This window comes from Bombus vosnesenskii, unplaced genomic scaffold, assembly GCF_011952255.1.
Source record: "Bombus vosnesenskii isolate JDL3184/JDL3185 unplaced genomic scaffold, Bvos_JDL3184-5_v1.1 scf7180000013263, whole genome shotgun sequence".
NCBI classification, from domain to species: domain Eukaryota; kingdom Metazoa; phylum Arthropoda; class Insecta; order Hymenoptera; family Apidae; genus Bombus; species Bombus vosnesenskii.
In genome coordinates this window covers 6,793,270-6,854,455 of record NW_022882923.1, presented here as the reverse complement: position 1 = coordinate 6,854,455, position 61,186 = coordinate 6,793,270, and the positions used below count along the sequence as shown (strand labels likewise).

The following is a 61,186-nucleotide window of genomic DNA, read 5'->3' as shown; positions in this document are numbered from 1 at the left end:
ATTAATCACAATATTTCTTAAAATATTTCAAAATTCATATCTACATAAAATAAATTGTCCTTCAACGGTGGAGTTCTAACAACTTTAAGATTAGTATCGTAATAAAAATTGTTGGCGTCGAAAGGACGCTTTATCAAATTACAAGCAATCATGAGAAGATATCTATAATGCCTTCTTATTTTTAACGAAAATTTTTATAAGAAAACCATTCAGGAAGATAAGGAAATTAATACAGATATCAATTTTCTAATAAAAATTGATTATCCACTCTGTCAAGCTATAGAACTTTAACAATTTGAGGGGTTCCCCTAATTAGCGGGCAAAATTAGCGACTAGACAATTATGCAATTTCAGTGAGAAGTAGAAATGACGAACTTTGAGTTCAAACATTTATATAAACGTTATCATTTATACTTTTACGTCAATTTTAAGGCCTAGTTGTTTCATACTTCATCATACGATAGTTACTTTCCTGCACTTTATGTTACTTGCTGTGCCTATTTTTCTTATGTTTTATTTCATTTCAAATGAAGATATTTTAAAGTGTACAAAATGTAGAAGTACAAAACGTGCAAAATGCAGAATGTATATTTCGCTAGTCGCGTTTCAACTGCTTACATATTTCTTTGCTGGATTACAAAACAAAATACAAAATCTAATCTATAATTTAACAGTAGATTCTTGCTTAGGTTCCCATTTGATACATAACCAATTCAATATTACTTGGAAATCGTGTGCACTCTAATTTTTTTAGTTCTATTTATTTTGCCAATTGGATTCTATTCCAGTCGAGTTTCTACAGTTCGAAGTAAAAGTTAAAATGTTTCCATTAAAACGTTTCAACGATTTAATGTTCCATATTTTTAGTTCATTTACTTGAATTAAGTAACTTGACTGAACACTCATAGATGTAATGTGGTACTCATAGATTTTATAGATGAAAATTTACTGCACTCTACAATTTAAGTTGTTTTAAATATTTATTTTTTTCTTTTTTCCGCTCCGAAACAGAATAAAAATATTTCACTCTTTCCGAACCAAATGGAATAAATAGATTTTGGATGATAGAACATTTCTGTTTATTGACTTTTATGATTAAATGGATGAAATAATATTGGATTAAAATATCTGTGTTTCATATCGAATAATTTTCCAACTTTTTATCTTTTATCAGATTTTTGGGACAATCGAGAGTATGTTGTCTATCATCAAAGAATATGGTGGTGTGAAAGAGAAAGGATGCTGATTATTGAAGTTAATTAGTGAAAACGGCGAATCAATTTGCTCTATTGCTTCTCTGCCAGAACTTCAAGGGATCTCAAACAGTTTTATAAGTCAATGAATTCGTATCTCATAAAAACTGCTTATATTTACATACGTATAAATGTTTCTTACGTGATAGCTTAAACTTCCGTAAACTTATTTTCTGATATTTGTTTTTTATTAATTACTTATTTTATAGAGCTTAATATAATACCACAGAAAAAAATTAGAAATATTCAAAATGACAATATGAGAATAATACAAAGACGAGTATTCGAATAAAATCTTACGTAAAGTCTTAATTTCCTTTGTATTTTTCACTCTTATAGGAATAAATCGAAACCGATTCTCCACATAATTGCAAAGATAACATCATCAGAAAGGCGTGATGTTTAAATTCCGGAAGTATTAACTCTTACGTAAGCATGCCGCTAACGAGAAAATTCTATAAATAATTATGTATCGAGATGTAGTTTGCATGATATATGTTGTTGTAGCGCAACAGTGAGATCATAAAATCGAGTCTTTAGAAATAACTTAAGCGATCAACAATTGACGACGACCGTTTACAAACAGGAAAAACCCAGTGATGATCGAATTTTTTTTAATCAAAATGCCATTTCCTCCATTTCTTAAACTCAATGCAATTCATTATTTTATTGCCTACGAATCGCTAATCGGACATTTCAACGTCGCGCGTTACGCAGTAACCGATACGTAAGGGTTGGATCTTCTCTTTCCGCAAAATATGTGTTCATCACTTACTTATTTTCTGCACCTCCTCTATCTCGAGAAAATGCCAAGTCAGGAAATTCGAGTGTCCATCCCCAGCAACGTGCCTAACTTTAATCATTTCAACTACCAACTAAACACGAATTTTTAAACAAATCTAAGTGCGCTCCTATTTTGTTTTTTTTTTTTTTTACGAAGCGTCGTTATATTTCGAAGTTCGTTTGCTGCATTAAGTTAGAGTTCGAGAGTTAGTCGATGGCGAGCGTGAACGATCGTACTGACACGAATGTGTATTGAATCAGCATGAATAATTTAATATGTAAAGCGTAGAGATTTGAATATTTATGCAGACAATTATAGGTATACGAATGGACTCCTGCTAATCGTCTTTATGTTCGTGTTCTTGTTCAAAATATGCGGACTTCTCAATTTTATCCGTTAATGCTCTCTTATCCAAAAAAGACATGATTCTCCGTTTTGAATTCTTTTATATATATTTTTTTTATACCTACAAAATACATTACAAAAATTATATTGCATGTAATATATATAATAATAATATATATTATATATATATGTATATTTAAAATTATATTACCGCTCGAAAGTACCCAGAAAAATGTAATTAATATCGTTGCTTTTTATAAGATGTATTTTAATTATAGAACTACGGATAAATCAACTACAATAATTTAATTCCTTGTAACCATCACAGTTACACAGGATAACATGTTATGATCCGATTAAATTGTTTTTTGAAACTCAGTATGCTGTAATAAAACTATAGTTTGTAATCGTCAAAGCTCGTAGAAATATTTTATTGCTTGATAAATCTGTTATCTTCAGCTTTTGATTTTCGATTTATAAATCAAAATTGCAGAATCTTTTAAACTGATAAAAACATTTCTACGACTTAAAAAGTTCTTTGATATCAATACAATCACTGATTTAAATAGTAAATACGTGTATATGTAACATGTACACATAATAAATAGTAAAATATGTTATTGTTATGCTATTTCGTGGATAATATAGGGTTATAATTCGTAAAGCTTGAATAATAAAAACGAGGTTTCAGTGTGATTATTTTATCTAAATGTATAAATTATGCGTCTGTTTAAAATGAATTTTATCTTTGTAATTTCATTATCTTTATTTTGTTTCAACATTCCAAGTTACGATTATAATTTCACCTGAACATATCTTAAGTGGAAGGAGAATTAATACCGTCTATATGAAATCATTATTGATTGTCGCAAACATACCTGATTGCTCCATTTTTTAACTTTAACTAACATACGAATAAGTGATAAAACAACTTATTCATTCGAAAAATGTTTTATCTATCGTATTTGTAAAAGAGACCCTATCACTGATAGAAAATATTTTCGAAAGGATTCATTGGTTGATTATAAAAAAAATGTAATTTAACTCGTAAGACAGTCGAAAAGTTCACTTTCAAATTTCACGCTGTAGAAATAAATATATTTAATTGTGAGGCAAGAATAATTATTATTAATTAAAATTTATTGTAATTTAAATTATATTAATTACTGTTAATAGCACGCATACAATAAACATTTCTTTGTTTGAAATTTTGTTTCATTTAAAGTTTTAGTTTCGAGACGGTTGAGTTTAAACATACGTATTTATTTAAGAACTTGTCGAATTGTTCGCATTCCACGAATTTTCATATTCGTCTTTAGGCCTTGAACGAAAAATTCTATTCTACATCTTCTTACGTATTTTTACACGTAGAATAACATCTCGTCCCATTTTACCATTCTTTGTATAACGTTATTAATCACTAATCATCATTATCTATCACTTAGTGTTAGCAATTAATTTATTTATTCTTAATGATTAAAAGTAGCCAAAATTTCTTTCATTTCTGAATGTAAATCAGTCTATTAATGTAATTACGTAAACACGATTATCGAGAGGCAAAAATCTGAAGACAAATTTCTACTAATACCAATTTATGATATTATTGCCAATCCTAGTATTTCCTCATCATTAGTTTTACGTATAGTTACTTACGAATAACCATATAAATATTTAAATACTAACGAAGTCTATCTTTCATGAGGTGCTAAATTCCTGTAACTATTTGCCTGTAACTCGTAAATTAAAGTACATTGGGAAATTATTAAGTACATTGACGTTGACGAAATATTTCAACCTTATTAAAATCGGCAAGGTGTTCCTCATTCTAAATAATTACTAGGCTGCAAATATCTGATGTTCATGTAAATCTGAATTTTTGTGAACATAGTCAAAGAAATAGAATCTAAGTGGAAGGGTTTATTTAATCCAATAAATATTGTCACAAGTGCATATATTTTTACACTTATAAATTAAATTAAATATATCAATATCCGCAGTTTAGTAATTCCCAATTTTCCTTCTTCTAAGCAATTTCAAGACTATGGATATTTATGGAAATTCATGTTTCTATAAATATAATGTACAAAGTGGAAATTACGTGGAAAATTGTATTGTTTATTAAATATTGCAAAGCTTACTGTACTTCGTATATTTTATATATCTTCGCATGTTACGTGCATTCTGTGCATTTCTCTATCTTCAAATTTCCCATAAGTTCATAAAAATCCGCAGTCTAATAATGGGTAATCTTCTTCTCGCGAACTATCACTAATTACCCCATTTCCCCCATAAACCAAATTCTTTGACATTCTCGCACGTCGAAACTGTATCAGTGCGGCGTGATTCATCCGCTTGAGCCACTTACGCAACGTTCGAAATCACGAAGTGGGTCGGCGAAGAGGTGACAGGAGGAAAAAGAGCGTCGCCAGGGAAAAGAGTTCAGGAGATCAGTGACATTAGAGAGGGTAGCTCGGTGGAGGGAATGATCGTTTCAATTGGGCGAAAAGACGAAGCTGATTTGAACGGAAGGAGATAGAAGGAAGGTGAAAGGGACGAGGCGAAATACAGACGATACGAGATCGGCTTGGTAGAGCAAGAGTCGATTCGCGTGGTTCCAGTGGCCCTCGGTACGCGCGATCGTCACGATGCTAAGGACGACTCGCTCGAACGACAACCGTCTTTTCACGAGCACGTTCGATAGAACATATTAGGAGGACGGCCTCTATCTCCCCTCCCTCGAGTTACGACGTCAATTCTAGCGGGACACTAGCGAGTTGAATCGCGCGTCTCTGTCTCTATACACACCGGCTCGTATATATACCTGCGTAACGCCGAAAAAACCTGGCCAGTCGTGTACGACGCCTGTCACCGTTCCACGCGCGAGTTTTCCTGCGCCGCGTTTCCTCCTTGCTAATACGTTCACACTTTTTCAACGTTCGTGGACGATATCTTTCATTCTTCCTGCGAGAACCTCTCCAGCCAGATCATTGGAAAGAAGACGCTGATTAAAGAAAAATCGAGGATTTCCTGTGATTTAGCAGGAATTTTGACAAATTCAAAGGAAAAAGATTTTTAGGGAGTCTACAGTTTACTAACAGTGTTAGTAAAAGTGGAATAGTTGGAAAGATTTTTTAAACGTAAGAATCAGAAAGTAAATTAAACTACGCTCGAAAAATTGGGGAATATAGAAAAAATTGAAGGTTATGGAATTGAGAGTTTCTGCGAGACGCATAAAAGGAAACGATAGAACAGATCGTTCACTGACAGTGGCGAAGTAAGTACAACGTCAGGACAACGTCTCGACGTTAACATCAACGCGGTCGCTTGAAAAGCCGAAATTCATCAGGTTTAACGCGTTTCAATATTTTCATCGAGCTGTACCCATCAACAACGCTGTCTTCTTCGTTGAATTGACAAATTTCTGCAGTTTTCTGTATACGTTTAACGCACGTTTCCTCGCAACGGTGACAGAGCGACTGCCGTATGAATTTTATTGCCCTTAAATCATCTTAAACCTAGTATAAACAAGTAATTAACGGTGATAATAAAATATCAATCATCGAAAGACGATCGAGAAGCTGGGTTGTGGAAACAGAAGCACACTTACAGTCGAGTTTCGTGTGTGAGGATCATCTAGCGCTGTATCAATGAATCAATAAATCATACTGCACGATAGTAGTCAAGACTCATCTAAGAATCGCCGATAAATCGTTATCTCCTACGAGATTACTATTGCGTGTTGAAAGATAAATAAGATACGGGAAGGAGGCCGAAATAATTCAAGTCTTCAGGAGGATCGAATCAGTGAAAAAACGATTCGAGGAAGAAGGATCTTTTCCAAGAGGCTCGTTCGAGAATGTGAATTGCAAGTTGATCAAAGATCGAACTTTTTTATTGATGTTCTTGACAGAACAATCGGAAGGCATCAGCAATTTCTCAAGAGAATTCGGAATTAACGACCGAGAATACAGGTAAGTACATTTATGTAAAATGTGTTAGCAACGTATTTCAAGCTAAAAAGAATCGTTTAAAGCAATATGTAAGTAGCTGTTGATAATTCGCGTTATGCGACGAAATAATCTCTGAACGAGCGATTCGTTTCGCGATTATCGAGAACGTTTATTGATAATCAGTGCGTTCCGATGGGCTGGATATCTCTAAATCGAAAATCAGACTTTCGAGCGTCACAATTTCGATAAGATTTGCCCCACACGAACGATTCGTTGTGCTTCCTATTCAAATCGTTTTTGAATCTTCACCTGAGGAGATTTTATGTAGAGATTACGACGAACGTATGTTAATTAATTTTCTATCGGTAGATCTCGAGATTTTTTTAATTTGTTTGTTTAAAGAACCCAAGGTATATGAGATTGATCGAGAAAAAGATTGAATCCGTAGAGCTGAAGTACAATTATGTTTCTTTAAGTGTAATTGTTAAATGAGTTAAAAAGAGTAGGTTGTAAAGATAATATGTCTGTTCATTTACCATTTGAAAAGACAAGCGATTTTAGAGGGACATATTTAAGACTCTGGATTTATTTTTATGGATTCTGAAATGAATGCACGTTACGTAAACATTGCAACGTGTAGTCGTGAAATACATTTTCGCAATTGTTTGATATGGATTTTGAAGTGGCTTTGTTTATTTCCATAAGTTGGTATTCTTGTACACGTTTGAAATTTAACAAGAAAGATTAATTAAAATTGTTAAAAAAAATCATTTCTACCTTTTCAATTATTTTCTAAAGTTTATATATAATATATCTATCACAAAGATTAGAATTTAAAATGAAATTATACATGCATTAATCTTTATCTGATGCAACTATCTTTAACGTACTAGAATTTAGAAAACCTCCAAATTATTTTAATTCTATTGAATATAAATATTAATTTGTTTTTTAGTAGAACGTATAGCTGCAATCGCCTGTTGAAATCTAAGTAAAATCGCTAATTATAAACTTGTATTTTATTAGGTATCTTTAAATGATAATTTTGAAAAATTGTTACAAATTTTTATTATTCCTTAAAAAATAGAAATATATATTATTATTATCATTATTATAAAATGCTAACATACTTTTTTTTGTTAAAAATGCTAATATACTTTGCTTTAATATTACCAAGTTATTAGTTATTATATATGAGGTAAATTGCCTTAAAAACCAAAGTATCTCTTTTTCTAGAGACTATCGTTTTAGAGCATTTTTTATAGGAAATGTCTGTTTTTCGCCACAATGTGCGATAGAATATGTATCGCTGGAAGGCTCATTTTTGTGTTCATGTTAATTGCCGTAACAGAAATCTTGACGTTAACATGTTTTTCGCAATAATGTATGTAATTCAAAGTTCATCATTACGATTTTCTTAAACCACATATCTTTTTGTTCACAATATACATGTGTGTATTTCCTGGAAACTACGCACCACATAAAATCGGGCAATTTCAGCGCTCGATACAAACGGCATTTAAAATTATGTAAAATTGTCGATAGTAGGAACGTATTATTTGTGAATTTTTGCAAATAATACATTACATCAAATGATATCTTGAATAATTGATGGCTTAATATGAAAAATATTTTGAATAAATAATTTAAGATAAATTCTATAACAACAAATAGAAAATTAATTAATTAATATAAACTATTTTTAATGACTCACAGTCTTCTTGCAGACTTATACATATGATTATTCTAACGTAACTAACTACAACTAACATAAATGAAATCTATATTTTCCAAGAAATGGTTAAGAATATTAAAAAAATCTACTTTCTTCAAAAATAAGAAAAAGGTTGAAAGAACATAGTTTTCAATATACGTATAAAATGGTAAAAAAATGGTCATATTGCTTGATTATAGATTCATAAATTTTCAATTTGAGATACGAGTCGCGTGCCCGCCGTGTGTACCGGAAGTCAACTATCATTGCGTTCGTGCAATAGTGTATCAGGTGGACACTGAAATGTGAATTTATCGTGGAATGTGGTTAACAGGTGGGAAAATAGGAAACGATGTGTTCCAGGATAATTGAGATCTGCGCAATTACATATGTATATGCACGCGATAAGGACTTATGACGAGCAATTTTTAAATTTTATTACTACGCTGTGAGTTAACTCTTTCGCATAAGTGAACGAAATATCTTAACAGACTATGTCGTTCACGTGATACTTCGGACGAGATATCTCGGGGCCATACAATGTCGTCTATATCATCGTACTGTCGGAAAATAATGGGATTTCATAAAAATGTTCAGAAATTTATAGATAATAAAAAAGAATAAGAAAAGATAACAATATTTTCTAAATAGAAAATTGTTACCTATTAATATTTTAACGAAAGGAGACAATTTCTTTCATATCGATTTCCTTGCTTATAGATTCTCGCAAGCGCACACTACCACTTTCTATCATAAATCTGTAAGTGAAACTGTCCGCCTATAAATTTGCAATAAATAACGGAATATTCGTATGTAACAGCGTTACTAAAATATAATGAAAGTACTTTCGTACGAAATAGAACAGCTCTAAGCACAATAATAGCGCATTATGCAACATTTTACGACAAGAGGAAATCAATTCTAATGTGACCTTTCGTAAATCACGCTCGTGCAAATTTGCACAAAGCGGCCACGACAATTCGTGCAGACATTATCCTGAGATATCGACATTTTCAGTCCAGGATTCCAGATCTCATCGGATTAACCATACTCGTCGAGCTCGGTATACCTAGAGCCTAATAGTAAGCATAATTTACGTTTAAGAAGCATTGTGGTTATTCGTGACTCCTTTCTGTCTCTTGCTCACATCTGAATATTTATTAGCTACATCGTGAACTGTTTTTGCATCCTTATGTTAGAAAATCCCACGTAGATTGTGTACCATGGAAGCATTCAAGGATATGTCTGAGTTGGAACGTTGTAATCGTACGTAGGATCGGTCGATTGCTTAACGAGTCTTGTCGATACCTCGATCTTGCGGGTTTAACGGATCACATCATTCTGATCACGGAAAAATAAATAGAAATAAATAGAAAAATGGATATTGTGAAATTCTCGTTATATTGTGGCATTCGTATCATCGTGGCATTAAAAAAGTGACCAGACAGATAAGAACGAAATAATTGCAAGGACTTGCGAAGTTTATGCTTCTTGTGCCCCGATTTTTCAACAACTGTCCTTCGTCGTAAAATTCTCTTTTCTTTTTCTGCTTTATTCAACCGACGATAATAATCGTTTACTAACCTTGCGCAAAGTAGGAAAAATGTTATCACAAATAATCTAAAATACGTAAATGCTGACATTAAGCTCTATTTTGTATCGAATGATCGAATTAAACCTTACGTCGTAGCATCGAATGTTATGCAACGCAATTCTGATCCATCTTATCCATTCTTATGGCATCTTAGCCATTTGCACCTGCTATTAACGCATATTAGTATGAGAAAAACGTGTATCTTTTTCTATAATACAATAACAATAAAAACCATTTTGTGAATAAATTATCTAATACAATGCGATAATAAATGTTGAATCATGTGTTATATTCACAATTCGCTTATGTTAATTGTTGTCGTTAATAAATGTAAATGTACGTTCTGCGATATTCAGATGCAAGTGTAACTATTGTGGAGCTGAGATATTGCGTCTAAAACATTTTGCAAATTTTTTTACATAATATCATGAAATTCTTTTGTATAATGTTGATTCGAAATGGATAGCATACAATTTTCTTTCATTTAACTTTTAATCTATTTTCTCTCCTTTTCTCCGATTTATTTTGTAGCTGATCGTTGTTGATAACTTAACACTGTATGCAATTTCGTGTTTGTTGATACCGGTTCCTGAAACCAAGCCGAATTCTTTTGAATTTTTACAATTTTATAATCTTATCATGTCTATAATTATAATTAACATTTGTATATATTATACGTAATCGCATTTTTTAATGCCACTTCAAATATGCATTTTGAATTTGGTATCCACTTGAAGTCGCGTTACTTGAATCAATATAATTTCAAGTCGAATAGCTTGACTTATATGAACACAATTTTGAATTTAAATCACTTGAATTCAAGTCCCTTGAATCTAAGTAATTCGACTAATTGAAAATGAACGAACTATAGTTTTCAAGTTACATGAATTTTAGTAACTTTGAAATATATTATATTATTACTATTAAAATATTAAATAAATAAATAAATTTATTGAAATGCATTATAATATACCATAATAATGAATTCTTAATAAATATAATGGTGAATCCAAATATAAAAGTGAATAGTGAATCAGTAATGCAAAGTGAAATTCATACCAATAAAATTACTTGAAACCATATGGGTTCAAGCAACAAAGCGCTATGTGATATGAACGAGGCTTAAAGCTTTTTAAGATAATCGATCAGAGAATTAACAGACACAAATTTTTTTAAGTCATGGAAATAATCTAAATGATAAGTAAGAAATGGCGATCCATATCCGTATGGAAAATTTTTATCGATAAAAGTAAGACCTTCGCCGCACATTGGTGCCGTGCTTAAGTCTAACAAGTACCTATGTACCATCTTAAAAATCATTTTGTTTTCAAACATCATCGTTATCAATGGCAATCAAATTAAACTTGAGACATTGTCATTGAGATCGTCATCATTTTTGATGTTGACATTTGTGACGTCATATGATAGGCAATCGTATAGATTTTAATCATTGCTGGTTTGATTATCTATTTTAACGATATAAATATTGCTACCACGAAATTCAACTCACAGAAATTCTATCTTAATCACTCCTGTAGTATATGATCGATAAAATATCGAAGATTAGTAGCAAATGTATTAATTGTGATTCTAGAAAATACTTTTGGAAATCTGATGTGCTTTTTAATTAGGACAAATGCAGTAATGAGCGTAGATACATAAATATTGAAGTTAATTAATATGCAAAGTTTTAATCTATTTTATCGAAAGTATTATTTGCATAGTACTATGACGTATAATATATACAGTTAAGATTTTTAGATATTGGCACTGATATACTATGTATTATATAATGTTAAATATTTAATTTATCCTTTTGTACGGGTCATATGTGAACGCACTCCTAATCTTTTCGTGAAAGTTTTAAATAAAAATCTGCATACAGTTGAGGAAGTGTTCTTTCTCTTGTTTTATTCATGTTCGTTTTAGTTTTATAAGCATCTACAATATTCGTATACAAAAGGAGCACATATTTATACTATAGAATATAGTTTTTGGTGAATAGAATTCAAAAGTAGCAGTCTTAAGGTGCGGAGACCATTATTTTAAAAATTATGCGTGTATGTAGTAAAATGATATTGCGATATTAATCAAATAATTGTGTATATGTTGTTTTAGATTCACCATGGGGAAATGTACAAAGTCAGAACCTACAGAAAGTCCTATGCAGGAATTTAATAGCAGGTATGGATTAACTTGTGTTTTATTCGCAATTTCATTCACGTTAATTAAATGTGCAATATCAAATTAAATTTATTTGTAGGTTTTATTAATTGTATCATTCCTATCGATAGACGTAGAACCTCTTTGATAATGTCATTAGTATTAATTTTCATTAAATTCATTAATTTCATAAGTGAATTGGAATTTTTATTGATAATTCTAATCTCAATAAAATTTTCGTTATCAATCATTATTAACGTAAGGCACTGTGTATTGTGTATGTTGCTACACGTTTATTTCTATATTTATGTCAATTATTTGTTGAAACTTGATGAAACCCTATTCTCCAATGATAAATAATCATTGATTAACTAGAATTAATTATAGAATCTTCATATTTAGATATTTCTTGCGTATGGTACTTGAAAAAAGAATTTACATTTACTTTCTTCTAATATATATAACCAAATATAAATAAATATAACCAAATTGAAAAATATAGGATCTTTCAAACAGATTATAAATGAGTAATGTACTCCAATTAGGATAAAAGGTTTTATTTGATAAATTTCTACGTCGTAAAATATTATACAATTATCCACTTCAACCTCCCATGTTCTGAATTACTTTGAAAAATATATGATAGTATCAAGAGGCACGAAACAAGATAGTATCTTCGACACATAATGTAATGACGTATTTTTTCTGTGATCAGTACGAAAATAGCTACTGTCATGATCGGAGAATACAATGAGAAGGACGAACTATACAATCCCTTTGAACACCGTGATAAGAAAAATACCAATTCGTAAGTTATCTTTTCTTCATATCAGAACATAAAATCTAGTCATACTATTGACCAGTAAATTTCAACATCGTTTACACTTCATTGTTACGATATAAGTAAATTCAATATATTTTATTTTAATTTAATTAGAGTATCTGATACTATACGAAATAGTACAAAATAACTGAAAAAGATAGTTTTATTAATTACCGTCTTGTTTGACTTCTTTTATAATGTCATTGGTTATTATTACTCTGGACCGGCAGTATACCGTTTAAGAAAAGAACTACCATTAGAAAAAGAAATCGCGAGAAATGTACAACATAATGAATATACAAATTGTTCTTGTTACAGAGACTTCGGTGCTCTAGCTCACCTATTAAAATCGTCTCTTGGCACCGGAATCCTTGCTATGCCAAATGCGGTTAAGAATGGCGGAGCGTTATTCGGTGGAATCGGTACTATAATAATCGGTATAATATGCGCGCATTGTGTCCACATACTGGTTCGTTCGTCCCACGTGCTATGCAAGAAAACGAAAACACCACAGATGACATTCGCCGAGACAGCGGAGGCTGCGTTTTTCAATGGACCAAAAACATTAAGGCCATTCGCGAACGCAAGTCGAATATTAGTAAATATTGCATTGTGTGCGACTTACTTGGGCGGTACGTGCGTCTATGTGGTATTCATATCGACCTCGATCAAACAGGTAAATCTTACACGCTGGTTTCCAACAATTATTATAATAGCAGTCTGTTATATTGTGCAGTCGTAGAAAAAAAAACAATGGCAGTAGAAAACTATAAAACGAGTTTCCTTGTACTCACTTTGTCATTCGTGATAGTTAAAGAAACAATAAGTACACAATACCCTGCTAACAAAGCAAATAATATACTTTGACTAAAGAGTCGTTCGATAAAAGATAGCCAGTTGTAGAAGTTCAGACAAATTTAAAACGCAAATAGACAGTAAAACACAATATTCCGCTAAAAATATTAATATGCCTCGATTATATTTCCGATATACAAATAGTTGAAGTGCTGGTGGAGCATTGATATCAATGAATTATATTTAAAAAATGCGACAGTTGAATCGAGTGTTGAAACAGCATGTCGGTGCTCGAAAGATACCGATGATTTGAATATCAGTCCGATAATGTCATTTCAGCGTTGAAGCATTCGTTATCCACAATTTTAACTAACGAGTGGAAAATTCGCTACCTAACAATTTTATCTATCTACGTAAATTTGCCGCTGCGATCTATAGGATCTTCCTTTTTACCACTCATCTTTAACAAATTAATAAACGTGAAATTGTTCGTTCTTTTAATGAAAAATGTTCATATTGGAGTATTTATTTATTAGCTTCGGCTATTATCATTTTGTCGTTTATTTCCCCAATTTGAAGAAATTTAAAATAATTTATTATGTTGGTATCGGTTATTGGCAACGTATACTATAAATAATTGGTTGTATCATAAAATAGTGTTATATTAATACATTTCCGCATTGATATATTAATATTATAGTAATTTTTTTTTGCAATGTAATTTTACATTAAAATATAGGAATTTGTTTATAGGAAAGGCGATATCAACAGTTGAATACTAACATGAAAAATTTTTTCGTGAATGCTGAGTTTCTGTTCTTAATATCTGCCAATTATATATGTACAGATTCAGGAAAGTATTTGAACAGTTAAAGAAACCTTATGAATTCCCTGTAAAAAGTATAAAATGCGACGTATCACGTTTCTTCCTTGTAATTTTCATATAGTTGATAGATATTTATTAAAAGTTTTCCATTCTATTTCCAAGTGGTCTGTGAATCACCGTATCGGTTACATTTATAAGCCATTAACGTGGAAGTTTACTTAAATATATGCACAATAATTCCTTGTTCAGACAACTAGTCATATTTCATTATTCATTGCCTAATAATTATTCATTGTGCTGTTTGTGAATATCTACGTATAAAAGCAATTCAAATTTTTGGTTTAAAAATATAATAGCAAAGATATTGCTATAATATATTGCTGTAATGGTTACTAAAAATTCCATTTTAGAATTCGAATTAACAAACATTATTTTTAACAACATAACATAGTAAGTACGATATTATGATTAAGTTATATATCAAATTAATAATCTACCATTCTCTCTCTATGTTTACTGTTCTATAATCTACAAGCGAATAGAATCTGTAAATAATATTCATCTCCTTAACCACATCAAAATGTAGATTGTAAAACCACTCTAATCTGCGATCGTCCCGTTTCCTTTGTCCTCGTTCATCGTTGCACGTGCATCTTTCTCTTTTTTTCCTTGATCACAATTGAAAATCTGTGCCAACGCGTAGCCTCAAGACTCGTTCTGACTCGTTTAACCTGCAGGGTCCACCTTGTTTGCTTGTCCGTGAACAAAAATTACAGTCTGAATGGATTGTAACTAACTAATCGGATGATTCAACGCTAAATAAGACAGGACGTCCCATCAATTCTATTTTATCTGCAATATTTCATTTCTTTTCAGTTCAAATATCGTGATCCTTTTGTAAAATGTGAAATAAAAAACGAAAAGATTAATTACGAAAGCTCTATACGATCGTATAAAATAGTGACAATAGTTTATGCGAGTTACATTTTTTCCCTCAAACGATATGGAAATTTGTTATGGTAAAATTTGGATGAACAGCGGATTTTGAATGAAATATTTCTAGGATACAATTATCATAAAACTGAGTTTCTATTGAATTTTCGTATTTTCTAAATTTTATTACTTTTATAAGCTTTACACACATTTTAATTCGAATTTTCTATTTTAAATCATTTCAATTTTTATGAATGAATTTATTAAGATCTTAGTGCCTGACAAAATAGATGCTTCCTAGAAAAAATAAGTATTCTGAGCTCCAAGAGTCTCGAGACCTCACGAAGTTTCAAATTCGATTTTGACGAATTTGAGAATTCAATTTAAAATGACTCGTTTCTAATTTTTGCTCTTTGTAATAAAAGTTTTCTTACGAAATTATTGGTGGTTCTGTTTTAGGTTGTGGACTACCACACCGGCATGGACATATCTCTTCGCATGTACATACTCACGTTGATTCCTGCGGTGTTGCTGCTGGGACAAATTCGAAATTTGAAGTATCTGGTACCATTCTCCATTATGGCCAACCTTTCCATGTTGGTCGGTTTTGCGATAACTCTGTATTACATCTTCAGTGGAACTGAATCACCACAGAACATAAAGTTGATAGCGCCGGTCGAACACTTGCCTATATTTTTCGCTACTGTGTTATTCGCCATCGAGGGCATCGGCGTTGTAAGTTTGAAACAATAACTAAACTCTAGTTGTTTGTTAAAATAGTCATAGCTGTAAATCATAGCATAAATATGAGATAGTATCGTTTGGAAAAATAAGTCTTTTCTTCTTATTACTATGTACGAAGGTTTTATGAATTAATTTCTAATTATACAAAATTTTAAAGATCCCATAGTTTAAACATTATTATATAATGAATAAAATATTTCTGCAACATTCTGGATATAATAATATTATTCTTATATGATATTTGCTCTTTTTGTTTTTAATACAGTTCAAAAATCTTAATACAGATTCGAAGTCCAGGACATTTAATTAAAATATGTAGCAAAGTTTTTTATCGTGATAAGTTAATTGAAATTGAAAGCTTTCAAATTTATTCATTTCATTTATAGTGGTATGAATTTTATAAATATAGAATTTTATAGATTTCGTAATGGTATAATAGAAAGATTAATTTCTTAGGTGATGCCTGTTGAAAACAGCATGCGGAATCCGCAACATTTTCTTGGTTGCCCGAGTGTCCTGAATATAACGATGACTATAGTGGTAGCTTTATACGCTACACTGGGTGTATTCGGTTATTTGAAATACGGGGAAGCAGTTGACGCAACTATCACGCTGAACATACCAATAACAGAAATGTAAGTACGATTACGAATCAAATATTTATTAAGTTGCTTGTAATTGAATTCAAAAAGTAGATAATCTATTGTGTATACTGTATACGTATATGAAACATTACTATTTGTTATTTATCTTCAATTCAATAAAGATTTACGAATTAGAGTAAAATATTTAATTCTTAATAAAATAATCACGATTTTCTAAATTCAATTTAAAATTCACTTAATCAAATTTCTAAATAAATTTCAATAAATAATTTATAACTGCTTCATGAAATATACGTAATTATTCACGAGGAAAGAATTTATGATTGTATTCTTGGAGTTTAATATTACACATATGGATAGCTTTCGAGGTATCTACAATTCGCAGAATTTTTTATAGAGGATACTTTATCATAATTTTATACACAATATTTAAATGTTCTTAAATGCTCTGAAATGGAAATAAAATTTGTATAAGCCAATATATTGTTTTACAGCCCAGGACAGATGGTGAAACTACTTATCGCTCTAGCGGTTTTGTTTACCTACGGATTGCAATTTACCGTGCCAATCGATATAATATGGAGATTAATGAAAGATAAATTCAGTCATAAATATGAAAGAATATCTGAAACAGCGATAAGAATGTTCATAGCTTTGTTTACAAGTAAGTTGCTTTCATTTCCAAACAATTATAATCTGAGAAGACTTGAACTAATTTCCTACAAACGGATTTCGAGGAAAATGACGGAAACGATAATAAATTCTAAGGTCAATTGTTAAGAAAGAATATTTGTAACATTAGTTTCCTCTACTTTTCAATTTATTACGATACATATGTACACAATTTTTTACTAGTTATATAGTTACAAGACGCAATATGTTCTTCCTTCTCTTACTTATTTTTACTCGTAGAACATGTCGACACTGTTTGACAGGAAGAGCCTAAGATGCAATTAAATCACAAATTGCTGTCATTTTCCATGTGGTTTTTTTTCGCAACAAATTGTTCTTATTAAGCAGAGTCACGATAAAAGGATTAACGTTTTGATATTGCCGAGATAACAAGCTGTGATTACCCTTCTGGTTATTACCGGTTTACGCCACTGAGTGTGTACCAGACATGTGTGTTATTTTCCTAAGGAAGTAAGAGAGGAACGTGAATTGCAATAGAAAGACGTAGACCGGGTTAGGGGAATACTTGTTGGCTTCGTAACCGCATGACTCACTGTTAACCGTTCAATGACTCGTTCGCATTTAATTCATTGAGGATCTACCACTTTGATATTCACGTCCTTGCTGTTTACGTTGTTGATGTTTCGACTTTTCGACGCGATAACTCTGTCTCTTTATAATGCAAGCTGTGATTTCCCTCGGTTGTGATGTTACTTAATAAGCTTGTCAAACAACTGAATTTAAATACACTAGTTCACTGATTTCTACGTAGTATTCGCTACACGCAACTTTCTCGCAGCTTTTTTAAATTCCGATATATTTTTTCATAATACTTTATAATATAATACCTAAAATCTTCTCTATGTTCGATATTTAAATTGAATGCATAGAATTTTCATATATATGAATTTGAATTTTTTAACGAATCATTAAATTTTTTTATTTTTATTAGCTAATTTTTCTGCGACGACTATTATGTAAGAATTGCAAAATATAGAATGTTGCCTTCCTTCATAGATTATTCTTTTGGTTTAAAGAACGACAAGTGTATTTATAATAAACTTTGAAATATCAAGACGAACAAATTATACTTTTCTCTTATATATTTCAATAAGTACGTATTTTAAATCAGTGTATAGACTTTTGTTTATAGAATTTTATTTAACAATTTCTTTTCCTTTCAGTTGCTGTGGCATGTCTGGTTCCAAAACTCGAACCTTTTATTTCCCTAGTCGGTTCAGTATTTTTCTCCATCCTTGGCATCGCAATCCCAGCAACCGTGGAAACAGTTTCGTGCTGGGATGGCCACTTGGGTAAGTATAACTGGAGACTTTGGAAGAACAGTGTACTTTTAATATTTTCTCTCTTAGCGTTAGTATCCGGTTCATGGATCTCCATTATAGATATAATCAAATTGTATCAATAAAGTAATGACCTAAATCTATTTATAATTGCATATGCAAAAAGGACTTAATGTAAAATTAACACGTTCGCTATGTATGTCTCGTATCCGAGTCAACATTTATACCGCCGTTCATAAGTATCAGAATACTGCTCGTTCCGTACGAAAATTAATATTTGATGTAGATTATCGAAAAAACAATTACTTCGTCTTTTTCAAATTCAAAGGACCGAATTTTGTATTCACGCAAGATAATGATCCAAGACACATAATGGGGCTGACAAAAACTAACTAAAAGCTCATTGAAAAAATTTGAAATGAAATTATTATAAGTAGGAAATTCTGGCCAAAATCTGATTTTAAGAACTATTTTAAGAACTAATTTTAAGAATATATAGTATTCATAGAATCAGATAACAATAAATGTAACAGGAAAAATGATGACACAAAAGAAATTTTTGAGATAATTGTCGAGGATATTATTTTAATGTTTCACATACGAGTTCCTTACGATGTAAGATTTTTAATGAGATAGTAATTCTTAACGGTTCTAATAATTTCTTTATAACTATTTAAGTTCGTTAATGTTCTAATACTTATGAACTGTGATATAGTCTTACGATATACAATATATGTGATACCTACTTATCAGACGTAGAATACAAGTTAAAGATCGCGAAATTTGTAAAAGAAACTTTTATAATAATTTATGTAAAAAACGTGTACGTATAAGTGTATACGATATAAAAATCGATTTTGTACAAAAATTATTTGTTAGCATAGATTATTAATAATAGAAATTCGATAAGAAGTGAATGTATTGAAATTATTAAGATTAGATCTTTTTTAAGACGCTGTCGAATATCTGTACAGTAATCGTGACATATTAGCTATCATTATTTATCATTAACGTAATTCACATTCCCATGGAGTATTTATTTTTAAGAGTATTCGTGTACATTGTGTATTTATCTCTGCGTTATACTTAAGCATTTTTGTAATTTACGGATTTCTTGTAATTTAAAGAATATTGTAAAATCGTGAAGTATTATAATTAATTTGGTGATCATAAGATTAGATCGTAATGGAAGAAAAATCGAGAAAGCGTATCTAATTTTAAAGAGGATAAACAGATAGATGTATTATATTCATTGTAAATATTCAAGCTAGAGATACAATATTTTTTAAAGTATATAGTACGCTTTGAAATGAGTTTAGCAATAAAGTAGATTAGCGTTCGTGGACTTACTGTTAATGTAGTAGTGGTCGCATTTTAAAGTTGTAGTAAATTTCTAAAAAAGAAGGTAACATATAGTTATTTATTTACTTGTATAAACGAAAAAGTAATTTTCTTGCCTATGTGTATAAATTTTAATAAACAATCTAATATTTCCAATTTAAGCGAACGGATGCGACTGTTACTACATTAAATTTGTAAGAGTAAATAGTATGCAACATCGTAAATTGTAAATTTATCACTGTATAAAACATTAAATCTATATGCATTTTTTTAGAAATAATCAATTATTTTTAAACACTCTAGTGCGCTGTAACTTTCTTCGTTAGCATCGTGTTTACTGTTCAAAAATATCCGAACACTTGTTCAATATTTTAATCATAAAATTCCGGATAAATCAAACTGTAATGATTTTATTCTGTATAATCGACATGGCTGTGTATAATAGAATGTGATGATGCGATTAAATTTGCTTGTGAATGGTAACACGCAATAACAAAACTGACATTTGTAAATGTCAAACCTTTCAGAATTATTTTATTATTTGAGAAACTTTTTATTTTCAAATCAATTTTTGACTTGTAAGTCGGATTAACATGATTTTTCTAACTTGATAAAAAGCCTTTGGATGTCAATACAAATAATGATTACATACATGTAATACGTATACATGTTTAATAAACAAATGAATGTAGTATTGCTACGTTTGTTAATGGTTAAGCTGTAAAAAGAAACTAAACTAAACTAAACTAAACTAAATTTTCACAATACTTATGAACTGTAGTGTGCATTTATTGAAATGCCTCAAATGCTTGTGCACGTGAGGGTCTCTGTGCGATATTATTGGATCGTGAATTTGATGATATTAGTAACGACTCTGCAAATGTTGGTTGTGTTTTGCGTTTTGTACAATTACAATACATTACAGCGACGAAAGTCAAATGAATTCCAATCATCAAAGGAATTATGTTTATATACCGAAAAATTTTTATTAGACGAAGCGTTTGATATGTGAATCCTATAATCTCTAACGTTGGCGTGTTTCCCTGTAAAATATTTATTAGACAATTAGTTCGTCTATCGATATCTGAGAAAAATTGTAATTATATTTTGTACATTTTGATGTGATCTGGACTATGATGTAATGAAAGATTGTATTCATAAATTAACATCTGTTTGTAAAAATGTATAATGTTATTCAATTTCTTTGTCAGAATTTTCCAATGACGACGAAATATCAGACTTTCTTAAGAATGAAAAGTGAATAAAATATATTGAATCAAATCAGCTTCGTTGCTATGAAATTAAATTCCCTGCCTACTGATGGATAAATGTTAATTCAATATTATTTTATTGTACAATATAATGATTGAACAAATATCGAGCACAACTATGAATCCGTCGAGGGGAATTAATTTTTTGGTCTCTAAGATTCCCGAATATTATTCCATTATATTTTTACTCTTGTTTATCATACTTTCATTTTTAAAGAAAACGAACAAATACATACATAACATAATAAACTCAATTTTTAGTAAAGTTCTTTTCTTATTATCATTCGCGAAATACTCTGGTGCCAACTTTGAAATCGAAAAATCTACCACATTCGCTATTCATAATAAATATAATATAATATAAGTATAATATCCATAATAAACTCATAATAAACGATATGTCTTGAGAATTGAACCGTATAATTTTAATCAATTGCATTTCGTAAGTGAAATCATATATGTTTAGTAAACAAGATAAAATGATAAGAACTGTCTTGAAGGATCTTACATTTCCGCACCACATAAGCGGAAAATATCCCTCGCTGACATTTGAAAGCAACTCTACTGACTGTTTTTCCAAATATAAATTTAGTTGCATCCTTTTCTGTCCAGAAAGAGGCGTTCCGGTATATGGTTCGATAATGATGTAAGTTTCATGCAGCCTTTCATCAGGGTTTAAACCACCTGCGTACTTTAACAGCTGTGGATCACCATGTAAAAAGTGTGGCTCTGATATGATTACCGGCAGTTTCTGTAATAATATTAAATCTTAGATTAAAGGAAGATATTTCTATTTTGTTATAATGTTACCTGACATTCCCAGACATCGATTAAGCCTTGTGGTAAACATTTTGGTATTTTATTTTCTAATAAACAATAGCACTGCGTCGTGTTTAAAAACCATGTCCTTTCCTTCATGACGAATCGTGAGCCAATTAAACCTCGTACCGAAATTTCATCTTTATAATCCGCATCGATTGTTCTACACATACATCTTGATAACTGATACGGTATATTAACTTAAATAAAGTTATTTTTATTTAACAGTTAGCCAGTGTAATGAAGTAACAACAAATTTCAAGATAAAAGATTTGAATAATAATTATTTCTCTATTCTCAAGATTTCTTTCTTCCTGATATCAGATACAAAAAATACATGGTTTAAAAGTTTTATAAGAAATAATATTTCGTATTACATGAGAATGTGCATAAAGTTTTTAGTAATACTTTAAAAATAATGTCGTACCTACATAAATCTGGTACAAACGTTGAAACAAAAGGCAATGGTTTTATTAATGGTGCCCAAATGATTGAGTCAGTTCCTCTTATTATATTACAACCTTCAGAGTTCCACATTGTTTGTTTTCTTTTTCCCATATAAGATGTTATATCTCCTAATCTCGTTATATCATTAACACCTCTGTTAACAGAAAATGGCCCACGAAAAGTAGCGTTCATCTACCAATTGGGAAAATTAGTATTATTTATATACGCATTTACTTAAATATTACTATGAATATTTTTCGAACACCTTAGAAACATGAAACATTTTGTTAGCTGTTATGAAAATATCTGAATAATTCCTGCATTCCTTGACATTATTGTCTAAATTTGAAAGTAGAAAATGTTGGAAACTTATTATTAAAATATGTAAAGAATTTTTAATAAAAATTTTTATGACAAAGTATTAAAAATACAAAAATATGTTGCATGTTTTGTTTTTGTAAACAATTTTTACCCTCTGAAAGATACTGAGTAGATAAACATCTTGCTTGTCGGTTTTTCTCAACGCTTGTGGCAGATTACTGCCCAATGTTTTGCATATCATATCCAATTCAGGGAATTTTCTTAAATTGCACGAAACTTGAATTCCATTAAAAAGCAGATCGGTAGGATTAGCTTTCAGAAAAATGGAACTACGGTTTGGAAATAGTTTCGGTATGTTATTACCATATTTTTCCATATATTCAGGAGGTAAGCTGGAGAGCTATACAAACATAATTAATTAAAATTATACATACCATTTACAGTTAAAGGTAATTAAATAATTCAGTATGCGAAAGGATAAAGGTTTAAATAAATCGTATGGACAATATTTTACATATTAGATTACTATAGATATTCTGTGTTAATATAATAATATTAAACTATTGAATAATTACGTAATCGATTATTGTCGAACTAAGAAGTTATTTTTTTTTAACTTAAATAGAAGATGTCTAAAAACCGAGTTATAGAGCTTTCATCTTCAATTATACTTGCCATCGACATGGTACCAATGTATGCAGGATTTAACATAGTGATTTTGTCATGTTGAGATAATTTCACACTCAAGTCTTTGTTAAAACTGTACATAGACTTTGTTGTATATGTAATTTCATCCATCGCATCGTCCACATCTATAATTTGTTTCTCGAGTATTTCACTAAATGTATTATAATATACATGTTAAAAAACGAATTAACAAGGATTGATAAATATTTACAAACTTATTAGATCCAAATATTTACGGTATATATGTATTCAAATAATTAACTAAAATTAAACGATAAACACATTTTTTAAAATATTACTCATCTAAAATATTCCAAGATATAATATCTTTACGATACTATAATATTTCCTAATTAATACACTAACTAGCAAACATAGATTAGAAATATAAAACATGACGTATGATAAAATAGCGTATTCGAAACAATATGTTAACAATAAATACAATTGCATTTCTAGAAAAATATAAATTTCATTAAAATTTAATACACGAGACGTACAACGTAAGTACTTTCGTTCAATTTAATCTCTTACTCATAAGTAAATGGACCAACTTCATTGAAATATGGATTACTTCCACTCATCACTTCATCGGGATTGGTAACATTGAACAAATGACACGTAAAAGTTAATTGTATAGGTGACTTCCATACTTTGTATATTTCTGAATCTTCACGCAGTGATAATACCTGTAAATTGTTATTTTACATGAGTAAATTCTGTGTAACTTATACGCATTATACAAATTTCTAATTTGAGCGAATTATATCATATCTTGAAAGAGTAATGTTTGAACTTTTATTATACTGAATTCAAATGTGTCATCGTTTTAAAAGGATGATTGAAAGGTAATTTTATTATAATTTGCAACTTTTCCAACGGTGTTCATACTATTCAATTTTCATTAAAACGAAGAACCATTTTTTGTAAAATACGAAAATTTATTTTTCATAGTAAATTCAGTCTCCAAAAAAAGAAAAATAACATCATCTCGAAAGAAACATTATACAAAAATTTAAATATCTATATTTAGATTAACATATTGATATAATGTATGGTTTCATAACAATGAAGAAGTTAATATTCTAATATCACGAATATAAATATTTAAATTAATATAACAGTTGGATCTTACCTCGGTTATTTTACTAATAAGTATGTTCGAGAATAGCTCGGTTTGAGACACGTATAAACCAAAAATAATCCATATAATTGCACAGCCATAATAACACCACATTTTATAAAAATTACTGCGAACTTTTTCTTTAAAATTATCAGTTTGTCTAATATTAGGAGACATAATGCCAGTATTTTATTTCTGTATATGTATATTCTAATATTTATTTCAGTGTTCTCAATCTTGTGCACAAACCAAATCTCTTCGCAGAAATTAGTAGAAAACTCTCATATATTCGGTTTTTATACTGAACTTTGCAATGCTTGCAGCTTTCGTTATTAATAAATAATACATTCGTGCAATTATGGAATATGAATTCATGTTACGAACATAAACGATTACATAAATTATTTATATATTATCTACTAAAATCTCAAATCAATATTCTTGTTTTAGATTATTTTATACTTATGATCAATGTTATTTGTACTCATTTTTTAGTAATATTATTTTTCCAAGTATGTACAAATACTTTTTAATATGTCTTTATATAAAAAAAATATTTGTGTAAATAAAAGTATATCAGTAAAATAAATAATCACAGTTTTTTAATTTTAGTCAAATAATTTATTTAAAAACTTTTGCTGCTCTCGTTGCTGTTTCTACCTGTTTTACCATCATATGCAACCCTTTGTTGTTACCTTCTCCACCCACCAGATGGTCAAGCTTCGCGCAATGTGGGATCAGGCATTCTGCACGCTGAACAACAGTGAAACGGCAGGAAAGAAATGGTGGCGTTACTTTAATTTTGTTAGAAACTTCTAGTTTTTTAATATTTAAAATTTTAACCAACTTTCATTTCTCGATACGTTCACGAATAATAATTCTGTGCCACTTTCTCGCTAACCTTCGTTGTCTCGAAAAAGTGCGTGGAAATACACCTCACAGACATTATAACCTAACAATTGTTCAGCGTTTGTGTTTAATCGTGAATCATAAGAATGGCAATGAACGAAGATTTCAGTTTCACTGAATTGTGTAGATTATGTTCGTTGAAGAGCAATCACCAGCTTCAAATTTTCGACAAAGAAGGCGAACAGAGACAATTACTTTTTAAAATACGTTCCTGCATTCCTGCTGTAGTAAGTCATATTTCTTGTTGTATTTGTAAAATTAGTTAAGATTTATTGTCTTTATTGCTAAATTTAACTAATATTTGTCTCTTTGGTAAACATTATGTTACAACGTTATGTTAAAACGAGTGCGTATAGGATATTGGAAATAGAGAACTGTAGAAACCTGCTACAATACGTTTTATCATTGCTCTAAGTTTATGCCGTAAAAATATTGAATGAAATAGCAAGCAAAAGTGTTCACAAAATAATACGAACTTTCATTGATTATTTTGAAAAGAAGAATCGCAAACTAATTTTTAAATGGTCTGTCATAATAATTCTGTTTTTTAGTTTACAAATACAGAAATTTTCAACAATTACAACTTAGGCTATGTATCGATTTAATGATTTTACATTTTGACATTTATAATTATTACACGATTTTTTTACATATAATAATCAATATAAGTCACTTTTTAGGTTATTGTGATATTTCTTAATTGTAATACTAATAAGGGCAATTAAGAAGTAAAAGTTGATTATTTACAAAAAAGGGAGATATATAGTAACTCCGAAAACCTTTCAACAATTTAAAATTATTATTTATTTCAAAAATGTTAATTATGACAAGTCAAACATGTTAGGTTATATATGCTTAAATTAGGTACTCATACGCTTTATAATATTTTGTTAAAGAAATATAAATATACTGTTGTAATTTTATTTCCTGAATTTCACTTCAATTACTATGTTATATATATATTTATTTATATTTATATTTCTTTAACAAAATATTATAATGCGTATGGAAATCTACTTCAAACATATATAACCTAACATGTTTATATACGTATTGGAGATTATATTTTCTACAAACAAAATATTCAACCAATAATATTATCACAGATAACGAAAGAGGACGCTTTGCCCAAAAATATTTGTCAGAGATGCGTATACAAATTGGATATGTTTTACGAGTTTCGGGTGAGCTGCATGACGACCGATACTGTGTTAAAAAATTACGCGGACAGTTTGAAGCACCTCGCTGCATCGGTAAACCAGGTAAGTCTAAATGTTTAAATTAATCTGTAATTCATTTAATTAACAATTAATAATTTAAGTAATTCGTGAATGAAAAGCCACAAATAAAATTTCTCCCATTGTGTAGTGTGAGAAAAGCATGAACGAACTTTAATTCTAATTTTGTTGAAATAATTTTAATTTTACATAAATCAGATTATTTAATATATGCATAAACGAGTTAAGCTAAATATGGGTGTTAATTGTTTACATACGAAATTTTCATTTTGATTTATAATGTTAGAAGCTAAGTAAATATAAATTTAGAATATAATATTTATTATAGAAATATTATTGCAAACAAATTTAAAAATATGCAGCATAGTTATTTAAATTTTTATATAATAATTTAGATATTTTAAAAAATAAATAACAAATATAAGGTTTTTATATTACGTAGAAAATGAATAGGTAATAATCTATGTATGCTTTTATTTGTTTTACTGACATGTATTTATGTGTTTTACTGACAAAGGTTCAACAGGAATCTAAATTTATTTTATATATAAATTTATAGATGCATATAATAGTGCATGACTCAAAATAATAAACAAAAATGTTCTCAAAAATTAATTTCTCCAAAAACAAACATTCACTAATTTCTTGAAAGTTATACATTAAAACACATGTTACTGTTTCTTCAATATCTTTAATACCAAAACAATAATTATACATCCCATTATTATTTTCACATCATTCAACGACCAATGCTTATTATTATCTAAGACATTAAATTATATAGTTAAAAATAACAGATTAAATTATATCTATAATATGACCCTTTTTTAATCTATAAAAAGAAAAATGTATATTCTGCTCGCATGAATGGTACGTCTGTATACTTCACTTAAACACAAGAAGTCTAGTTAAAAGTATATTTATAACGTTACCACTAAATATAGCAACAAACGAGCAACTCGTAGGAATACTTGTTTATGGAGCACCAGTTTATTTGCTCTTAATTGATTTCATGAGACACATCAGGCGCGTTTAATATCCTCGCGAGAGCACGTGGTTTACGACTGGGAGCAAGTGCCTTACAAATGGAGGAGACAGCGCGCTTAATAAAGGTAGATTAAAGGTCTGACATAAAGCTCATGGTATCTCGTGGAGGCAACGAGTAAGAGAAAAGAGGGAGAGAGAGCAAGAATTTTTTCCAGAGCAACATTGGAAAATTTATCGTTGTACGAGCCGGACACGAATAGCCAGAAGGAATCAGGCTATCCCCGTACGATGGGGGTCGTACGTATTCTAGGAAGTACCAGAGACTCTTTACAAGCTCGTAAACTCGGGTGGCAATTTCCGACATGACGCGTTAAAGTGACTTTATGCGTCGAATGGGTGGCCGACACGAGTTCCACATTTCGAGCGGCGTAAAAAGCCCTTTACGCGACACGCGCTCGCGTTCTACCACCTCTGCCCAGTGTTGTCTCTCCGTTCCACCTTCTTTCGTGCCGATTTCGCCTCTGTACTATGCTCGATAAGCGTACGAACGTGCGCGCGAGAAGAGACCGCAGCAGATGAAGAGGGTGAGAGAGGGCCATGCGAAACCGTGCAACCGACTAAAAGGAAGGAGAGGGAACAAGGGGCGTCGCTGATCGGTAGCTCGAGGTCCTTGATTCTCTCTCTGTTCCTCCTTCGCACCCCTTGCTTAGCCAACGAAGCATGATCCCAATAATTCCACCCTCACACACGCGACTCCTCGTGCAGAGAACCCAGCTGGAGGGGATAATATACAGATAAGCAGACACGGATGAACAGATAGGGCAAAAGAGAGACAGATCACGCGACCAGTCGGGATAGAGGGTTTGTAAAAGGCACGCATGTGTGTGCCTGTATGTGTATACGTGTGTGCAACCGTCGCGGCGCTATTGATCGACTCTCCATGGCTAGGCTGCGTCGCGCACAGAAAGCGAAAGTCAGTTCTCCTTTTCTTCGACGTCTCGCCTAGTTCCTTCTTTCTCACTCTTTTCCGTTCACGGGTACAACGTCTCCGTTCCCTTCTCTCCTTTACCTTCGTCTTCTTTTCTACCCTTCCCCTGTCCTTCTTTCACCAGCTCCTCTCTGTCTCTATTCCACTACGCGTCTCGTCGCTCCCCAATCCAAGATTGTTCGATCCCCTTCCCTTGCTAGTTGGCCCGTTGGATCTCCTTGTCCCGGGCACAGGTGCAACGAGGAGCAGACCTATACACCTCTGAAAACCTGTTTCGAGGTCTGGAATACCCCGTCGTAAACGGCCGACGAAGTCTCGTTACCCGGTTGATCGTTGATGCGGTCAACCGAGGAGAGCTAGGGAGCAAAGAAAGCAGAGGAAGCGAACGGTACTTATATACTGCTAGGTGGCTGCTCGCGTTTATGTATCGTGTTTAGTTTAGCCTAATCGCGCATATGTACCATCCAATGATACGTCACTCCTTCTAGTCTCTCTCTGTCTCCTTATCTGCCTGTTTCTATTTGATTCTGTCCTCTCCTACTCTCTTTCAGTCGCTCGCTTAGTCAATGTCAGTGTCAAGGTCAGCGGGCCGACGCACTGCAGAGCGCCGCCGCCGACGCCGCCGTCGACTGGTGCTACGCTACTCTCTTCCGTCATTGTGTGTATCCGGCAAGCGAGTGACTCGGTAGTCTGTGTATACGACACAAGGTATACACGAAGGTCTCTTCGCGCGCATACTTGCCTCTCTAGGGCGTCCCTGCCTTTCTCTTTCTCTTTCCCTTCTTTCTTCCTCTCGTTCTCGCTCTCCGAATCTCCCCTTCTTTTTCGCTCTGTTTCTTTCTCTCTCTTTGTCTCTGTCTCTCTCTCGCGTGTTCTCGTCGTCGCGCCAGCCACGATGCATTCCGCGGGGATCTCCACTCGATATCGTTGCACCGCGCCGTCTCGTCCGCATATCGCTTCTCCCGTGCCTATTCTTCTTTCCCTTCTACCGGTTCAGTATCGCTCGGTGCTTGTTCCCGCACCTAGTCGCGCCAATTTCGCTTGCTCACCGGGACGCGCTTAGTCTCACCGATCAAATAGAACCGTTTATACCAAGTTCGCGCATACTTGGCTCCATAACCCGAGTGTCGCCGTTCCATTTCCCTCCGCCTCTTCCTCCTTGTTTTGTCTTCGTCCGATCGGTGCACCCTGTGTGGTCTTGCTCTCCACAGCACATCGCCACGGTGCATTCCGTGGAGACCTCCACTCGATATCGTTACGCCGCGCTGCATCCGTGTGTCACCGGCTATCTCATCTCTCCCTTTCTCTCCCCCTCCCCTCTTTCTCTCTTACACACACATACACATTCTGTCCCTCTTTCTCTCCGGTTTTTTCTTTAGTCGCCTTCGTTTCCCTCGTTCCCTCTGAATATAGCTCGTTCTTTCTCCAGTCGACTGGTCGTTGCTCTCTTTCCTTCTTCTTACCCTCTCTGTTCTCCTTCCCTTCCTCACTCTCTCGCTAGAGGGTTATCCCCTCTGCTTCGACCAGACGTTTTTTCGTCTCTTTGTCCTTGCATCCTCCCGCGCCGGGAATCGGCGGCTAGCTCCGCGGGACACACTCTGGTTGCCCCGTAAAACGCGAGATTCTTTCGTGGCGTCGCGAAAAGAAGGAACGCGCGTGGTCATAGAGTTTCCGTTGTTCTTCTCAACGTCATTGTCGCGTTAAAAATTCTTCGTTATCGGAGTCTAAGGCTAACGTGTTCTGGTCTCTACCAGCCACCTCCGGTCTGGACGACGAGCCTCGTGGTCGCTCAATTTTTTTCACCCAGTTCGGAAACTCCCAACAGAACGGGCGGCATGACGACGCGCGATGGACACTGATGTGATGTGCCGTTGAGTTGCTCGCCTTGTGACGGTGTCAGTGATATCTTTCCTCGAGGACATCCGACCCAGTGAGTCGATTGGGACCGTGCGGTTTTCCTCGGCCTCTGCAGGGGAACAAAGTGTGTGTAGGTACGTGAGCCGGGAGATCAGCCCGATAGCGTTTGCTCGTCTTTTGTGGGAACCTTCGTGTCTGCCTTTCTGTAAGCTAACTTCTTTCTCCGTCTCTCTTTTTCTTTCTTTCTTTCCCTTCTTTCGTCTTCCCTCACTCTCGTTTCCTGTCTCTCTCGTTTCGGTCATCGTTCTTTCCCGGAGGACCTTGACGGAGCAGGCTACGCGAACAGATCTTTTCGGTTCCTTCGAAAGTCCCTGTCTTTTATGTATTCGATGTCGTCTCTGGGGGATACAGGCTTCTGTGATGCTTCTCGGCGATACGACCATTCTCTCCGGCTTGTTCCGATACCTTCGTGTCGCGAACCAGCGTCACGTGGACGAAATTTTGATTTCTCGACAGCTTCTTTTATAGTATATTAGAGTTTTCCCCGGTTTTTATGCAAATTTTTAATCATCAGCAATTTACACTAAATATTCAATATTCTTGTATTCCTACGAGTGGCTTTTAGAGATTATTGCACGATTTTCACTTTTTAATCAGCTTGTTGAATATCTATAACTTTTCCTTAGAATTCCTTTTACAAAACGTTTCAATTTTTGGAGAATTTACTACGTAAATTCTCGTTGAGATCGATTTCAATAATTGCTTCGGATAATTAGTGATTTTTGAACATTATTATGCAACTTGAATTTCCTTATCAGTTCGAAAAATATTTTTGAACTTTGTCTCTAAAATTCTCCTTAAAAAATTTTTACTTTTGAAAAGCTTAATGCTTCGTTATTAGGAGAACTTCATCAATTATCACAACAATTAGTGTTTTTTTAGAGGAAATTGCATGACCAATTTTTCCATCACTTTTTTTATTTAAAAAATATTCCTCCGAAGTTTTCATTTCTGGAAAGCGTTAATTATGTTTCACATCAGTTCACAAGGAATCGAATACGTTCCATTTAGCTGAAGAATTATTTGAAACTCAGTTTCTGGTAAATATCGATTATCGTTAATAGATATTTGGCACCGAGTGCGGCTTCGTGCATGCTCCGCTCAGCTCAGTTCCCGTGATTAATCGTTTTCCCATATCGGTTTCGAAGCTGTTACGCTTTTGTGCTCGAATTGATAGAAATGTCGCAAAATGCTGTTCATTCCTACAGATTTCCTTCAATTTTACAATCAAATAAACGCATTGTGTCGATAATTGTATTTTGCAAATATATTTTACTAATACAATGACCATTGTCCCAAACATTGTGACAAGTATCAGTTATTGAAAATCGTAATACATCTGTCCATTTTTCCCACTTATTTAGTTTCTCCATCGTTTATGATAAATTTAACCACAATCTCCTTTTTTATGATTTTACATAATCTTATATTTTATGATTGTTTTAATACGAATCGAGTTTATTAACCTAATTAATCTCGTATTTTTATACAACCAAGATATCTTTGGAAGTGTGATCCGCATGTTGCTCAACTAAGTTGATAATTCGTGATAGCAACATTTCTGAGAAAGTCCAGTTCGAAATTTGAAATAAATCGATCTCCTTGCATCAGTTCTTTTTAATCGCTTTAAGTTTTTAACAAAAAGCTTTATATATCTTATCTTGTAGCTGATATGATAGTTAAAGGTCCTTTTATCGCGTATCCACCATAACGGGATCTACAAATCGCTATAGAAATATTTAAAAAATAAAAATTTTATTAATTTAAGAAGTTGCTACTGTAGGTTATACTGTTAATTGTTGAAAAAATAGTTAAATTATATAAATATGCTTGTTAAGAGCTACTAATATGCAGAATACCTGATAGTGGGCATTTTTCAAATTACCACAAAAGTAAAAATTGCTAAGGTCAGTTAATCTCTTATCATCTACGAATTAACATCTAATTTGCTCTGTTTCGATGACTAATCAAAGAAAAAATTTGATGAAAACTTAAGAAGGCGCCTGTCCTTCTCAAAAACGACTTATGCTGGTACAAAACATAATGCAACAATAAAACAATAATTAATAGGGCACTGATAAGGACAAGATGTCTAATGGTAGCCAGCAACAACAGCGATCGGCTTATGTGGAAGCTCATGCTGTGGCTCATGCTGCAGTACAGCAACACATGGCACAACAAGCTGCACAAGCGAGGCTTGCTGGCCCTGGTCCACCTGCGACACCTCAGACACCTAATCCAACCTTTACCTTACCCGACGATGGTTTGGGTTATGACGATGGTGTACGCGTACTCCGCTCTATCGGAACATGGTAAGTTTTCCTTTTATGCTAGTGTCAAATCTTACAAGAAGTGAGATTGTTATGCTATTCGTTGGAATGATTTTTTTTATAATAAGAGGCACAGTAATTATTATCTGTCAGAATATAAATGTTAAAATATTGATTGCAAAATTCGAAATAGGTCTCCAGATTACTCAGCAGCAATGCGCCCTGGAGGTGTAATGCCTCCATTTCCTGGTGCAATGGATCAGCAGTTTGGGAGTAGAGCCCCTACAGTAAATCAGCCATTAAGAACTACAAACAATATAACGTCTCGCCCAGGATTTGCGTCAAAGGCCACAAATACAGGTGAACCGGCGACAAAGGCGTTCGCTTGCACCGTTTGTGGCAAAGGTCTTGCTCGTAAGGATAAACTCGTTATTCACATGCGTATTCATACAGGGGAGAAGCCGTATTCCTGCGAAGTTTGCGGTAAGTGTGTCTAAACTGTTGCTTTGCATTGTACGATAATTTATGTACTTGTTTGAGTTTAACTGATGTTACGGCTTTTGCTTCTAGGTAAAGCATTTGCCCGCAGAGATAAACTAGTTATTCATATGAACAAGTTGAGACACAGACCGGGAGTGGCGCCACTTTCTACACCTACAGCTCCGAATTCGGATCAACAGCAGCAACAACAGCAGCAACAGCAACAAGCTCAGCAACAACAGCAACAAGCACAACAACCGCAGCAGCAGCAACAATCTCGGCAGGATACTATACACAAATTGAAGGAAGAACCAGTTAGTTGGGCGTGTGAATTATGCGGTCGAGCATTAGCCACAAGAGATGAATGGATGCAGCATGCTCGGTAATTTCTGTTTATGTTTACATCTGTAGTAGTAAACATAAATATTTAAAATTTTATTCTAGAACAATATTTTCACTGGAAAGAATATAAGAGAAATAATATTTATTAATAGAAGATACTTTTATTAAATACAATATTCATTAGCGTATAAGAAATTTTGAAAAATTTTTGTACGCAATTATTATAATAGCTTCAATATAGAAATTCATGGAATATATAAGTAATATAATTATATTATTTAGCAATATTTAATTCTCGATATGTTGGGAAAAATGTTATAAATAATTGAAAAGAAAATAGAAAGAACATATGTCTAACTCTTCGTAATGAACGTATTTATCTCAAAATATATACATCATCATTAATTGTTTGATAATTTATTGTTGTGTAATTGAACATCTTCTGTTACAGTTCTCACTTGGAAGCATCGGCTCCGCCACAACATGCAGCACCATATTTCCCGGGATCTACAGCTCCTCCGCAAGCGTACGCATCTGAGAGGCATTTCTGTCTTATGTGCCGTACAGATTTTACAGATAAGGCTGAATTTATGTTCCACGTACGTTCCCATTTCGAACCTCACGCGCAGCAAACGCCATCTCAGCATTCGAGTGGTAAACAAGGAAGCGATCCTGCAACGGCCGAATTGATCGCTCGTGGACTGGTCGATCCTTCGGGATTATGCAGCTAGAATTATCCTTCCTGTCATTATGCGCCATCGATTCGTGTCTTACCATAGTACAAGTTCTCTACTCCATTTTGACCAGAACTTCTGCATAGGATGTCATGCGTATTGTGATTGTAATGAATATGTACTGATTTATAACGAGAGATACACAGTAGTATATTTCTCTATAAATATTAACGGATACACACAGTTTATCGTTTGTTTCACGCTACAAAGGAAACTAAATACAGCTTTTAAAAATTGTTGTACGAATCCTTTGAATATCGCATAATTCGTTCGTCCGATAGTTGATCACAAGTCAATAAACATAAAGTGCACTGCTTTCAGGAAATAACAGAGAACAATATTTTTTTGCATTGCACATATCACCGAAATTAAAGATTTCGAATTAACATAGGAGTACTACTGTGTATCCCGAATATTATATATAATAAATTGGGACATACATTATATTCGTCAGGTATTTAGGTATTGACGCGATACTGATTTATATGGTAAGAGATTATACTATTGCGCCAATATTTAAGTATGATTACTTAATAGTATACGTTCCTACATAGCTAGCTTTCCGCTATCTTTAGCCATTAGCTATATCTGCCATGTAATGTACAGGTTTGTTCTCAATGCTATTATAGTTTTTTTTACACATTTTACGATCAACGACCTGTTTCGTATGTTTCACAATTTGAAGATTTTATTGTTTCGAAGTAATTATGTTTTTTAAATTATACATTTCGGCGTTTTAAAACGGTGCGTATGTGGTGTTGCGTGTAATTGCTTTTGCGGGAATATTACTTGATTAAGAAATTCTTTTTAAATAGAAATTTTTTGTCTAGTTTAAAAATCATTTATTTGACTATCTGTTAAGGTTATATTCTAATTATATGATTATTTTTGTTCTTTTTTAAATGAAATTCCTTGATCTTCCAAAGGCGATGTATTATTAGCCACATTATCGATTTATAATACCAAACGTGTAGTTTTTATTGTTGTGTAGCGTAAGTGTTGATACACAAATATTTTACCGGATACGACAAAACATACCCAGATGTTTTATATTCTATAATCTATTCTAGATCAAGCAGATTTCTTTTACTGTTTGCTTAAAAACTTGTTTATTGTTACGATTATCCTTGGTACCTGAAGTATGAATATGTACTTAACCAGGGAAGGGTTTATATTACATATACGACAGATTTTCGCTTTATTACAGTTAATGAGAACATGAAAAAACAAAAGTGTACTTATAAGTACGTGTACTTATAAGCTTGAGTATCTAATGCCTTTTAATCTTTCAACATTCTTTTATTACACTTTATCGATTTCCAATTCAATTTTAATCAATGGAAACCTCGTACGCTTTTTTTTTATTACTCAATGTAAAAATTAGCAGCAATATCGTTTCACAATATTAGTTCATCGAGTGCCCGCGAGAGACATGCATTGTGAACAAACTGTCTCTTCCAATAACTTCATAGGATTCGCTTCTACAGCGCTTTCTTCCTCTCGTCTTTAGAATAAAACATTATATAGTCAGCGAGAACATAATGTTGCTAAAACTGCCGTGCCTCCTGCCTCACGTACGACTCATTTCCGGCTTATTTTCGATCCAAATTACTTCCAGGATAACGGTGCCTAAAATGGTATACTTCAAAAAGAAAGAAAAAGAAAAAAGCTATACCTACCGTTAGGTATATATTTTGTATAATTCTAACTAGTGCAATATAGTGTTAATCGTATCGACAATAGTTGCGATTGTTACGAAGAAAAGGAAGGACGAAGACGAAAAATGAAGACAAAATGTGAATGAAAAGACAGAAAAGGAGGTTCTGCGAGTAATTTTGATAGAAAACGTTCGCTGACACTCGCGCGATAAATATGCATAAACAATAACCGTTTATAGCGGCTTAATTAGTAACGATGTAAAGGAAATGGAGAAAAATAAGACAAAAATGCCGGCCTTTCTTCTAATGCAGTTAACGAGAAACATCTTTTACATAGTTTGTATGAATTTAGAATAGTTGGAGTTAGGTCGTTGAAAATTTGATACAAAGCTGAACGATTCGTGTAAGCGGATTTCCACTTTTTCCACGTCCGTCACAATGATAGAAAATTGAAGAATTAAAAAGAGGTGATTAAAGGGATTAAATGGAGCGATTAAACGGAGTGTAACAACGACCGACACGAAGGTGCAAATATGAAAACTAATTTACGGTCTTGATTTTTACGAACGAAGAGTACCAGAAACCAGCATGACATAGTTCGAAAAATTATGCCTGCCATTTGCACGCCGTCGACGAAAATGTAAATTTGTAGAGATTGCAATAATATGTCTATCGAGGATCTAACGCGATCCAGCGTTTCTTCTAGAGTTTTTCTTTTTCTTGTTTCGAGGAGAATTGCATGCGGAAATGAAACGTTTATGCGATGTAAAGCGTAATGATTTATAATCGTGGTACTTTGTACGGTCGAGAGTGGAATATTATATTTAATAGACGTATAGTGCCTTTTCTCTGGGATTTATCCGATTTCGTTTTGATCATTTGAAATTGAAACGTGTTAAGGAGGCACATTGGCATATGAATTTCTAAATAAGTATAAGTTTAATATAGATAAGATGAGAGTTGTTCTCGTTCTTTTATGTTTTTTTCTATTTTCTCTTTTATTACTATTATTTTCTGTTTGTTTCTGTTGTGAGGAGTGAATGATTGATGCCACTGCCTCTAGCAGCTGTTTTTAGATTACTTTTATACTGTTGATGTCACGCGCAGCTAATCAGAGTCAGTATATTACTGCCATAATCATGAAACGAAATGTATAACCAATATACCTTTATAAATAAAAGACAACTGAAAAAGTAAAACATTGCCTTTCACATTACTGAAATATATTCGAATGATTCTGAATTAATATTGGAGAAACGCGTAATGTAATACATGGCATACTAGTTTTCCTATCTCGTTTGTTTTGTATAGCATAAGAATTTTAAAAACATTATTCATATTATAAATATTATTCAACAATATTTTTTGCGTTTCATTAAATTAATCAAGCTTCAGAAATTGATATTTGTTATAAATAAGCTATTTGATAACTAGATTGGGTATATTTATGTATTTATGGGAAATTTAAATCTCCAAAAATTTACAAGACGCGCATGATATACAAACATTTTCGAAGCAAGTCACTTATTATGATATTCAGTGAGTAAGACAAATTTCTTATACAAGTTGTCTCCATAAAAATACCTACGAATTTGAATAAAAATTCAGTATACGAGCAACTAATTCCTCTACGTTGAAACATACTAAAAGCTTAAAAGCTTGTCATAATTCTATCTATCAACTTATGACAGTAGAATGGAAAAAGAAAAAAATGGATGAAGTGACCAAATGTAACACGGATGCAGGGCATTCAAGTGGCTCGACAAGTATGTAACCGGTGCTCGCATGCTGCATCCAGCGTGAACTGCACCCGTTTGGCCATAAATTAACTCCGTGATCGACTTTCTTAAAGGACATCGACGTGACGCGAAACGTTACGGTATGCGTTTCTTTGGGTCCACTACTAAGGATATCGAGTTCCTGCTTCGATACGGCCGGTTTGCCTTGCCGCACCCGTATTGCCAATACTGATAAACGGACGCCCTGTTCAACTACATTTTTATTTTCGTTCCAACTGCACGGGTATTATTCGCGAGCCAGCATAATAAGATAATTGTCCCTTTGTCTAAGTTTTCTTTGTCTTTGCCTAACTTTCCTTCCGTTTTGAGCTGGGCGTAGTTGACATGACGTGCCAGTTGCATTCGATGACGGATAGGTGAGAGCAAAAGTATGGCGTTTCAGGAGATGACTATTAAGAGACGAATATTGTACAAATTTCACGAGGTAAATTTGAACGGTTAGGGTCTAAATATGTTTTTTGGAATAAGTATTTCTAATTTCTGTTTCTATTTGTATATGTACTTAGGTACGTTTCATTCTAAATGCACACTGTTTTATGTGCTTATACTTATTTTGCTTGTGAGATTTCATTTACGCGATACGCTACTATAATATTTCGATTTAATTTTAAATTACTAGTTATTATTTAATAATATTTATCCGACATTTAATTTTCTTAATTGTTCATTTGTTCAACTACTGCCGTCTTTTATTAGAATTTCACACATTATTTCAGTATATTTTATTTATTACAATATTTTAATTATAACGAGCTGGAGATAATACCAGAGACGAAAAATGTAGTAATACAAGAACAATAAAAATAAGACATTATAACGAGGAAATGAGATCATGAGAACATTTTTATATCAGTTTATTAGATGTAGAAATTAGTTCGATCACTTCTATCCTATCTTAGTCTTCTATTCCAATTACAGAAATAGATATAATACAATATAGTAGGATATGAAGCATAATTGAAATTATTGTAACCTACTGAAACCTGTTTCAAGAGGCGATGCCTTACACGTTCAACCTATATTTACAATAAGGTATGAATCACACCTAAAAGATCACGTATCCTCCCCCATGGATCGTGGGATCCCTCGTAGATCGTTGCAATAGCATGGGATACGTCAAAGGTTGTTCAATGAAAGTAACGTGACCCCAAAGTGCGCGGGATAGTGCTCGCATTTGTAAAGGGAATTGCTATGCGAAACACAGGGCGTCGTCCAATCGAAGCGATTAAGAAAATTCGATGCAATGGAGTTTGTAAAATGCTGAATAGTTTACACGACGCCGCTGCTAATTTCACGCGAACTGTCCGATCTGTCGGAAATACCTATCGACATTTCTTATTTAATGCTTCTCCTTTCTCTCCATTTAAATTCATTCCAACACTTCAGTGAGAAATTTTAATTGGTACTCTTCGCCTTACGCTGCTGAAACGCTACTCAAACTTATCGTCTACATTTTCCCTCTGAAGTATAGAATTTATAATTTCTTCGCTTTTTTAGGAGTTCTTCTAGGAGCCATAATGAAATGACACATCGATACACGAAGCATACTTTCTCCATTTCATGGTACACTTTGCGAATGTTATGAGGAAAATGCTTCCTTGTAATTGGAAATTTTTATTCTGGCTAATAGAATATTTGCGGATATAAATTATCGAACTAAAAGAAACTTTAAGTGAAAGAAGTCGATAGAACTTTCCAACTAATCTAATCTATTCTATCGCGAATATTTGCCTGACACTATACCCATAATTAGCGATAACGTAAGTGAACGAAGGAATCCTCCCTAATTGGCAAAATAAATATTGTATTCGTTTCCTCAAGAATTTATATAGATTGTATGCAGTGTTTCAGAGGAAGTTCAACTTGTTTCACGCGAGGTACCTTGCAGTAAGATCATGGACAAGGCTCTGGCTACCTACAATCTCCTAATTATGAATGCACGCTCTCACATTTAATTTATCGTTTGTTAATTTCCGCCTATGATATTTACGGATAGTAGATTTCTTAGAATTTTTCGAAAATTTGTGATACGTTTGGTTTAATAGATTTTAGATAGGCTATCATTGAAAAACATTATGTTAACTATTAAACTACGATATACAAAATAAAACGTGGAAATTCTTGAAAATGTAGCTCTCTAAATTCAGAATAAATGATAATATGAGCAAATTAGCAAATATTCTAAGGTTAGTTCTACTCTAATAAATTACAAAAAGTACACAATATATTACACAATACACAGCGAAAATCTATATTATAATACACAGAAATCTCTTGCGTCATATAATTTCTATAATAGGATTCCAGAGACTTATTCACAAATTAATAGAATTATTCTAATTATTCTTTCCATTTTTCCTTTCCTCTTTAAGTATAATTTACACGATATTCAATTTTATCCTAATTTATAAGTACATTCTATTTCTGAATCCAGTAAGTTTTAAATATTAACCATACATCTCGAAGAAAATCGACAAAATGATAGATGCATACAAACTAACACATAATAATCAATTAATCAATTCTCTCTCGAGTTTAAAATAGATCGTTAAGAAAAATGACGATTTTCTTTAAAATTTTAATATGAACGAATTTCGTCAGATGAAAGTTCTTTATCTTTCTAAATTTACCTTATAAAATAACAACCTGCGCCCCCTCGTACATTATTCCATTCTTCCATATTATTGGCCAAATTTTACGAGTGACAAATTACAAATTAGAAGTTACTCCCATTCCTAGTTACCTTTTTCTTAACTTTTATTAAACGTGTAGGAGTAGCCATCCGGAGTCCTATTGAAGTTCAACTTTCCAGGTGGGTAAAACCTTCGAGGTGGTGGCGTCGTTATAGCGTTGTACTGTGGTAATGGTCTAGCCGGAGGTTGATACTGTGGCGGTGGGTTGTAGGAAGGGATGGATTGAATTTCAGGTGGTGGTTGAGGTCTAGGTTGGTATTGTGGTTGAGATTGATACACTGGTTGAGGTGGAAGGTGAGGTTGAGGTTGAGGTTGGGGCTGAGGCGCTGGTTGTGCTTCATAAACTGGTTGACTCTGACGTTGATACGATTGCAAGGATGGGTTGTATCGCGGTGGTTGATAATCGGGTGGGTTGTATTGCGGTAGAGGTACGTACTCTGGTTGAGGTGGAACTTGCGGGGGTGGAACGGGAATGCCGTCGCCTGTGGCCTGTTCAAATAAAAGAGGAAAAGTGAATCGGAATAATATTTAAATGTTAAATAGTAAATATCAAAGCAACTATTGTAACATTTACTATTTACTATTTAATGTCATAAACGAATCATTTCGCTAGTAACGAGGGAGTTTTGTTATATGAGTGTGATATTCAAATAGCTATTAATAATGTAGCTTATCGTGAGAAAAGTTATTCAAATTCTGTACCATTGTTAGAAGGTGTTTTGTCTTAATTGTGCTTCAATAAATTATCGTATCTTTGTAAACAAGTGTGTAGAAGTAACTAAATGTTCCTAAATATACGGAGGGTGAACGATGAATTGCAGTAGCGGAATTGCGATGATTTACGAAAAATATAGAAAGGGACAACTTTATTATTAATAACCATCAACCAATTAAAAAATTTCTTATACAATATTTACTTACAAATTTCTATCTCACCGAACGAGATATAAAACTAAGCTATAATAATTTTAGTTTTTCTAACTTCAAAATTTATATAAATTTCCATATTACTGTAATAGCTTAGCTCTTGTCAATATTGATATTTTATTTTTCATATGTAATAAAAGAAACATATGTTAAATGGAAAAAGAACTAGGATTTTCTGCCACATTCTAACGTACCTGAAAGCCATTTTTCCCAGCCGTATATGTCACTGTGCGTCTTTGACCCGTAGGATCGACGTAGGAGTAAGACCCACGGCGATTCCCGTAAACGTCGCTTTCCTCTTTGAATTCCACACCATCTTCTTGTGAATAAGCGGCGCCAAAGGTTCCATCTCCAGCTAGATATCTTGCGTCACTCAAAATTGCTGCCTGTTGAGGTGACTGGTATTGTCTATTCGTCGATTGACACGAGACCGATGCAACCGTGTAGAATAGTAACGCCTGGAAATTTAAGTTCATGACTTTAGAAACGACAAAGTAGAGAAGAGCGAGATATGTAATTGTTGTCACAATGAATTATACAGTTCAATTAATTTGTATTCGATATCTTATTTTATTTTTTAAGTTATACTAAACACATTATATTTGCTACATGGTAGCAAGATGTCTAATATCAGTTAGTCAGCAATATTTGAAGATAGGAAATAATTATAGAAGCTTAAATAATAGATTTGAAATATTTAATAAAACAAAATGTTCATATGGAAATCATTTAATACAGTATTCTGTCGAATAAATAAGCATCTCCTAAACAAAATTACTTATTCTTTGTATTTCCTTCGAATTAACGCTCGATGAGATATAAATGAACTGCTACAAAAGCGGGGCGAGTTAAAAAAGTAACAACGATGAAACGAGTGGCATATTTGTTACGTGGTATTACAAGTATACCACAGATGCAACGAAAAAGTAATCGATTTTGTTGGATTTTGACAATGCGTGGCGAAAAGTTTCGAAGTAACATTGAAAAGGAGTACTTACGAATATCGCATACATAATGGAGAAATAACGACAACGGGGCGACGAGAAGTACAACAGTGCTCGAAGGACCGTCGAGAGGGGCGTTTTATACGGCAGATTGGATCACGTTGACCTGAAGAGTCCTTGATGGCCGCCCGCGCGCCTCAGCTACAGAATAATGCAGATTGCACTCTGATCTTCTACCACGCCTTTCCACCGCCACTCGGCTTTCCTCTTTCTAACTCGCTCTGACATTTCTTGAATCAGCATTTTCACTGTTACACTATAATATTCGATGTACAATAAATAATTATGGTTATAGATCGTAGATTTGAGTGAGAATTGAATTGAGAATCTTGTTGCAGAAAAGTCGGATGTGCATTAAAATTATAATTATTTTAATGTAATTTTATTGTAATGTAAATTTGTTTAATGTAACTTTAAGTGCAACAATGTTTAAGGAGCAAGAAATTTTGAACACTGCTTCCGTTGTATTGAATAATGTACTTTGATGAAAAAATCGACTATTTCCATTGATGTTTAATTTGCTATAATCAATTTTACATTGCATTTTGTTTTTCGTTTTATAGATAAATTTTTTGCCCATTTGCAATTTTTTTTGTTTCAATGAACAAATTTTTCGTAATGTAATCAATTAATAATGTAGAATGTGAAATTGTAAGAATTTAAAATAAATTTGGAAATGGATACAGCAAGATCATTAGCCCGTTTGATAAAAGAATTAAGATTAATTATCATTGTTAACGTTAAAATAATAGCGCAAGCCCTGACAAAATATAGGTGAGCACAGATGATCTATTGTTTGCAACTGTAGGTAGTGCAGTTCCGATTATATCAGAACCCTTACTTACCGACTTGTATATTATCTTATGAGCGGCGAGTAACTCGTACAAAAGATTCGCGATTCTGCCGCTTTGCGCTAGTGTCGAAAATACAAAATATAAAATAATATTTTAAATCGAACTTATAATAGAAAATTAATTAACGCAATATACTTATATCGATAGAAATCTTTCTTTATATTTAACTAAATAAGAGTCAATAATGTAAGATGGATTATCAAGGAAGTATATATATTTAGATTACATATGACATACATGGATTATACGTATACATATATATTATGATTTATTATACATACGTACCTATATTAATTCCGAAACAATAGAAAAAATAAATTGCAACTCTCTTTACTTCCGCTATAGCAGAACAAATAGTCAACCTATTTCTACTGAATTATAAGTAATCGACTTATATTTCTCAGGTTTGCTTTGGAACCTGAATATAATGTTTTATGCATTTCTACAAATCAGAAAATTGAAATATGGCAATTGTTTCTTGAGAATATAAAACTTTCTTATTAATGTTAGCATCCCCTTGCAACATCTCACAAAGTCAGTTTCTTCGCTACAACGAAATAGTAGTCAAACTGGGTTACGAAAACTTGATTTATAAAGAATGTTTATTGCAATTCCGCATTACGATTAACTAATGAGTATTTCACCACCAATCTGAGGTCATTCTATCGCTACTTTTTGTTCCTAAATTCGACATCCGCTTCACAAGCGTTTCTCTGGATATAGCGAAATGTATTTTTACGATAGCCTTCTATAAATTTGTTGCTTTATATTTACGTTTGTTTGAATATCATAAAGAGAGGATTTCAACGAATTTTGTTCATTATTTATTTGAATATAAAAGAGGAAGATATTCATAGATACGATTTTAACAAAACGGCAGAGTTTTAAAGAGAAGCGAAGGAATGAGAGAGAATAGAAGGTAACGTACTTTCAATTTTAGAATATCATAATGTATAGTTATTACGTTTTTTAATCTCGTTAGATAATTTGCCACGTTATGTATCTTTCTTGTAAGATGAAAAGTAGTTCTACTAATTTTCATCTTACAAGTCTCGCGTTCGATTACGTTTTTCGTAATAATATTTCATCATTTCATATGCATTTTTACATATACATTCTATACACGCAAGAGAAAACGATTAGTAGTTTTTCTTGTACAATATGAAATAAAATTAGATCATCAATTAATGGAATAATTTTTAAATTGAAATCAGTTTTCACTTCTAAAATTTCAATATTGATTACAAAAGATTAGATAGAGATAGTGGTATTAAAATATATAAAATTATTCTAATTCTGATATTTTAATATTCAACTTTTTAAGAACCGTGACAGGGAAATATAATTTTTTTTCGATCGTACTTTATCTTTCTGCTAATACATTCATTTTATGAACTTACAAGAATCTCGGGATCCCCAATTCTAGTATGTAATCAGCGAATTTAGTATAATTTCTGGCAAAACGTTTCGCAAGCATCAACTGAAAACACCTGCATACTCGTGATATTGAAATAATTTTAAATTTATAGCGTGAAAAACGAAAGAAAAATTGCTTAGCTCCTTGTACTATTAATTAACTTTCTTACTATTACACAGCACACAACATAATATCCTGTTACTTTTTCTGGTATTTATGATCTATTGATTGCCAAGATATTCTCAATATTGCCACATACCTAGTGCACCTTGAATATATCACAACAGATAAAGATACTAAACTGCATAATATTTGAATTTAAGAAAAACACGATTGTTTACATTTCATTTAGAAGATAACACATGAAATATCTACAAATTTATGTTGTAAATATAACATATACAGGGTGGTTGGTAATTGGTGGTACAAGCGGAAAGGGGGTAATTCTACGCGAAAAAAGAAGTCGAAAATATAGAATAAAAATTTTTCGTTCGAGGCTTTGTTTTCGAGAAAATCGACTTTGAATTTTCGCTCGGTACGCGTGCACTTTATCACTTCTCGTTATAACGGATCTTACTGTAGATCGTTGTCTCGATGGAAAAATTAAAAAAAAACAAAAAAAAAAATTTTTTATTCTATATTTTCGACTTCTTTTTTCTCTGTAACCACCCTCAACCACCCTATATATTCTATTATACATGTTAAATATATTTACAGAAACCATTCCTTCTTTGTCCTATGAGCATTCGCTTTTAAGGAAGCGCGTGTTTAATGCAGTGTCCAAACGAGCCACTTTCCATTTCCTTATAGGCAATCTTTAAGAGCATTTACCTCGCATCAAACAAAAAGGAGACAAAGAGAGAAACTACAGGAACAAATTATCCTCTCAGAAGTTATCTATTTTCTATACATATTTGTTAATTTATAAAACTGTAATAGTTGCAACGTGTGATCGATATCAATTTTATTCTATCGTTTCGCTACGAGCCAATGCCAACGTTTCACAGTAATAACTTCTGATTTCTGCAATTATCATAATTAACGTTCCTTCGGTTGCCGCGTCATTACTCTCCTTTCTTTCATTTCCATATTACTATACATCTTGGTGAGTCAGCCAGTCAACTTTTACAACATCATCGAATGAGATTTTGTTCGATTTGATCGACGCAATTATACGAAGCGTAGTGCTCAAAGTCTAAGGATCATTTAAATAAAATATTTGACAAATTATTATTTACTTAAATATATACATAATACGAAAATTGAAAATTATGAAAATTGTCTTTAAACTAAATCCATTATCCTATTCGAAAGTACCGACTAAGATAAAAAACAATTTCAAGAAATGAAATCATTTCATTTAACTAGCCTTTACATAAGCTAAAGTTACTTCTCTTTAATTATTTTCAAAATAGAAAGATAATAACTTCACTAAAATTCTCATTATTTCAAACGAAATCTTGTACTTTAATTATTTCTTTTTAATTAGGAAACCTGCTAATGGCGATGTTCCATTGCATAACTTCACTTCAATCAAGTAAAAATGTAATTTCATCATGCACGTGGAATGAAAAGAATCGCCAATTGTTTTAATATCCAGCAGTGAACATCGAACAACCTTCTATTTTTGAGCAGTTCCGTGGAAACGTAGTTCTTACTTACGATGGACTTTCTCCGCCCATTTCCGCAGAATGTATCCTTTTTTCTCGTCAAGCCTTTCGAATATCATCGAAGAACTTTCTTCGCTGATGGTTCGTGCTGCATTTTTTGGTACGTTGTGGAACAAGGCATGCATGATTAATTAACTTCGCAAGAACAGTCTCTCTTCCATCTCGATCATTCGGCTTTGTAGCTCCACTTGTTCGCTGGATCTCTGTATCGTCGACTTTTTCAAACTCTACGGAACGCAGAAGATAATTAAACGGAGACGTCGAATAACATTCTAAAATATATTTATCACGTTTTAGGAAAAAATGATTTTTCAGTTACACTGTTCCATAAGTTTCCAACGTTTAACGTGCTTCTTGTGTTCAATATTATACACGTTGACTTTTAAAGAAATATCTGCCACTTGTATTCACTGAAACGATCAGAGGACTATAGAACGTTGAACTTTAAACGTTCACCAAAATACGCTGTATAGATCGTTTTCGAGGTTTCCATACAACCGGTGAAAAGTTTGGGAAAGTAGCGACATTCACTGTGACAGTTTATCAATACAGCGGTTTGGCAATAAAATCATTGCGACTAAGAAATAATAGGTCTCATTTATATTTTATATGATTTTTGTGTGAACGATGTATCTACAATTTTTATACTAATACCCGAGTTTTAGTGTTCTTATTTTAATAAAATAAAATCTTCTCAGGCTTTATATGCATAGAAAGCTTTTGATCGTTGGGCTTCTCAGTTTTCTCGGTAGCAACTAATCTCTACTTAATCTCCGGTGAAATTAAGCAATTGAGGGTGAAAATACGCGGAGTATGTAATTTATTTCATTTTTTCTTCCTGTATTGTTTGTTACAAGTCCATTGTGCTGAAGGTTTTTCTGTTTTTACGTAATGCATTCTTTCAACCTACGTGTAAGGGAACAGAGATTGTTTTATGATAAAATAGTTATGAATCTGTTATAAAAACTTCATTATATTTCGAAGTTAATATTGATTAATTCCTGTATTTATATGTTTCTATCAAATATTATATCTAGATCGCGAAGCATATGCAAATTATGGTCTTAGATAGAGATTACATAAATCCCTATTAAATGGCGATTAACTGCACCAAGTACATTAGTTTGGATATTCTACTATATATTTTAGCGTATCGTATACATTTTGTATACTTCTATCTATACTTTCAAATAAACGTAGAGACGTCTGTGCTCTAATCCTAACTGTATAAATATTACGAAATCAAATTTATAAATATATATAAGTACCATCTTTCTCAACTGAGTATTGCAAAATGATGTTGCAATCGGTCGACTTTTGTATAATGGGTGCAATAACACTTCATTGCCGTTTGAACGAGATACAACTGTTAGTATATTAATTACGAGCATGCTTGAAACTGAAATTGATGTAAAGGAAAAAGATTACGTTCTTGGAGTTCTTTGGGTTAAAGCAAAAACTTCCTGCTTTCGTGTTTCTGTTTCTCTTGAGAAGTACGTGTCGTAATGATGGTAACGAGGATCTGGTAATTTCGAAAATTACCGTGATTTTTCTGGTCCGATAAAAAAAGCCGAGGTTGCCCCCTTAGAAGTCTGGTTTATGAGGTTCTTAGAGTTCGTTTAGAACGTATTATGGTTCCCTTCTATAATGTCCACATAATATCCTCTAATTTTGCGCATTAGCTGACATTTTTTCACACTGATCGATTTAATAAATTTTCGCCTCGAAAACAAGTTCCGCGAATCGTGTTTTCGCAACGAGGGGGCAACGTTTCTGAAAATTGCGTTTAACAAGGTTGTCATCGAATATATTCGAATGCTGATAGGATAAGTACATGGAACGTTCTATTCAGTGACTACTAAAAGCAGGAACTTTTTACTAATGATATATACCTAATAACATACGTAATAATAATATCAGTAATTTTACCAATTTGTAATTTTATTTTAATTTAAATTATACATTAACACGATTCTGCTATGTAGTATCTAAAAGATCTTAAAACGAGGCGATAAAAATGTAATACATGATAAAATGTATACATACGAGGATCTCAGAAGAGACTCGATAAAATCTTGTATTGAATGAAATCGATCGTACACGTATATTTACAAGTCTTACAATTTACGGTTTGCCCTGTCGTATTTTTATAGTTGAAAGTTCAGGGATACAGCAGATGGCATCTACCTTGGCTATAGCAAATATATATTTTTACTTCACTTTAGTAAATATTTTTGCGGCCATTATTAGGCCCTGCCAATAAACGCTGCTCATACCAATTCTGAAAGATCGTTTGCACGTTATAAACATAGGTATGCACAATCTATATGCAAAGCAGTCGCTTACGACACGTATGACGGAATAGCTTTTGTTTTTCTATTGAATCATTACATTCTGATTTGCAGATAAAGAGACTTTAAAAGTCTTTGGAACTGTATTCTCTTTTTTTTATCCCTTATAGAATGGCTCTATGTTTCTATTTATAATTAGAAACATTAGGTTTGTCGAAGAAGCATACGAATAATTTACATCTAAGTAGCTACATCGTTCATTTCTTTTTCTAATTCTTATCATATCCTTCGGAAGAGATTTTCTACAATATAACATATAACATATAAGAAAAATATAACATATATAAATATATACAAATATAATATATAATATATTACATGCAAAATGACCAAAAGAACGCAACAGAGGGGTAAATTCTTAAAAATTAAGTTAAATTATTTTGCTCGCCATTATGGTTCTCTACCTTTCTTGGAAGTATCATCAATGACAGACTTTACCGTCGATCGTCGATACTCCATTATTGTTCCTCCTATTGTTGCAAATCTCGGTAACCTCGGACACCCCAGTGTCCGCAGCTTCTTAGATCGACTTTGTAACGAAGTTGCGCCAGCGACGCATTCTTGCAATCGGCCCAGATAATATCCCGAGGGCCTCGGTGGTTCGCTCGTTACCGGAGGCAGAATTACTTTAAAAGTAGGTAGTCACCGGCCGTCTGCTTAGCCGACCAATTACACCGGCTCGACTCCGAGTATATAGAAGAGCAACGGTAGCTCCGTCGACTGATTTCCGCTCGTAGACCCGCGAACCGAGCATCCACGTTCATCATTTTCTCGCAGCCAGCCATGAGACTTCGAGTGAGTGCATGAAACCCTTCGACTCTGCTCAAAATCGTATCATGGTGATCCTAGTTTTTTAACTTTATCTTCTATTTTCTGTCGATGTTAGATACAGCATATCAAGTGTCGAATATTTATATTGTTCCTTTACGATAGTCTTTAGTGAGTGACACGTATAAGTTGCAGTGTATTTGTGCTGCAAAGGGTTATCAGTGATGGATCGCGATTTTACCGATACGTTGAGTCGATGAGTCGAATGTTTACGAAAAGTGAATACTACTAGTTAGTGTTCAGGAACGAGTAGTCTCTTTTCTTGTTGCTTTTTATCGTGATAAGCTCGAGTAGGAAAAATAGCAGTGTCGGTATTATGGTACAAAATTGTGTTTTGTAGATGCTTGGCACAGTCACTTGAATTTTTCATGTTGTTATCATTTGTCATTCGTAGAACTTATTTGCATCGAGAAATTTATTTTAATTTAGTTTTATATCTGGTAGTTTGTTTTATGTAGAAAAGTTTGTTTAATGCCGAGAGCTTGGTTGATTTAGTTATTTCTTTTTACACATTTGTAGATTTTTTGACAATTTTAATTAATTTAATGAAACTAGTAAGTAAGCTAAATTAAAATTTTTTAGATATTTCTTTAAGTACATGAATCCTCTCACGTAAATCAGAATTTGATTTATAGTTTAAAAGCTTTATTACTTTATCTGTTTAGGATCTTGTTAATTACAAATCTTCTAATAGTTGTAGGTTATTTGAAATTGAAAATTACAGTAAATCAGAGCAGTTTGAATTATATTTATGAAACATTTGTTACAACTAATTATTTCTAATTTATTTCTCTAAAAATGTATTCTTCTAATTTCTTCTTGGCGGCTATTCTGTTCCATGCATGTAAACAGAACCGTGAACAGAAATCGTGAATTAATTATGTAGTGGCTTAGCATTACGCTAGTTCAAGGTTCGATTCACTCATGCATGTTTCATACTCTAAACTAGACGAATTCTCGTTTTTAGTATTAATAAAAGAAATAAAGATTGATTTTATATAATACTATGATATATATGATACATATAATATGATATACTATTGTAAATGTTGTAATTTATTATACGTGTGCATGAAATATGATCGTGTTATAATATATACAAACTTCGTTTAGAAAAATTAATTTTAAAACATACAGAGTGAGATTCAATCTTGAATCGACCGTACGATCTTCCGAACAGATTTCTTTTCTGAAATTACACAGTAAAATTTGATTTCAACGAAGTTAATTAGTTTTAGAAGAAAATAATTATTAGTGAAAATAATTTTTAAAAGAGTAGTGAACTTCAGCTTTGAGCAAAATTCTTTGTACATATGTGTATAATTTATCATTTAAATTTTAGATAAATACGTATATCAATTATTGACAAAAATCTTACATTTTACTTACATGAGATTTAATTCTATCAAACGTTCAATTATAGAAAAGAAACTGTTCAACATAAAACGAATAACAGATTAAAAATCTGAAAAATTACAATTGACAATCTATATAGCTTTTGAAGCTGTCACAACCTAGAAACATTTAAAATTCCGTAACAACATCAACCGAACTACTCTAAACCACGAATATGCATAATTCATTCAAGCTAATCGGCGATCCAATATTCAACTCGATATTACGAAAGAAATCGTTTATTCGAGCCTAAACGTAGTCAGCCTTAATTTCCCACAGTTAAAAGTTATTAAACAGTCGTTCTGCGCGGTTCATAACGCTGGCGAACATAGTCTTAACTTTATGATAATTTCGAACGATTACAGAAGGAAGTGAAACTGTTTGACTGCAAAGACCCTCGCGTGGATCATTCTGTATAGCACAGAGTCAAGTTGATACAAAAGCGGTTGCGGGACAAAGGCGGAAACGTTTCTGCTAGTCAAATGTTTTATTGAACAAAACGATCGTACGAATTCGCTTCCGGGTGAGACGTCGTCGGTGGCGTTGATTTCCAATGAGCCGCGGAGAAAGACGACCGTCTAGGAAGACTTTACTTTCTAACGAATCCCATTACCTATTACAGCATCGCTGCGTTCGTCCTTAGAGAAATGGAGAACCTTCACAAAGGTGGGGAGCCTTCTCATAAGCAGTAATTTATAGGCGATTCAATCTGTTCGCAGATCCTCTTTATCGTTTTGGTTTCAACGACGGTGGCGCAAGAACAGAACGCGCAGCGTTCTGTTCGTACACCCCAGGCGCAAATTAAGTACCACGATCCAAATGGTGAGTAGAGCTAAGTTGAAAACTTGGACAATTAAATATTTTTTATGAATAATAGAGATCAGCTACTCAGAATCGGAATTATTTTTCCTGATTGAATGTACGAACTGATCGTGATTGAGTTGTTTAGACGATTGTCTTTGGTTCTCGAACAACTTAATTGGGTGTTACTAATGTACATATTGTACCGAGATAGAGTAATTGCTAGATAGTTGTGTAATTGTATATCGTTTGTTTGCCACGTGTATTGTATAATTGATGTAATGATTATGTAATTGTTTTCGTAAGAGGTTTAGAAAATTTTAGATTCAGGAAGTGTCTTTTATTGAAGATGATTTATGTACAAGGTTTTATTCGTTGCTAATGAAGATCTGAACATTAATTATGCATATATTATGCGTGTTAGATGTAGTATTAGATATAAAGATATTTAGAATTTAGTTAGATGTAGTATTAGTATTAGCTATAAAGATATGCATTTGTGCGAATATCTGCAGATTGCTTATCACACAACCAAAAACCGGTTACTAATTATCACGCGCATCTTCCTTTACAGGCCTGAAGGTTGATTGGAAGTTCTTCGGCGCGCAGAACCAATTCCACTCTCGCCTAGAAAATTCCCAAATCCCTCAACAACAAGAATTAGCTCATCCTCAACAATCAGCTCATTCTCAACAATCAGCTCATTCTCAACAATCAGCTTATCCTCAACAATCAGCTTATCCTCAACAATCAGCTCATCCTCAACAGTCACACGTGAGTCAGCAACAATCTCAATCTGAACTCGTGCAAGTCGAACCCGACCATTTGGAACATAGATCGTACTTACAACATCAAACTCAACCGGAACCTCAGCAAATTCCCAACCAGATACAGTACAAGACATTCGCTCAACCTCAACCTGTACAAGAACTAGCAGATCCAAACCAACTTCAATACAAAGTCTATCCACAACCTCAAGCTCCGGTGGGATCTCAATCTGATCTCAATCAAGTTCAATACAGATACTCAAATGCTCCGTCTCACGCGAAACAAGTGATTCTAGAAGACTTCAAGCCACAAAGTATCCATCCTGACTCAGCCTCTTTCGCTTATCCATCCAATGCTCCAATTGCTCAACAATACGATCAGCAACCAGCAAATGCTGGCATTTCTCAATACGAACAAGAGAATTATGAACAAGAGGAACAGCAGAAATCCAGAAGAGACTACGCAGATAGAAGTTTGCAAGGCAAAATAGTGTACAAAGAGGACTACGAGCAACGAGAGCAACAGGAGCCACAAGTGGAACATATATCAGTGCCAGTCGAGAGGCTACCGCCGCCAATTCCTCAAAAATTGGTCATCGACAAAAACATGCCAATGGAGATCCAACAATTGTTGCAGTATCAGGCACGGTTACCATACGAAGTTATCGCGAATAGTATTTCTTACAAACCAAAATCGTTGTTCGTACCGAAACCGTTTCCAGCTGAGACCAAAGGGCCATATCGGTATCGAAGCAAGGTTTATTACGTAAATAACGATCAGTACGAAGGCGACTATGGGACGGCTAAGCCTGTTGAAGAAAGTCAGAGGCATTGAGAGGACTGAAATATGAAACAGGTGGAGTTTATTTGGTTTATTTGGTGGATCGACGCGTTGAGATTGGCGGGTGGGGAGGATTGAGGGATTTGAGGAAAGGGTATCTGGGGATGGAATTTGGGATTTAGAGCTACTTGTAGTTAGTATGTTGGATTTTGTGACTGTTTAGATTTAGTTTGAATTCAGTGTTGAAGGAAGTGAGGCAATAAACTATTTTATTTTATTTTCGCATCTATTTCATTATTTTAGATTTTATTCATTTAAAATCTGGAATAAAATTGGATATTTTGTTGAATTTAGCATGAAACGAATATTCGGAAATCTTATTTTTCTGTCGGTATACAGTGAATTTGAATAACTCAGTTCATTTTTGTTACAGTTCTACTTTAAATTATTCTTCATCGCTATAAATTTTTAGAAATAATTATTTATCACTTTTATAAATTTACTTACAATCTCATTTTAGAATTTTCATGAACACATTCAGAACAAATGTTTGTATTAATGAAACGTTCTGTATTTTTTATATAATCATTAAATAGAGTTATGAGAAGATATTGTTCTGAAAAGATTACAGAATATCTTTGATCACGCTTGTTTTCAAAGTTATTAGTTACTTGTGATAAAATAAGTTGCCAAATTAAATTAAAATATTTTCCTCAAACCTTCGATTTTCTCCGTCGCACAGAAAAACTGCTGAAGATTAATATTCTTCGTCTTGACGCGTTAAAAAACAAAGACAGGTTTACACTTCCTGGCTAAATAACGAAGTGTACTCTGGTAATTCCAACTTTCAACTTTAACATCTTTTTTTGTTCTTTTCTATAGCTTTAAATAGATACGATTATTTGTTAATCTTTCGATTTGGATAATAACTGAATTTATAAAATTCAATTTTATAAATTTTATTGTACGTTTAGAACAAGAAACATAACCATAAATAGAATGTATAAAATTAATTACTTTTAGAAGTAAATACTTTTTCAGACCTTCTTTACATTCCAACTAAAAGAATTAATCTCTACATAATTTATGTCGCTATACAATTCACACTAATTTAACAACTATAATTCATTAAGTACAATTGATTGTAAACAGAAAATAACAAGTACAACCTTACTTTTATACAAAAACTGTATGTTTGTTAACCTTACCGTAGTCCTCGAATCTTTTAATTCTAAAACAACCTCTCGTGTACAGTTGAAACAAAAAACCCGAAAACGCAGAAATATTTTTTCATATTTTCCTGACATTTAATAAACCATTTAACTATAGAAAAACGCGATTCTATCGAAAGTGATCTAAAGGATGTAGCAGGGTTAAAATAAAAGAAAGCAACTTTGCTCGGATACTTTCTATCCCACCAAGTCCTTCGCTTTATCGTGCTGGAACGTTTTCCCATACTGAAGTGGAAATCATTCTTCGTTTCCATGAAAACGTTTCTCGCGTGTCCGCGCGAACGAATGGACGTGGCGTGAACGGAACTTCCGGCGTAAAAGTAACTCGACCGTGATTACGAAATGGTTATCGATCTCTCGAGAACCGCTTCCGAGCGGAATTTATTAAGATCGTAGCTCAAGGAAGAATATTTTCGCGGGTATTGCCGATCTGCTCGGCTACTCGTTAATAAATCTGCTCTCATTAAGTGTAACGTAGAAAGTCAGATGGTTTCCACCTTTCTAATAAAGACGCGTGCTCGAACCACGATTATAGAAAGCGATACGTGATATCGAACGTTGATCGACAGATGGAAAATAAATACAAACGATTTGTTTGCATCGATGATCATAGGATCTATCGTACCGATATTCCTTGAGATATCAGATGATATCTGGATAGAAACTTGGACTTCAAGCTTCTGGAGCTTATGAACAGTATAAGGAAGTAATGATACGTAATTCTTGGCCTCGATGTCGGTTCGTTAATTAGATAAAGAAGTGGAAATATCTGCGCGTAACGAATGTTCTAATTAGAAGACTTTTCTTTTTCCGATTGGAATTTGGTGAAATCACGTAGAATTGCAATGGTTTTTTTTTTTATTAGGAAAGCAATTGAAATTTTTGTATCGTAGATTCTCTGACGGAATATATTAATTGTTTTCTTAGATTTCTGTATGTTGTGTTTTATGTTATTGTATCTATTTTACACTATTTGAAGTGGAGTGTAAATTTTTCCAAACATAAGGAATATGATACTCTGTGGCTTCGTACGTGTCGTAATTAAAGTGATAATCGAAAGTTGAATTTATTTCATTAGATTTCGCAAGTAAAATACAATTGAATTGCAGAAGAGATAAGTAACAGAAACGTAACCAATAATTCTATAATAATATTTCTGAAAGTTTCACGTTTGAACGTTTTCTACTGTTAATAATTCACATATAATAATTTATAACATATCTCAGTGGCTCTTTTTTTATTATCACTCGTAAAATAATACTAGTGCTTTCAGTAATTTAATCAATTTTAATCTTCAAATTCTTGTTAATTAAAGTTTCAATGAATTTCAAATTATTTAAAAGTAAATATTTAAATCTGAATTTAATTACGACACTTCATGTTCGTTCGAGTTTCAAATAGAGACTAACTTTAACAAATGTTTTCGTGTAATAAATAATTTTCGATGTGATAATAGAAGAATAGAAACAAACCATTTCTCTAAATTATAAACATTTGTTATGCATTGTTGTATACAAATAAAATGACGATTGAAGATTTGGTGATAACAATAAGTCAAGAATATGTCGCAAAATTTTCATGACATGCAAATGCAATATACAATCAAGTATAACATTTTCATTATTGATCGAACACCTCCTAGAAGAAAAGCTGCAAACATATAATTAACTTAAAACATATAATGAAGTACACCACGTAATCATCGACCTCGATGTTGAATAAATCCTCTCATCACTCAGCAAATTATAATTTATCTATCTGTTACCCTCGTTATTTGTTACACGGACGAAATTATAATGATTATAATTTCATCGACCTTTTCTCAGATCGACGAACTCGAAGACATGCTGGTGAATTATGCATTTGTGTCTGTGGTCAGTGGAAAAACGAAAGTTGCAGCGCAGCAAAGTACATTGAACGCGTGTATGAGTGTAATCGCAATTGTCGAGAGCAACGCGAATCCGTTCACGAAGCGTGAAGGCCACAAGACCGATTTACATGCTCTTCCTTGTTCAGAGAAATGCTGTCACTTTCATTATGAAACCTAGTAACACAAGTTTTTCGTAAAATTCTCAACGTACGAGAAAATATATGAACTGAGGAGAACGATGTCATGAGTTCGGTTCTGTTTAGTCCAGGCTACCTGTAATTAAAAAGGTCTCACCTCGTTTGCAAGTGGTGCAATACCGTAAGACCGGAAGTTTTGCAACGGACAGACACATGGCAATTAATCCCTTCGCCTAATTGATTCATTCGATGAAGTAGAAAATATATTTAATAAATTAGAAGTTATCTTAGTGATGTGCGAAAGGATAATCGTTTTCAGTTTTTGCACTTTCTTAGAGTGCGCAATTTGCATTTTTTCTCTGAATGATTTATCAACTAATAATATTGGAGAATTGACAGATTACAAATAATAAATGGTAGATTTCTCTTTTATAACTTTACAACTTCAAATGAAGTGGAAGAATCAACTGATTTGTGATTGATAAAATATAGTTTTAGAATTTCATGTGTTTTACTACCAAGCTGTTTATTGTTGTGTAAGAGAATTTATTGGTACTACAGTAACGTGTATCTTGCAACTTGTACGATTTCACTAATAATAATATTTTTTAATAATCTGCTAATGTTTCAGTAGTTTAGTAAAACATTAATTTCAAATTGTTCAAATAGATGTGCGTTTGATTTACAAGAAACTACAGGCAACCGTGAATCATGAGATATTTGGTTTCATTCTAGATCCTGCGAGAACAGGAAATCGATGGGATCAGCGTGACTTGATACGTGAAACGTGATTGTATTATGCTTTCCTTTTGCTTTTCGTATTTTGTTCGGATCCTTCCATTCTCTTCCGGCAAGATTGAATAAGGAGAATAAAATCTTCGATATGATACGATACACTTTAACAAGATTGCAATACATTGTTCGAAACGTAAAAACCATGCTGCACGGAATATCTTGTACTAGTACGTGATCATGCTGAGTTGGTAATTTGTGACTTTACGACTTCCTTAAGTACTTTCTCATTCATTTTATGCCGTGAAGGTTTATTTATTTCTTATTTAATCTGATGCAAATACGTTCACATATATCTTACGATCGTGTTTCAATGAAATTGATCCGAAGAAGAGTTTTACTATAATTGCATGTTGGTTATTTTCATGAATATCTAATGAGTAAGTTAGAATAGTAGGACAAACGAATTGTCAGAGTTAGTCACAGATTCACTACAGAAGCTAATAGTCAATATAGAGGCTGGAATTTATTCTTGAATACGAAGATAAATACCTGCTGTCATGCGTTACGTAAGGTCTTATGGCAACTGCTTGTCGCATCAACTTTTCGAATAATTTGTTTAACGAAGTGTTTAATAAAAAGGAGACTCTACTACATGAAGCAATAATACAGTAAATATAGAATTCTAAATAGAATCCTGTTCTTCATGGGTGACTTATAAGAACACTTATACATATATGAGAACATTATGTGAATTTTAGCAGACGTCCTATATCGTTAATTGCATAAAAAGATACATAAATTTCAGATTTTAAGATTTTATGTGCTTTGTGATAGCAATTGTGGTAGATGCTTCTAATCTGTTTCTAAATAAAAATTCTTTTGGACAATTAACTTGTATTCTACCAGTCTTGCTTAATATTCGTTCTTTATCTTTTTCGATGCGTTGAGATTCCATTTACGACCTTATTCTGCTATTTCTTTTTGCCTTTCGTAGTTTCTAGTATGGAGAGAAGGTGAATTTCTTTTGGACTGCTGAATGTGAGACACATATGGAGACTATACTGAAAAGGCACGAGTCTGTTTTTGTTGATTTTCCATTTTTTATTTGATGGTTAAAGAAGCGTACTTTAATACGACTTAATTGAAATGGGCAATGACTTGTTAGTTTAGCTACTTTAAGAGGTATAAGTCTGTTATAGTAAAAAATAAATGGCAAATTCATAAAGTTATATAGAAAATAGGGTGTTATTTATATTTTAACAATGAATATTTTTGAGATATTTCGGAGGATATCAGACATACATATTTAATCCTGAAGTTCAGAAAGAAATAGATTTAATAACAAGGAGTTGCTTAATGGTACACTGAATTTTAAGATTGTTCTTCTATAAAGAACAAAAATGATGCGTATTTGTCTTATTTTCCTTATTGTTGCTTGTTGTCTTATTTTCTTTGTTTGCAATGATTACTTAAGTTACATAGTAACCTTTGAGTGGTCGCTATCTGGGAAACGTGTCTTTAAATTCCATTCCTTGTCGACAGCTTCAGCATTTTCTAACTATGCAATCGAGTACTCCTTCACTAGAAACGAGAAACCATGTAAATGTACTTACGACGATGCGAGCTTCGTAACACTTGTTAGTTGTTGAAGTGCACACGGCTTAGGAATGCAACAGTTCAATGTAATTTCTTAAAGTGTTAGGGAAAAAATAAACATTGATGAAGGATGTAATCAAAATGCACAATTTTGTTATCACGTCTGAAGAAATATGGTAGAATTACAAGGAAGTTAACAGATGAAAGATAAACTTTTAACATGATCGGTAATGACCACATAATCTTCTTTTGTATCTTGATATAGATTAGTATAGTTGATATAGTAAGAACGATGAAAGGAATATAATTACAATTTTAATTAAATTATTTACACGTGTTAAACTAGTATTTTATCTAAATCAGCGGCTAAAATGATTTAAAAAAATAATTAATTATTCATTGTTATTATTAAGCTATTTCAGAGAATTAATGATAATAAAGCAAAATTATATTCTCAATATATTGCATGGAAGTAGCAAAAATCTGTATCTCTATAGATTTTAACATGTATGTGTAATGAAAGTGAAGTAAAAGAAATCTCTTCCGTGTTATAATTAATTTATGATTTTGCTTTGTTTATCCACATCATCATTATTTATATCAATATTATAAATCCTACACTTTTTTAAAATTTCATATATTCTATGTATTTAAAAATGTATTAAAAAAATATTTATTATTGTATTCAATATAAATTCATTATAAATGCAATTCATAATAATAAATAAATTATGAATCCATTTATAATTGGATTGCATGTTTATGCATTTCTGGCAAATTTAAAGATACAAAAATGCTTATTGTTAGTATGCATCAAATATGCAAAACACTCAAACTATAGTACCTAATCATTCTAATATTTGACAGCTGGAGCGAATCTTTCTAGAGTAATTAAAACATTTCCTGTTACAATATTTCCGGTATCACAACAATGTATCAATAGTGAAATATGTAGTAGACGACCATAACTGTTGTCCTGTTTTGCATAGAGGTACCATCGCTGTTGGTAGTGAGACTAGCTGATGGGAACCGCGGGAAAAGGTAGTAGGCGAATTGAAAAGCCAGTTCCGTGGAACGGTAATCCAAAGAGGCGATAAAACCAGGGGCTGGTGGAGGTGGCACGAGAAGTCACATCCCCGTCGCCGAAAGGCGCCTTTTACGTAGCCGCATATAAAGTTGTTCCGGTGACCGCGCGGCCGCCTCAGATACACTCCACCCTTGAACGCATCGAGCAGCTTGCTTTCTCGCCATGAATTTGCTCGTAAGTAACTCTTTTCCGTATCTTTTATACGCTTACTAACCATCTAAACCAATTCCGTTTCATTTCAATTTTCTTTAAAATTGAAAATAAGATGAATTTAATTTCTTGATGATAGAACTTTTGCTCTTTGATTAGTGAATTCTCATTCGGACGAAGGGAATTATTTAATGCGTGATTTTATTTTATCCCTCCACCTCGCTTTATTTTGTGATTCATATTCGAAGTATGTAATATGCGAAGGAAAATTTAGACGTACGTGTAATAGGTGTCTAGAATTTGAAAATTGGAATGTAGCAGAACTAAACGTGTCGCGTGCGGTTAATTACCACGAGATGTCCCACATCGACGCGCGTTTCCGTAACACGTTCGTAAAACGGTATACGAGTTTACGCACCGTGGATTAATTATACTGAGCACGGGTTGTTTGTCGAAAGGAAAGTCGTCGCGTTTGTGCCGTGAACGTAGCATGAAATTGGTCGTGAAATTATTTCGGGGTGAAATTACCTTTGTATTACGTTTACATGATGCTGAAGATAAGAATTGAATTTAATGTAGTAATAATAATTTTATGATCATTCTGGGAGCAAAGCAGATAGGATAGAAATTAGATGCAAGAGATGCAAATCTTAATTGCAATTATGGTGTAGATTATGGGTCACTTAGAAATTATAATATAATCTAGAATATAGATAACTATATAGTTAATGCTTTAGGGGAGTATTTTTATGAATTTAGGGCACTAGTGTGTTAAAGACAAGTTTGACTTCAAAATTTCTTTGACTAAGAGCTTTGTAATATTTTACAGTGATATTGATCTTACAGTAATAAATCTGATTTCATTTTATTAAATAATAAGGAACATTAATCATTTCATTTTGAAGAAAAGATATTATTTTACATCTTTATACAATAATTAAAACTATAATTGTGTCATGTAAAACTATGCCGTCAAAAATATGACAAACTAAGTTTATATTAAAATACATAACAACTGGAACGTATGCTTCTGCGGGAGATTCACAATCTGTCATTAT

General features: G+C 32.7%; 5 protein-coding genes across 5 annotated transcripts; 3 read left to right on the top strand and 2 right to left on the bottom strand.

The window, feature by feature from the left end:
* Positions 1-5,000: 5,000 nt before the first annotated feature.
* Positions 5,001-21,127, top strand: LOC117233816 (proton-coupled amino acid transporter-like protein pathetic). Its single transcript, XM_033494423.1, has 8 exons — positions 5,001-6,353; positions 11,759-11,824; positions 12,519-12,611; positions 12,945-13,302; positions 15,640-15,915; positions 16,381-16,559; positions 17,024-17,193; positions 18,386-21,127. Exons 1-8 carry the CDS (start codon positions 6,280-6,282, stop codon positions 18,625-18,627), a joined length of 1,458 nt encoding a protein of 485 aa, XP_033350314.1. The 5' UTR covers positions 5,001-6,279; the 3' UTR covers positions 18,628-21,127.
* A 267-nt stretch (positions 21,128-21,394) lies between these two features.
* On the bottom strand, positions 21,395-24,688 carry LOC117234535 (sensory neuron membrane protein 2-like). Its single transcript, XM_033495868.1, has 8 exons — positions 24,524-24,688; positions 23,923-24,077; positions 23,377-23,539; positions 22,853-23,101; positions 22,365-22,572; positions 21,925-22,133; positions 21,531-21,865; positions 21,395-21,449 (listed from the first exon to the last, which is right to left on the bottom strand). The coding sequence occupies exons 1-8, from the start codon at positions 24,686-24,688 to the stop codon at positions 21,395-21,397; spliced, it is 1,539 nt and encodes a 512-aa protein (XP_033351759.1).
* An 818-nt stretch (positions 24,689-25,506) lies between these two features.
* LOC117232134 (endothelial zinc finger protein induced by tumor necrosis factor alpha-like) lies at positions 25,507-36,360 on the top strand. Its single transcript, XM_033491316.1, has 6 exons — positions 25,507-25,647; positions 26,527-26,682; positions 32,621-32,862; positions 33,014-33,303; positions 33,391-33,682; positions 34,094-36,360. The coding sequence occupies exons 1-6, from the start codon at positions 25,507-25,509 to the stop codon at positions 34,371-34,373; spliced, it is 1,401 nt and encodes a 466-aa protein (XP_033347207.1). The 3' UTR covers positions 34,374-36,360.
* A 4,109-nt stretch (positions 36,361-40,469) lies between these two features.
* Positions 40,470-42,624, bottom strand: LOC117233293 (procyclic form-specific polypeptide B1-alpha-like). Its single transcript, XM_033493457.1, has 3 exons — positions 42,452-42,624; positions 41,648-41,911; positions 40,470-41,015 (listed from the first exon to the last, which is right to left on the bottom strand). Exons 1-3 carry the CDS (start codon positions 42,464-42,466, stop codon positions 40,584-40,586), a joined length of 711 nt encoding a protein of 236 aa, XP_033349348.1. The 5' UTR covers positions 42,467-42,624; the 3' UTR covers positions 40,470-40,583.
* Positions 42,625-49,409: 6,785 nt separating this feature from the next.
* LOC117233199 (putative mediator of RNA polymerase II transcription subunit 12) lies at positions 49,410-54,494 on the top strand. The gene is made up of 3 exons (XM_033493275.1): positions 49,410-49,544; positions 51,692-51,794; positions 52,348-54,494. The coding sequence occupies exons 1-3, from the start codon at positions 49,533-49,535 to the stop codon at positions 53,373-53,375; spliced, it is 1,143 nt and encodes a 380-aa protein (XP_033349166.1). The 5' UTR covers positions 49,410-49,532; the 3' UTR covers positions 53,376-54,494.
* The last annotated feature ends 6,692 nt before the right edge of the window (positions 54,495-61,186 follow it).

Excerpts from the sequence above, each read along its gene's own strand:
- LOC117233816 (XM_033494423.1), top strand. The coding sequence starts at position 6,280 with ATGTTCTTGACAGAACAATCGGAAGGCATCAGCAATTTCTCAAGAGAA. Across the intron at positions 6,354-11,758 it reads ATTAACGACCGAGAATACAG|ATTCACCATGGGGAAATGTA; the intron begins GTAAGTACATTT and ends ATGTTGTTTTAG. Across the intron at positions 12,612-12,944 it reads GATAAGAAAAATACCAATTC|AGACTTCGGTGCTCTAGCTC; the intron begins GTAAGTTATCTT and ends TTCTTGTTACAG.
- LOC117234535 (XM_033495868.1), bottom strand. The coding sequence starts at position 24,688 with ATGTCTCCTAATATTAGACAAACTGATAATTTTAAAGAAAAAGTTCGC. Across the intron at positions 23,540-23,922 it reads GTTGGTCCATTTACTTATGA|TGAAATACTCGAGAAACAAA; the intron begins GTAAGAGATTAA and ends TAATACATTTAG. Across the intron at positions 22,134-22,364 it reads AACGTTTGTACCAGATTTAT|TTAATATACCGTATCAGTTA; the intron begins GTAGGTACGACA and ends ACTTTATTTAAG.
- LOC117233199 (XM_033493275.1), top strand. Across the intron at positions 51,795-52,347 it reads TAAGTACCACGATCCAAATG|GCCTGAAGGTTGATTGGAAG; the intron begins GTGAGTAGAGCT and ends CTTCCTTTACAG.
- LOC117233293 (XM_033493457.1), bottom strand. Across the intron at positions 41,016-41,647 it reads CTGGGAAAAATGGCTTTCAG|GCCACAGGCGACGGCATTCC; the intron begins GTACGTTAGAAT and ends TTATTTGAACAG.
- LOC117232134 (XM_033491316.1), top strand. The coding sequence starts at position 25,507 with ATGGCAATGAACGAAGATTTCAGTTTCACTGAATTGTGTAGATTATGT. Across the intron at positions 32,863-33,013 it reads CTCCGCTCTATCGGAACATG|GTCTCCAGATTACTCAGCAG; the intron begins GTAAGTTTTCCT and ends AATTCGAAATAG. Across the intron at positions 33,683-34,093 it reads GAATGGATGCAGCATGCTCG|TTCTCACTTGGAAGCATCGG; the intron begins GTAATTTCTGTT and ends CTTCTGTTACAG.